This window comes from Cyprinus carpio, chromosome A17 (genome assembly GCF_018340385.1).
Source record: "Cyprinus carpio isolate SPL01 chromosome A17, ASM1834038v1, whole genome shotgun sequence".
Lineage (NCBI taxonomy): Eukaryota > Metazoa > Chordata > Actinopteri > Cypriniformes > Cyprinidae > Cyprinus > Cyprinus carpio.
In genome coordinates, this window is record NC_056588.1 from 7346936 (window position 1) to 7415103 (window position 68168).

At 36.9% G+C, this 68168-nt stretch overlaps 2 protein-coding genes across 3 annotated transcripts; both read left to right on the forward strand.

Annotated features, from left to right (window-relative positions):
* The first annotated feature begins 258 nt into the window (after positions 1-258).
* Positions 259-32503, forward strand: ccdc85ca (coiled-coil domain containing 85C, a). The gene is made up of 6 exons (XM_042773820.1): positions 259-1311; positions 20953-21032; positions 24930-25034; positions 27754-27849; positions 30238-30336; positions 32060-32503. Exons 1-6 carry the CDS (start codon positions 606-608, stop codon positions 32147-32149), a joined length of 1176 nt encoding a protein of 391 aa, XP_042629754.1. The 5' UTR covers positions 259-605; the 3' UTR covers positions 32150-32503.
* A 3957-nt stretch (positions 32504-36460) lies between these two features.
* LOC109061752 (SET domain containing 3, actin histidine methyltransferase) lies at positions 36461-57573 on the forward strand. Of its 2 annotated transcripts, none has more exons than XM_019078845.2 (13): positions 36461-36577; positions 38103-38230; positions 39784-39876; positions 40691-40839; positions 41581-41653; positions 42518-42774; positions 48509-48567; positions 49708-49822; positions 51073-51147; positions 52021-52187; positions 53295-53380; positions 53935-54095; positions 54328-57573. In XM_019078845.2, the coding sequence occupies exons 2-13, from the start codon at positions 38128-38130 to the stop codon at positions 54790-54792; spliced, it is 1803 nt and encodes a 600-aa protein (XP_018934390.1). In that variant the 5' UTR covers positions 36461-36577; positions 38103-38127; the 3' UTR covers positions 54793-57573. The 2 variants fall into 2 exon arrangements, with proteins under 2 accessions (XP_018934390.1, XP_042629755.1); XM_042773821.1 differs by having other exon boundaries at positions 36508-36577; positions 38119-38230.
* The last annotated feature ends 10595 nt before the right edge of the window (positions 57574-68168 follow it).

Below are 68168 nucleotides of genomic sequence, written 5' to 3' on the forward strand. Positions count from 1 at the left end.
ACCAGCGAGTTTCTCAATCTATGTCAAATTCTAATTTAGTGCATTTTATCCCAATGGTGTTTTTTTCTTTTTATTCACAATGTATTTTCCCATAGTACAGTTTTTTAAGTATTTTATATATAAATAGGTATACATGTGTAGCATGACAAAGACGTGATATTTCAATGCAGCTGCAAGGTGAATTGGGCTTTTGAGTCGTCAGGCGCCCCCTATAGGAAGAGCTAGTAACTTCAGCAGGCAATGCGGCGAAAGCGTCGTGTACTGAAGCGCGAGCACAGGCTCATTTTCTCACCATTCATCTGCCTCAGCGGTTGGATGCGCGGCTGCCGGAGAGTCACATCACTGGTCACAGTGTCAGAAAGAGGAGATTCCAGCTGAAATAAACATGAAATAACGATAGAGGAGGAATTTATATCAAACGCGGCGTAGTGTTTCCATATCGGGGTCAGTTACAATTTTTTCGTTGCTGAGTTATGCTTTTATCCCTCGAATAACTGGATCAATTTTAATGATGAGTTTAATATTGCTCGCTACGTTTTCGCGAAGGAATGATTAGAAAATCGTGACCAGATCTCTCTCGTCAGACCACTTTTAACGACAGGAATATGGCAAAAAATATTGTAGACGTCCCAAGGGATGATTTAAGTAAGATATCGGATGAAGAACTGCTTAAATGTAGCAAAGAGGAGCTGCTTAGGAGACTCCGAAAAGTGGATAGTGAAAAGATCAACTTGATGGTGGAACACGGGAACATGATGAAGGACGTCAACCGGAGATTACAAGTGCATCTCCACGAAATACGGAGTTTGAAGGAGGTCAACCAGAAACTGCAAGAAGACAACCAGGAGCTTAGAGAACTGTGCTGTTTCTTGGATGATGATCGGCAGAAAGGGAAGAAGCTGTCCAGGGAATGGCAGAGATTTGGCAGGTACACTGCCAGTGTTATGTGGAAGGAGGTTGGTATATTCCAACAAAAACTGAAAGACCTAGAAACCAACCAAGAGAGTATGATGAGAGAGAATGTGGAGCTGAAGGAGATCATCCTCATGTTGGATGATGAGAGGAATGGAGCCGGATCCAGGAGCTCCATAGACAGCCAATCCAGTCTGACCAATCTGAACGGAGGTTCTGCTACTGTGAGGGATGTTGGAGATGGGAGCAGTACCTCCAGCACGGGCAGTGCTGGAAGCCCTGATCACCACCACAGCCATATTCACAAACCTGCAGAGGGAAAGATCATGTCTATCAGGAGGTCTATGGATGATCTATCAACCAACCATCTTCTCAGAAGCATACCGAATGGACTAAACGGTGAGTTTGGGCTCCTGGATTAATGGTTTTGTGGAACGCATCCCATATTTCTTCAAAATTATTGTGTTTTAGCAGATCATGTGCATGAAGAAAGTGCAGAGTTATATTCAGTCAAGAATATGGTGTAGGAATATGGGTTGTGAATATATTAGAGTATTGGTATCACAAATCTGAAATAGTCTCAAGCATGTAGAAGTGTTTCCTGAAAACAATAATAAAAAATAAAAAAATAAATAAAAACAAACAAAAAGTACTCTGTAAATCAAGAATTTGAAATAGTATTAGTAGTGTTTGACTAATTTAAAGCGTTTAAACAGCAAAAGTTTGTTCTTAACAGCTTTTTGATAGATGACCAACAAAACATGCTTAAAACACCTTTCTGGTGCCCTTCTAACTTTGAAAGTTTTATGTAGAAAAGGATGCTTTTTATTTTCATTTTATGCCAGTGAGTAACATGCAGTAAGACTTCCATGGGTTTTCAGGGAAACAGATTATACAGGCAATTGTGGCTTCAGGTTTACTTTGAATATGTGGCAGTATTAACACATGGGCAGCAACTTAAATTGAACAGGCTGGAGCTACAGATGCTATTGCGCTAATTCCTTCTTCCTGAGAAGTCAGGTCTAATGAGGATTTAATACTCTCTTGGCCTTGTGACGCTGGTGCACGCTGTCAGTTCTGTCAATTAAACATCAGAAACTTCATTCAAACAACACAGGCATTTCATTCTAACAAATGGCTGAGAAACTCATTTAGTTGAAAATGATGTAATATAAGTACACATTAGACATATTCACTCAGCAGGCCAGGCCTATTCCATCAGCAAGATTCACTCAAGAGTCAAGACTAACAGTAGTGTTCTTAACTCGTTCCCGCCACATGACAGGAGATTGATGACAAGCTAACCTCTAGTGTAGCAGAAACATGTCTGTTATTTACTGCTGATAACGCCAGCTGGAAGCGCCTGGCATTGATAAGAATGTGTTTTTTTTTTTTTTATTCCTTTTTTTTTGCTTACTGGTGGGTGTCTTAGACATTCTCAAACAGGCTTTTGATGTGAGTCGATATTCAAAATGATTTTTAAAAGTATGTAATTGTGATATTTTGATTATTCAGTGTTACAGAACATTGGGTTCCTTGCTTCTGCTGTTTATTTCAGACTTTCATATACTGTTAGACAGAGACCAAATAGACAGAACATGAACATTTCCTATTCTTTCGAACGTGACTTGCATTAAAACAGAATAGCTGAGTGGAAAAATGTTAAAAAATGAAATCAGTTCTCCTCAGAAGGAGTTGTTGTTTTGGATGCACTATTTTGGGTGGACCATCTCTTTTAAGTGTAATCCACTATATTACTTACTTTATTTTGGTCAGAATCATTGACTTTGAGGTCATGTATCTGTCTCTTTGAGGGGTAAAAGTGGTTCTGTCCTGCTTTGAAAAGACTCTGGCCCCCCAGCAAGCCACCAATGGACTGAAGGTTTAGTTGTTGGGGTTGAGATTCTGTTTCAGTTCAGATAACACTTCTCCCTGACTCTTCCCACGGCTGGGGTGAAAAGGCCTTCAGTTGCCCCCATTCAAGACCCTTCATCAAGCTTTTAGAGCCCTTCTGTGGCACTCAAAGGTACAGATGTCTGGTTTGTCATAAAACAGATCCGAATTTACGAGTGAAGCTTTCAGTGTGGATGTCACCCCTTTGTAAAAAGCCCTTGGTTTTCTTTTGTTTGATTGAACTTGAATTGCATTTAAAACTATTGTCTTATTATTTACTGACAATGCATATAAATTCAGTTTTGTGGATAGCCCACAGTTCTTAACCAATGATGGGAACTCATGAATTCCCTCAAGTAATCTGTGAGATAATTGAATTGTTCCCTTGGGAATACCAAATACTGGATGACACGGCTGCACCTTTTAATTTCCCATGTCAGTTCATGTTTAGTCATGCTTTCAGGTGGTAACCAAACAGTAAAGATGAAAGCAATACTAAAATTAAAGCTGTTTTTGCATCAGACCCAGCAAGTCCAGTGACTTTGCAAGTGTGCATCCTGGCTAAGGACGTCTTTTCACTGTTGGTGCAAACCATTGTTCTTTTAAAAACAAACAGCGATGGAGAGCACCTCCCCAACTGCTCAGACTTGTCGGAGGGGGTCTTTGGTTCTGCTGAATCTGAAGTTTACCATGTTATTGCTTGTTCCCTGCTGCTTGCCTTTGCCTCATAAAGATAATAATAATCTTATGAAGCATGCGAGTGCCTGTGAGGCGGTTTTGCCAAAGCAAGCTGTAAATGGGCTTGTAATTGGGCCGTCCCACTTCCCACTCCCAATCTGCTGACATTTACAAAATGGTCTCCTGGGACCAGCAACTCTGAAGTGCTAGTGATGATTATGGCTGAGGGGAAGATGGTGTTTAGTGCTGTGCTTTAAAGAAATATCATGATTTAAACACCAAGACTTTTTTGCTGTCAGTTAAAATATATTTTTTTAATAACCCAGTCTCTCAATTTTGTGTACAATGTTGTGGTTTTGCGGTCACTGATGTGGTGTGATTTGAGTCCATCATCTAACTGTTATTTAGAAGGATGGTGGAAATGTGAAAACTGAAAGCGTTTGAGATTACTGAGTAGTTTTTAAATAATCTTTTAGAGAATTTCAGTAGGGAAATGTCAGAAGTTTTTGATGTATGCAGTATTTGCCCTCAATAGAAACCTAGGCTTTATTGTGTTTTTACAGTCCGTTAATTGGAATATGGTGTGTAAAGGTGCATTGTGGTAGACTTGACATCATTGAGGTCATGAGACACATGAGAATGAATAATATTTAGTGCCCTATTTTAACGATCTAGGCACATGGTCTAAAGCGCATGGCGCAGGTGCACTCAGGGCGTGTCCGAATCCACTTTTGGTAGTTTAACGACAGGGAAACGGTCGGTGCGCCCTGGCACATGGTCTAAACAAGTTATCCTTATTCTCCTAATGAGTAATGGCTGTTTTTTGGGCGTAACGTGCAATATACCAATAAGAGTCTCATCTCCCATCCACTTTAAAAGCCAATTGCGCTTGAGCCATGGCGGGTTCGCTATTTACACGGCGGAATGTAATTTTAAATTTTAAAAAATGTTTGTGTGCTTCTGCGCGTCCTTGTATTTGTAATAAGCAAAGTATACACGGGTTGTGCACCCACCTATAGGCGCATATTACTAACGCGCTCTTTACATAACAATGAAAAAATATTGTGCCAGACTTTAGACCATGTTTGAGTTGTTCTATGGTGCAGTCTATTTTCAGTTCCTCAAAATAGCAACACGCCAACAGTGTGCCTGAACACACCTCTTTTTTAGACCACCACGCCCATGAGCGCACAAATGGGCGCAAATGCATTTGCATTTATAGCTTGGTGTCCTTATTTTCTTACATTATATGGAAAAAAAAAATCTGTAATCCTGACATTCTATAAAATGTCCAATTTTGTATTCTATGGTAGAAACAAATAACATGGTTTAAAATATGTAAATCTGAGTGAACTAAATGTTTAATGTTGTTTTTTTTCCTATAATGCTTTTGAATGTTTTGTTATTGTGCCCATCCTATAGATGCTTTGTAGTATTAAAATGAAGCATCCCAAATGAGTTTTCTTTTTTTGCCACTTGTGTGTATTTAAAAAGTTGTCTGTCCAGAGTTTCTACATTCCATGACAACAATAGTGGAAGTTTCACATTGTTACTGAGAGAATACTGTCGAAGGGGTGGGGGATCAGTGTTTAACTGTTGAATTCTGTTGTACTCTGGATGCATGGAAAGAAGAAATGCCGTCAGCTGTGGTCGGTGAACTGGTTAACCCTGTCAGAGAATTGAACAGATGTAAGGCAATGAAGTCAACACTGAATAAATAAATTTACACATGCCTTCATGAACCTGAAATTTCTGCCCACCGAAGCCGAAGAATGTCCAGATTGAATTAATTAACCAGTCATACAAAAAAAAACTAGGTTTTGTTTTGTATAACACTCTACCTCAGTTCCCTCTCTTTTGCTCTCCCTCACTTTCCTGTCCCCTCCTCTTTTTTTACCCTGTGGAAAATATGAAGGCAGTGGATGGAAAGGGGGTCACAGGGCGGGTGGCAGCACTGAGTAGGTGGTGAGTTCCATAGCAACAGTAATTATCAGCTGGTTGATTGATTCTGTGGAGCTGGATGGGGGCACCTCTGTTTGTATCCAGAGATAGTGGGTCAGGAGACTGGAGGGCACCTGGGGTGAGATCACTGAGAGGAAGTGTGTTTGGGTTTCTGGACCACATGAAGGGAATGCAATCAGCATGTGATGTTTGTGGAGGATTTTGGGGCTATTTTCTCATATTTATTGGATTTAGAGGGATAGTTGATGAAAATTTGGCAATCATCTTGTCCTCATATACAGGATGTTCCTTTCCATCCAACAGTAAATTGGCCAGTAAGCTGTCAAGCTTCAGATACTTCAAGCTAAATTTAAGATGTTTATTCATGTTCTGTTACATGAACTTCTTCTAAATAGGAATTTTGAGGTCTGTCCCTTTAAGGAATGGGCTTTCAAACTTTTTAATGCAGTGGACCCCAAAATATGATGATCTTTTTGTAAGGGACTCCCTTTCTAAAATATAAAGGCAACTATGTACTTTAATGCAGAAACACAAATTTATACTGTGAATTTATATATATATATACATTATAAATTATTATCTGAAAATATATTTAGTTTGTATTAAGTTGACAGTGCGTTTATTTCTACCCACCATTAGACTTACTTTAAGATTGTATAAACCTGAAGAGGAACAAAATTATGGCTGTCGATAGAATGCTTATTAATATTGATTTATTTCATGATTTCCTAGCAGTCTTTAGACAGCATTTAATTTTTAGAAAATGGTAATAATGTATTATTTTACCTACTTAATTATTTTATCTATTTATTTATTATGATATTTGACTCTATTGCAACCTTCAAGAAATCTATCTACAAAACAGTAATAATGTCTTTTGTTTACTAAACTTATTAATTTTAACATATTATTATTATTTTCTGTTTTAATTGCATTTTTAGCATGTTTTTTTTTCTGACTTTAAAAATCCCTGCTCTATGGTATACGTAGTGCTCGACTTCCTCTGTAAAAGCTTAGAATGCACATGTGAATTGCTGTTCCTTTAATGGGACCACTTTTCCATGCCAGCTCAGAAATGGGTCAGAGTTTTCCAGAGTGCAGCCCGGGTCCTAAAGTACTCGTTGATGTCAATGGGAAGGTCAGATTTCAGCTCCATTGCACAGATCTTGTTGACTCAGGTTCCTAGTCTTGGCATGCCACCTCTGGAGGAAACTAGCCAAGCATGAATGAGTCTTTTTGTTTTTTTCTTGGAATAATGGTCTCCCAATAATTTGATATTCCATAAACTTACAATATGTGGAGTTTTCTTCCAGCTCCCACCCAACTATATTGTGTCTCATTGTAGCATGCATGGTTGTGCTTCATACATTTTTGACATTCAATAACAACTTTGTTTGTGCAGAAAAGCAGATGTTTAATTTTATAGCATTCTACATATTTTCTTTCCTGTTTTTTTTTTTTTAAATATAAAAATCAGTTGCCTTTTCTTTGCTAATACTTTGTTCACTGTTGATATCCAGACAATTTTGCTGATCACCAGTTTTGAACCACTCTGGAGATGTTTGCATGGATCTCTCTCACTATTGTCCTTCTATGTTGTCCCTCCACTTTAGACAGGGGGAGTGGGGCTGGCGGACCCATCTGTACGACAGTATTGTTTAGAGCACAAAGGGAAAAGAGTCCTTCAAAGAGCACAAGTGAATAGAGCCATAACGTCATTCTGCTCAGGCATGAGAGCGTCTTCTAGTTCTGGCGCATCTCTGTTTCCTGTTCCTTACTTCCTGCCCTTTTTCTACTTTATTTTTTTATTCCATTGACATGCTTGCGGTCAACTATCTAAACTGATCCTCAACCCTCTCTGATGGAAGACCTTTGAGACAAAGTGTAGTCTTTTCTTCCGCTCTTCTGTAAAGACAAACTTGTGAGAACATGAAGTAGGGTGACATCAGCGTTATCACTGTATTTGCTTTCAGAAGATATTTCAATGGCATGTTCATGAATTGTCAAATGGGTTTAATGTGCCATTGTTGTGCAACAAATGAAGCGAATCAGTACTCAGTACTTGATTTCCTGTTTTTTGTGAGTCATGCACTTGTCATTAGCACTGCATTTGTGCTACTGCTAACACTTCATAGTGTAAACATTATTCCAGAAACAACAGTTGAACCTTTTTTGAAGAAAGTTTTAGTGCTGCTTGAGTGAGTCAATGTGCCACCATGATAGTGTGAATAAGTCACACTATTCGAGGTTTCTTTGATATAATGACTTGCATGCTGAAGTTTAATTCTTAGGGTTGGGGGTTAGAAAGCACTTTTTAATATATAGTGTAGCTTGAAAAATGTACTAACTGTACTTTTTGAAAGACTGTTTTTTAGTTTGGTGCCCTCAAACTGTCAGGTCTGTCTTGTGAGATATCTTTGTAGTTCGCCAGGTGAAGTGTATTTGGAAATCACTGTCATCAGCACACCTGTCCTTGAGGAAGCTTTAACAAACGTTGATTTCCATGACTGAACATGGTACAAGAGAGTTGGTGAAGAAACTGTAATTTCTCACGTGCCAGCTTGAATTACAGATCATCACCTTGAGGGGGAAACTTCATACTTCATGGGAGAAAAAATTGCACATGTATACATTACATGTATGACATGTCCTTGTTTTACCAGTTTTTTTTTTTTTTTTTGTAGGTGGAAGTAGTATACATAAACAGGTCAGTCTTGCCTCAGTAATTCCCCCCTAAATATGGTTTAAAATCCTAGATGCCATTGTCAAGCTCTCATCTTGACTGCTTCCTGTATCATTGACCAGTTAGATTCCATTTAAAAAATCATTGCTTGTACTTTGTGCATTAACTGTAAAGGCCTATGTTTAAAGATGGATTAAATAAACAGTTCACGCAAAAATGAAAATTTGCTCAATAATTTTTCACCCTTGTGCCGTCCAATATGTACTGTATATGAGTTTCTTCATCAGAACAGATTTACAGAAATCTTGCATTACATCACTTGTTCACCAGTGGATCCTCTGCAGTCCAAACTCCAAACAGCTGATAAAACACCACAATCATCCACAAGTAATTTACACGACTCCAGTCCATCAAATAATTTCTTGTGACACGAAAAGTGGTGTATTTGTAAGAAACAAGTCCATAATTCTTTAAACTTCAAACTATTGCCAAAATACTTCCAGCAGTATAGAGGACTTGTCTTTTAGCAGGAACAGTTTGAAGTTAAAAATGTTTTTTGCTTCACAAGAGTCGTGTGGACTATTGTGATGTTTTTATCAGCTGTTTGGACTCTCATTCTGACGGCACCCATTCACTGCAGAGGATCCATTTGTGAACAAGTTATGTCATGCAAAATTTCTCCAAATCTGTTCTGATGAAGAAACAAACTCATCTACATTTGGATGGCCTGAGAGTGAGTACATTTGCAGCAAATTTCATTTCTTGGGAACTATTCCTTTAAACATCTTCTCTCAAATTATTCCTTTACCTATTTAGTATGGAGGGAAGTGTGCAGGGGTTTTCAAAACACACACTTCTTCCAATACATGAAACGCTTAATGGCATACAAGTACAGGAATAAAAATCCATATCATGCGATCTGTCATAATATTTTGAGATTCCTCCTTCATTACAGGTGGGATCTGTTTGCCTTATAATCATGTGATTTCTCAGGATAAGATGAGTCAAATATTGAGTCATGTGCACAGCATAGGGATCACACATAAAATGGAGAGTTTCCAAGTTAAAGAATATTTGAATAAGAAAATACTGGAATAATGCTGTTTCCTCTTCTGGTACGAGTTGCACTGCAGTCTGTGCATGCTGAATTCATGTGTGTGTGCTGAGAAAAGCAGAGAGAGAGTGAAAGAAGGAAGGAGAAAGCTCATTTGGCAGAGGCTGGAGGTGTAATACTAAAGCACTGGCTGGCCCTTTAGTCAAACACTGGGGCTTGTTGCTAGGATACATTCTTATCAATACCTTGGTATGCCGTCTATCTTCCCAACACGTTTCTCGGAGCTGTGCTTCGTCGTCCGCTTATTCACTGCTCTATTTTTGAATTAAGCCAAGTCTGCAGCAAGCTGAGAGACCCCAAAACCCCTGTGTTGACTTTTAATGTTGATGATACGCCCTGTGCATTCTGAAGAAATATACTTGGTTCATTTTAATTTAGATTTTTTTTAATTTAATTCTAGAATGTGTTGTTATTCCAGATTTCCAGATTTGAGCTTTTAGTTTCTATTAATGTGTTTGCAAGATCTTTTTTCTAGGGCGTGTTCAGTCATTTCTATCTATATTAAGATTTTTCTTTTGTTATGTATTATACGTCCAGACAGATGTAGTGGATAATAGAAGGTTATTTGACATTAAGTCATTGAAAGTACATTTGAAGGCAAGCAAACAAAAAGATTGTATAGTTCCTTAAATGCACAACTTCCATATTGCATAGCTGTATACAAATGGGTTCCTTTATCTTTACCTTTGTGTACCTTTTCCTTTGTGTGATGATGGACAAGACAAATGAGAACAATGCATTAGTGCATTAGTTACTGTAAGCAGAAAGTGGATGTGTACTACCTCACAAACTCCTTTAGGAATGCAGCACTGTATGTGCAGAGTCCGCAAATTCTGTATGCATACTTGCATGACATACTGCACATGCCAAAATGTGCGTCCCATAATGTATAATCCCATAGTGCACTGTGTTAAATTTGACCTTCAGTTTTCATAGAGGCGAATGATCTGGAAGTTTTATCAAATTCTGTATGCAGAAGTTTTATCAGTTTTTATTGACTGAAGAGTTAAAAGTATATATATATATATATATTATATATATATATCTATATATATAATATATATATATATATATATATATATATATATATATATATATATATATAGCATTTTTTTTAAACAATTGTTTTTGGTTTTTTGTTTGTTTTTGCTAGTATATACTTAGTATTTTAAAGAATTGACAAGTAGAAATTGTGAATATCTGTTTAAAAATGTTAACCAATTATCTGTCTCTTGTAACAATGCAGCATACTGCTATTTAGAATGTTTGTTGTTGCATACTACATACTGTTTCACATTCTATTTTTAAAACCATTAGGCAGTAAGCAATGCATTAGGATTGCATTCCGAGCATGGCAGTTGTGATCTTCTCAATTCACAGTCATGGTAAGTGAGGTGTCAGCAGATCCTCTGAATGCTCCTCCCATGTGTGCTGTCTGGAGACATGCTCTGCTTTTCCTTCACCGCCATTAAGTGCTTTACTCCCTGGTGTCTTTTTAAAGACTGTAGATAAGCGATAAAATAACCATATGACTAGATAAGCCTGTAATGTGGCATTGCCGTGGGCACATTTATTGCTGTGTATTTTCCAAAGTCACTCACAAAACTCGTGGTGACAATTACCTGGCAGTAAATGTACACTGTGCAATCATTCTTCACTAAGAGAACACACAGTGTGATTCACTCTTATGAGTTCAGTAAACCAAACAGATGACCCCTGGGCAATTTACACCTCTTTAAAAAGGCAAACACTGAGTTTAGAATGGATAGAGGGCAATAGAGCAGACGGGGGAAATGTAGTGGGAGCCAGCATATGCTCCTCTGCTAATCTACAGATTTCTGTTGTAAGATGATTACAGCTTTCAAAGCCTGCTTGAAAAAACACAGTCTGCAAAATGGCAATAGTCCATCCAAAAACGACTTAGTAACTGCATTTAAAGCGAATTCTGCACCCCGGCAGAATAAAACTCATTAATTAGACACTCACCAGTGGGTTGTTCCGTAGTACAGGGCCAAACAGCTTTAAAAAAGCTTTTTTTAGTATTGTTTCTTGCCTTAATTGTGTTGCTTGCTGCTTTCTTAATGGACTGTGCAAACTGATTTGCATTGTCTAACAGTGGGATATATAAAATAATACATTCAAATATGAAAAGTTTGTCATTATATACTCACCCATAAGCTGTTGTTGTTTTTTCTTTGGAATGCCAAAGGAGAATATTTAAAGCATTTTAGATTTAAGAGATCAGTTGCGTTCAAGTAACTTTGTTTTGCAAGGCAGCGATGTACCTTTTATAAAAATAAATAAATAAATAAATAAAATTCTTTTATGAAATGATGAATAAAGAATGTGCATTGGGTGTATTTTTATTCAATTTATACAGGTGCTGTAAATTGAATAGTTATATAGTAGAATACCCTAATTGTACAGTACTATCATATTTTGTACGTATTTTGTCAATACAGGTGCTGCATCTATTGCATCCGCCATGTTTTTTTCTCTGATGCGCTCCAACTCTGAAACTGTTCTTATAGAAAGTTTCCCAATAATAGTAATTATGACTTTGTTGTGCTGTTGAAGTGCGTTCAACTAGTAAATACAATCTTTTCGATATATTATGATCTTTTACCATATAAAGGCACTGAAAATAGTGCAAATGTCTTTTAGACTTTTGGCAATTATCTTGTCATATGTAAAGACCTAAACAGTAAAAAAAGGCTTTATTTCCATATGAAAAATACTAATGAAGACTAGGTTTAATTCACTTGAGCAGTACCTGCCAATGTGAAAATTGCCACCACAATGCTAAGGTGTTGCTATGCGGTTTCTAGGGTGCTTTGGCTGAGTGGTTGCTGTGGTGTTCTAGGTGGTTGCTAGGCTGAGCCAGTCCTATTGATCCCACTATATATCACAGAAATATGATATTTTAGCAACTAGATACAGCTTTTATTTACCCATCTTATTGTCAAACAGGTGAATATTCACAACTCTGATCACCTCTTCTCAACAAGCTGCATGATTTGAGGTAAGGTACACAAGAAGTCACTGGGGCAGTACCCTTTCAGAAGATACTAATATGTATAATTTAGGTCAGGGGTCTCCAAACTCGGTCCTGGAGGGCCGGTGTCCTGCAGAGTTTAGCTCCAACTTAACTAAACACCCCTGCCTGGAAGTTTCTAGAATACCTAGTTAGACCTTGATTAGCTGGTTCAGGTGTGTTTATTTAGGGTTGGAGCCAGGACCAAGTTTGGAGACCCCTGATTTAGGTACTAATATGTGCACTTTCGGTTCAAATATGTACTTTCAGGGTACTAAAATGCACATTTTAGGAGTAAATGTGGTACAAAGGTGTACCGAGAATTTGTACCTTTTTGTAGGCTACTTGAACTTGAATGCACAGGCTGTCGTGTGGCACTGCTGCATTCTGGTTCTCAACTAAGCATCGAGGGATGTGTCTTGCTCATGAGGGTCGTGATGTGTAGTTGCCAAGGCAGTGTGCATGATGTTTGTGTAAGTCGGGGGGGGTGGGGGGGCACGACTGACTCACGTCCTTGTTGCCTTATTACAGCCCTGTTCTCAGTGACGCAGACAGAGATTGATAGTGACAGTGGCGTTTCTGCACGAGGCTGCGTGCATAAGGGCACATGCACGCTCTTCCTCTCTTTCCCTCCCTGTTCTTCCTCAGTCTGTCTCCTTCTCTTGCTCTCTTTCTTTTCCACCCCCTGTGATTTCTCCACCTCTGGCTGTTAAGGCTGCGGATCCCATTGAGGATACAGGAAAAGCATTTGTTGACATTCAAATTGGCCCGTGGGCTGCGTCATATAAGCACACGCTTCGTCACTGACACATGCTGCGCTCTGCAGCACATGAAGCCTTCTGGTGTTTCCTTCAGCATGATATGTCATTGTCAAAATGGCATTTTTATATTTGTGGCTTGACATAGAGCTATTGTTCTGAAGACGGTTTAAGTGAAAGAAGACAGTATGAATGAATCACAATGGTTTTAGATGAATAAGACAGTTTTGTAGTTTGCCTTTTTGTAGTTTATGTTTCCCATCTGTTATTTCCATCTGTTATTGCTAAGCTTAAGTGTAAAAATACACACCTAAATGCTGAGTAAAATATTATTTTTTATTGATGTTGAAAAATATTATATTATTTTATAGATAAACTATAGAACATACTACCTTTCAAAAATGTGGGGCTAGTATGATTTCTTTAAATGTTTTTAATGTTCATCAAGGGAATTTATTTAATTAAAAATAAATAAAATGTAAAATATTATTACCATTTAAAATAACTGCTTTCTATTTTTATATAATTAAACATGTAAACCGTTTCTGTAATTCAAAGCTGAATTATCAGCAGCCATTATTCTGGTCTTCAGTGTCACATGATCCTTTAGAAATCATTCTAATATGCTGATTTGGTGTTTAAGAAACATTTCTTCCTATTATTAATGTTAAAAACTGTTGTGTTGCTTAATATTTTCGTGTAAACCATAGTATATATATTTTACTGGATTCTTTGATGACTCGAAAGTTCAAAAGAATGGCATGTATATGTATATATAAACCTTATCGATCACAAAATTTTGACAGTATTATTACCTGAATATTTTACATTTTTTCCCAGTTTGTCTGTCAAGAATAGTTTCCTCCTAACTTGTCTCGTTGCATTCTGGGATTCTGTGGAGAGGATATATGTAATGCCTCTGTAGGCAGCTTTGGAACAGAGCAACCAGGAAGATGACAGTCTGCATGAAAACTTACATAATATTTATTGTGAGTGAGTGATAATGTGCTTTGACATTAGTATTAGTCTGGACATGCCTCCACTGTGCATTTAATGCCCTGTAGTTTCACCGCTGTCATTGCAGCTCATGTTAAAAGAGTCTCTGTATTTGCCCTGACAGCAGTGCTGCAGACGTGTTTCATAACACAGTTAATGAGTGAAATCAGCACATCTCATGTTAATGTGTGAGCTGCACTCCCTGCTGAGCTTGCGTAATCTGAACTGGATACCTGCCCCAGAGCTTCCTGCTTCTACTTCTCGGTGTCAAGGTTGTTTTACAGGAAGCAGACTGTTTAATTCTATCCTTGTCATTGGCAATAGCATTGAAGCAGTAGTCGGACTTGACTTTGCTGTAATTTGGTCAGCCTTATTGACGAGGGGAAGATTACATTTTCTATTATAAGCTCTTTGAACAGTGTTTTTGCAGAATCTTGTGACATTTATTGTTGGATAAATTCTGATGGAGTGGACATGAGTCATCAATAGTTTGTAGGACTTGAAGTGACACTGTATCTCTGAATAATGCTGAACTCTTATCTAGTTGCTGTAGGGAACATAAGATAGCAAGTTTAATTTTTTTATGTAACTGATTCTAAGATGTCTGTAAACTGTCAGATTGTCATTTTAGGGAACACACACAACACCCACCAAAATGCGGGTGGGTTGTACCAATTTTTTTTTTTTTTTTTTTTTTTTTTTCAGTTTTATGCCTTGTATCACAAACTAAAACAAAAATATTTTTGCCCATTTAATTAGTTCATTTCTGAAATTTTTATTATTTATGAATTTATTTTAATTTTATTATTTACTTTTAATTATTTAAATTTAATTTTTTTTTAATTTATATAAATTCTTACTCAAAATACTGTTTAAAATGAAGAAAAAAGTGTCTAGACATTTTTTGGTTTCAAATTTTATATAATGCGATTTAATTTACAAATTACACTTGCGACATTAGTGTCTAAATATTTAGCATTTCTGTTACAACTTTTGTGCTATAAAGTACATTTTGATGATAGAAAATTTTATGATTTTCATCTTCATAATTATGTAAAATCATCTCTCATATGAATAACTTCATATTTTTCATGCTTAACATTATTATGAGAAACTTACCCATGAACTATAGTAATTGTTACCTGAGAAATGCATTTAGTTCTTGGTAAATCTTGCTAGAGGGGATGTTCTGGTTGCTGTACAGGGTGAACTGTATCCATGCCCCTTTGAATATCGACCCACTTCAGGTTTCATGGGGAAATGCTTAACACCAGCGAGACAGACCACAGCAGTGTGGAACAATGCTTCACTGTTTGGCTAGCCCCACTTCCACATCTTGCAGTAATTGAAATCATTCCTGGGCCTCCATCCTACCAAAGCTTATTTCCCTGTGCTGCTCAGGGATTTGTACACCCATTCAAGGTGGGAGGGGTGTGGAGTTGTTTTTGTAGAGTGTTACTTTATGTATGAATCGAATGTGGGGTTAACTGGAAAAGCTAATGAGCTTTTTATTGATTCCAGCAGTCAACCTGCCTGGGTGGCTGTGTGCAAATCAAGAACTGCAAAAGTTGGCACTGAAAATGTCTGGTCCACCCGTACTGTAATGTCTTCAATGTTTCCAGACATCACAAGACTAACATTGCGTAAGTTATGTAACCAATGTGTGCCTGAGATCAAAGTCTTCAGAATAATTCACCTCTAAGGCCCATTCGGTCATTGCATGCTAATGTTTTTCCAATCTGTAAAGAACATATGCTGCTTTTGCTTTGTTTTTTCATTTCTATTTCTTGGCCTTATTTTCAGTTATGGCTTTATAGTAACATTCATTCTGTGGAAACTCTTGTGAGAATGTATATGCTGATACCAAATGGATAGGGTGAGAGTTTGGGCCAACCTGCAGAATGGAGGTCACTAAAGTATCAAATTTTTTTTAGACAGTTATCTGGATAGGAAGGTTGAGTGTAGACAGTGTGGCCAAGGTTGGACTTGTCCTGAGACACAGCTGTGACCGATTTTGTCAGAGAACAGGAAATTATGGATAAAAATTACGAGTACAGATATGTTTCAAGCCAAATTCAAACCCAAATTGCCGATATGAGCATCTTAACTGCTAACCACTATTCCTTGACCTTTTTGCCACTTTAACGTGACTCTTCCTGAAACCCATGACATGGCTAGGGTTATTATTTGGGTTATTATGGCTAGGGTTATTATTATTTATTAGTTTTAATTGCCAATTTAAATTTACTTTAGTTATTTTAGTTTTATTAGTTTTCTTTCTTTCATTGTTAGTTTTAGGTTGGTTTTCCAGATTTTCTAGCTTCAGTTTATATTTCTGTTATTTTAATTTTAGTATTTTAGGGCTGCCAAAGTTCATGTGCTAACTACTATCATTTCAAAATGTTTAATTGCTTTAACCCTCACGTTGAGGTCAAAATGACCAAATGACTGAAATTCTTTTTTAATTTCAATTAAATGAATGTACTGTATTCTTTTTTTTTATTTTATTTAATGTTTGTATTTCTAGAGGTCTAGCACAGACTTCGGTTTGGTATATTTTTAAAGAAACCATGTGGCAGATTACTGATGAAGTGAAAAAAGTTATAGAAGTTTAAGTTTATGGTTAAAAGTGAGTGAATTGATGTGTAGCCAAGTATGGTGACCCATACTCAGAATCTGTGCTTTGCATTTAACCCATCCAAGTGCACACACACAGTAGTGAACACACACCCGGAGCAGTGGACAGCCATATTGCTGCGGCACCCGGTGAGCAGTTGGGGGTTATAATAGCTGGCTATTCACTCCCCCCACCCACAATTCCTACCGGACCTGAGACTCGAACCCACAACCTTTGGGTTACAAGATCGACTCTCTAACCATTAGGCCACAATGCACAAAAATAATACTTTCAAATTTTATGTGGAATGTACATTTATATTTTACGAAACATGTTTTACTCTAAAACTGTGAGAAAATCAAAGCCATACATCTAGACAAGTTGTGTTCCAAATTTGAGGTTGATATCTCAAAAAAAAAATGTATGTTTGGGCGCAGTACCAAACAGTTCCACTGGATGAAATTTGTTTCCAATAATTTGACTGCAAAGTGTACAAGTGTGACTATGTTTTTCAGAACCTTTTTGAATCATGGCCATTATTTTTGTGTGAAAGTGGCAAAACCTTTGCCAAGTTTCGCATCATTCTGATGAAGTAAAATTGTAAAAATGCCAAAATGTCACATTTTGCGATCAAAAATGAGCACCAGTGGGTTAAATTTTTAAGGTAAAACTGAAACCATTTATTTCTGAGTTAAGAAAGTGTGTTTTAGTTTTGATTTTTCCCAGTTATGCTGGGTTTTATTTTTATTTTCAGTTAACAAAAAATATTTTAATAAAATTTTTGTTAATGCTAAAAACACTTACAACATGTCAACTGGACAGACTTGACAGAAAGAGTAAAAACATGGCACTACAAGTGGGTCACTCATTGCTATGACAGGATCAGAAAAGACAGAGGGAGACTTTCTCTCAGGCTATTTCACATCACAGTGTCTCTCCAATTAAGTCAAGCGCACCCTGAGATGCTACCAGCACGATAGCAGATAGATCTGGCACTACTGCGTTTCTTTTGATTTCTGTAAAAACACAGTAGGACAACTTGTTAGAGTTGAATGTTAAGTTGCGTGCTCTGTTGGAGAGCCTACAGCGCTGCGCAGGAGAAAATGTCTAATTGAGCAGAGGTTGCTAGAGGTGGGCGACCCTCTCACGACCGTCCCTATAACTTCATCTGGGTTGTATTGTGTTGCCCGTAAAATGCTGTCTGATAACTAGGGGGTGTTTATTTTTGTCCTTTTTGAATGTGGCTACATATGTGTTTAAGTTCCTTTCATAATCCTCTTCATTTTTCCACTTTCAACAATTGAAACCTTGTACAATTCTCCATTAATCCTCTGCGTTGATAATGGTTGTATTCAAATCTGGGCGTATACCTCATTTCTGTGGGTTACTCAAGAAAACATTACAGAAGGGTGGAGAAAACTATTTTTCTCGCATGTTCAAAGAGTTCCTGCTGTATTACAGCCCTGCAGAGATAAAAGACTCTTCGGCTGTGAATGGAGTGGGAGGGAGTGTAGCGTTCCGCTCTGTCTTTCTCTGGTCAGCGGTGGGGAACGCCAGAGGTGGGTCGAGGTGGGGGTTATGTATGAGGCAGAACCAGTCAGGCTTTGTAGACAGCCTCGCTAATCAGCTTGGCTATGTGTCAGGTGATCAGATGTACTGTAGTTAGATTATAGGGTCACAAGGATTGGCAAAGAGGATTAACACTATGGTTCTGGTGGGCCCATAAACATGTGTCCATCCCAGAGTTATTTAAATTAAATTACCTTTCAAATCACCATCTTCATGCATGTGCTGTTGTCAGAAATAAGAGATGAATAAAAAACAAATGGAGTGATTTGTTTGGTTCATCAGATATTTTAAGCAAGTAAGATGCAGCAGTGACACCTGGTGGTGATATATAACGGTCTTGATCATTGATCTCACTGTGATGAAATGAACAAAATGGCGTGGGACAGCATAAGATGATTAATAGGAGAATGAGGATTGGCATTTGTTTATTAGATCTGGGTTCAAAGGGAAGAGGAGATAAACCCCTTGAATCTCATTTCAAAGGGTCAGGTGGCCCATCCTTGACTGATGCTGTTAACATCTTTCTGAAGGGTGTCACAGTGATAGAGTGAGCAGAAAAATGTGCTACAAATCTCAAACTAATGTTTGTAAAAATATAGTACTGTTCAGAAGTTTGGTGCCAGTAAGATTCCTTGAGGTCTCACCGAGGCTGTATTAATTTGATCAAAAATACAGCAAAATAGTTTTATTATTTTAATTGTTGTGTAATGTTTTTTTAATTTTTGAGTTTATTTTGTAAATAAACTCTTTTGAATACAGTATTAAACAGGAGGTCCCTATTCTTTTACCAAAGGGCCCCTTGGTCTTTTAGAGAAAATGAAAGCAAGAAAATCCTTGATGATTCATTCTGCTGTCATTGAAGTCCTCTGTTATGTTTATCTGTCTAATCACACAATCCTTACTCAGTTCCTGTGCGACATACACTCTGTGTGTTAGTGTACGTGAGCTTGTGCATACTTTAAACAGCTAATCTCTTCAGTCTTCGCTCCTGAACGGTGCCAATGCATGGCACCCACATCACCCTCTTGATGTCTGTCTTCTGGAATTTGTAATACTTATATCTGTAGTAAAAAAATAAATAAAAAACAATTGTTCACATGTATTATGTAATTAAAATACAAGGAATTATAATTATGTATTAAATGACTATCTGGAACACTTGATTCTGATTTGTCAACTGCTGCATTCAGCAAGCAAATATATTTGCATAATGACAACTAAATTGTTTTATTTTATTTCCAGGCTGCATTATCTTGTTTTTCTCACATAAAAATATTTTATTTTATTTTATTTTATTTTATTTTATTTTATTTTATTTTATTTTATTTGTAGTTGATACAAGACATTTCTGTTTTGTGTCTGGGTCTTGATCTCCCTGTCTGGGTTGATTTGGTGGTATTGGTCAGGTGACTGTATGTATACATCATTGGATTTAGATATTTAAGTATGTTTAGATAACTAAGCACCTCTTGCTCTCTTTCAGGAGAGTTTTGAGTACGCAAGGGATATTTAAGGATTTTCAACATAAAATGACAAGACAGACATGCTCCTTTTTACATCTACTCAGGCCGGCAGGCCCTCCATCACCAAAAGGTCATGAAAGGCATTCTGGGAATGCAGCATACACACAAGACCAAACACTTCAAGATCCTCCACTACTCCAGAACTGTTTTTTTTTTTTATCCTCATTCATTGGCTTTTACTTCACATACATGAAATCAATTTCTTTACCTGTGCTTCTATTTTCTTTGACATCCGATTTTGTTTGAGACAAACATCAGATGGCTTAAATGAAAGCAGCTTGCGTGTGTCAAAGGCAGTATAAATTTCCTGATTTGAGATTACTTTGTTGTCTAAATGAGCTCTTTAAAGTATGTGATCACATGATCTTTATGTGATCATGTGAAGTGTGCAAAACGTTCGTCTTTCAGCATCTTTCTTTTGCTTTGACAGATGTCTTCTATTTAACTCATGTAGCCGCAGTGCATTCTGGGATATGGTATTGTATGTCAGTGCCTAATAGAAAGCAGCACTATTTCAAAATGACTCAGTTTCCGGGATGACTAAATCACTTCTAAGGAGTTTTCACAGTAAAATGGTTTTCATAACATAAGAAATTATGTTTGGAGAAACTTGAGTAGGGCCAAAAACATCACACAGGCTGAAAAATCATGGGCCACACAGAACTGCTGATCATCTTGACCCTGTTAACTGTCCTGATCTCAAAGGATTGAATTGCATATATGAGGATTGCATAAATGTGTGTATATAAACTGCTGTCCAAATGTTTTTTTTTTCAAAGAAATTAATACTTTTATTTTTCAAGGATGCATGAAATCAATCAAAAGCCAAAGTAAAGACTACCACATTTTTAATAAAAACTTATTTTTCAGATAAATGTTATTTCGAACGTTCTATTCATCAAACCATTCTAAAACTACACAAAAATATTAAGCAGCATTGATAATAATAAGAAATGTTTCTTGAGCACCTAATTAGAATTATTACAAATTATTTTAAATTGTAGTGTAAATTCACAATATTAATATTTTTACTATATTTTTGATCAAATAAATACAGCATTGGTGACTTTTTTTCAAAAACATTAAAAAATATATATTACTGACCCAAAATTTTAAATTATAGTTCATATGATGTAGGCTATGGTAAAAAAAAATTGCCAGTTTTCAAATTTTCTAATCCATTACTCTGTTTCCCCCTCTATTCTTTGTACAGATTCATCTTCAAACTACATCCGCCAACTTGAGACTAAAGTCCGGATTTTAGAGGATGACAACAAGCAATTGTTATCCCAGGTAAGAATCTAGACCTTAAACTCTTTTTGAAAAACTGTTTTTTTTTTTTTTTTTTTTTTTACAATCATATGGCTTTTCACTTCACAAGATATTAATTGATAGACTGGATTCTAGTGGATTATTGTGATGTTTTTATCAGCTGTTTGGACTTTCATTCTGACGGCACCCATTCACTGCAGAGGATCCACTGGTGAGCAAGTGATATAATGACAAATTTCTCCATGAAGAATTCTGTAAATTTTCAGGAAATTTTCATTTGTGGGTGAACTGTTTCTTTAATGCATGTCATTGCACCTAGACTTACATGTATAACTCTAACTGAATCTCAAAGCTTTGATGCTGAAATGGGACTCTGATTTCATATTATGACACTGTCAGAGCTTTGAACAAAAGGCCCCGGAGCGCCGACAGTTAAATGTGACAAAGATACAGATCTGTCACTAACAATTTTCTCTTTTAGATGGTCTTCATCTCCCATTTTCTGAGCCCAGATTTATAACCAATGATAGCAGATCCATCTCAATATATTTAGACGGCACAGACGACTAGTTGCTGTCAGTTTAATTGCATATGCTCATCTCTGATATATTCTAATGCTTCTTCTTCATATTTTTCATTCTCTGATGACGGATGAAGCCTCGTTTTCCTTTTATTGCCTCCATCAATATCTCAATTCTTTGAGGAACGATATCTCAGAATATGCAAGTATTCTATACTTTGTTCTGGGTATTATATTGTGCCTGATAACTTTCAATGGGTGATCAAAGGCATTCTTGCTCTTACTTTAGGAAATATGAGCGTTTTATTACATGGTTTTAAGTTAATGGAACTTTGTCACTGCATTCCTCAAGCAGGTAGTAAACCACATAGTGAGCTGTGTTTAGCTGTGTAATGTAGGTCTTAAGAGGAGAAGAATGCTGTTACCTGCAGGGTCATCAGTCCATGCCAAAGATCTCATTCATGGGGTCAAACCTGTGTTCAATTATGCATGCTCAGTAAAACATTGTGAGCAGAAGGGATTTCATTTCACTCAATTTTTTTTTTTTGTGTGTGTGTGTGTGTGTGTGTGTGTGTGTGTTTTGATTGGGTTGTTGAGAAGATTGAGAAGATGCCTTTTTTTATTTTTTTTTCTTATGCTAGGCAAGGCTGCATTTATTTAATCAAAAATAAAGTTAAAACAGTAATAATGTGAAATATTTTTACAATTTAAAATAATAATTAATTAAATATTAATACATTTTTTATTGAATTACTGTATGTCACGTGATCCTTCAGAAATCATTCTAATATTCTAATTTGCTGCTTAATAAATATTTCTTATTATCAGTGTTAAAACCAATTGAAGTACAGCAGTTATTTTCGTGGAAACTGTCATAAATTCAGGATTCTTTGATGAATAGAAGGTTCAAAATAAAAAACATTTATTTGAAATAGAAATCTTTGTAACGTTATAAATGTCTTGTCACTTTAGATCAATTTAATGCATCCTTGTTGAATAAATGCAGCCCTGTTGAGTATATGGACTGGGTTTTGACTTCTGAAAGTGGCATCAAGTTACACAATGTTTATTTCAGAAAATGAGATTTCTTATCATATGAGACCCTTTCAGTACAAACGGGAATAGTGTGGAGTTACTGTATGTTTTGCAGAACTAGTACATGCAGTACAAATTATGCATCGGAGACACGTAGACATAGCAGAAAAGTTCATAACCTCGATTAAGCTCCTGTAATCCCTTTGTGAGCTGTTTGCACACAACAGCCATCAACATACGGGACAAGAAAGCCAAAATGGGGATAATCACACACAGATGCTTTTACTATGGAGGAAATTCATTCATTCTTGAGATTTTCATTTTTTGGTATGAAAGTAGGAAAAGTCAAGAGCTTTTACAAGGTTTCTCTTATTTAGAAGGTATTTCATGGCTGTGACACTCAAATATGCAGTGGTAAGAGTTTTCAGACAGGTGCCTTTTGGCTAAATTTCTTAGGTCATTATTTATGAAGCGTGACCGACATTACCTCTCAGCTCCAGAGCTTTCTGCTTTGCTTTCTTTTTTTTTTTCAGATCACCACTCAGGAAATAATCTCATGTGCCATCCGCTATCCATTTTTCATTCGCAAACATTTTTGCAGGGGTTTTGTTATCATCCTGAAGTCAGATATGTTGAAGACAGCACATTCTGCTTTGATACGAATCGTAAATGTTGTTTTTTGAGGTTTATGCCCTTAATGATAGAAGATGTGGAGGTGTTCTTGTGGTTTCTTTGTGCTTGGATTGCTAGATCTTTTATTGTAAAATCATACTGAGGACATTTTGCAAAAGCACAAGCATCTAGATAAGCTTGATCATTGTTTTGGTTTATGTTCTTCAGATAAAAACAATACTGTCATTTTTAAGTGTTTAAACGTTGTCTTGATCAACACTGAAGACCAGAAGAGATGGTAAGATGAGGTCAGGCAGCAGCTGTATTTATAAACACTGTGGCTATGTCAATGCTCTCTGGGTCCCTCAGCCACCGTCCGGCCCATGCCAAAAATCTGGAGTAAAGCAAGTGGAAGTAAATCTGTCTGGACAGTTTCTGTGTTGGCAGTATATGACAACTCATTATTACAAATTAAGTCATATTAACAACTCAGAGGCTTATATTAATTGGCTGATGTCTGAAACAACTAAAATCTCCCTGCAGAATTATTGAATTAGTATACTAGCACATACTGGTTAACCACTAGACAGCAACCAACCTGTGGTCAGAGAGATTAGAGGGTTAAAGGGTTTGATACTTTACTATCTTGTAATCACATGCCAAGTCTTGGAACTTTCTAGTTGTACAGGATTCTTCTTAAACTTTTTCCACATCCAGAGATGATAATAAACTCATGTCTTAAATGAACTCATTGGGTAGATAATCAGTGCTTGTGTTATGATTTTATACATCATATACATTTTTGTTTGCTGTGCACGTACAAATTCTGATAGGTTTTATGACATTTTAGGACAACACACAATCTGGTATTTAATGACAGTTCCTGTGGCAATCGTCCACATTCATTATCTTTGAAAATAGATTTTCTTTGGACACCATATCTAGTGGTGGTAATTTTGTGGTTAAAGAGCAGCGCTGGTAACTCAAAGAGCTCTGGTTCATCAAGGAATTTGATAAATATTTTGTGGTGTCTGCTAAATGACCAATAACCCACCTCTTAATACTGTTATAGACTTTATGGCTGGATATGGATGGATTTCTCATATCTCTGCATAAATATAGGTATTCTACTGTAAAATGGCTACTGTTCAGAGGTTTGAGATTTGTATCATTTTTCAGTGTTTTTGAAAGAAGTCTCTTGGGCTTACATAGGCTGTATTTATTTGATCAAAAATACAGTAAAAACAGTAATATTGTGAAATGTTATTTTAATTTAAAATAACTGTTTTCTATTTGAATATTTTAAAATGTAATTCATTCCTGTATTGGCAAAGATGGATTTTTAGCAGTCATTAGTGTCTTCAGTGTCACATGATCTTCAGAAATCATTCTAATACGCTGATTCAAGAAAAAATTCTTATTATTATCAACTGTTGAAAACTGCAGCTGCTTAATAATTTTGGTGGAAACCATGATACATTTTTTTCAGGATCCTTTGATGAATAGAAAGTTCAAAAGAACAGTATTTATTTGAATTAGAAATATTTTTTGGCTGTCACTTTTGATAATTTTATTTAGTATTCATTTAAAAAAGAATTACTGATCTGTATATATTACTGTATATTTGATCCCTTTTTGATCCCACTTTGAATTATCTAGGGAATCAGAATAATTTTTTTCAGATTTTTCTGTTAATCCTTCTAATTATCTCAAATAATCTGTGTTTGACACATTTCTGCTTCTCTCCACAGCAGGGGAACATGGGAGATCTGAAGACGCTTCGGAAAGGGCTGTCCCTGTATCACTCAGAGTCCCAGCTCTCCTCACTATCCCAGTTTCAGGACACCTTACAGAATGTACGTATCCCATTCAATCTGATTAAATCTGATGTGACCCCATTATTTTGCATCAGAGCCAAAACCTCAATCACAGTCGAGCTTAAAAAGATTTGTCATGTTAAGCCTATTTGGAGATTTGACAACAATTAGCTGTTGCAATTCCATCTGATTTAAGGATTCTGCATTGCTCTGTGTTGAAGCAGATGAGAATTGACTCATGCCAAGGAGCTTAAAACATCAGCCGGAATGACAGAGTCAAATCTCAGTGAGGACAGTGCCTCATGTGTTTTTTTATTTTGGAAAGAATAAGAGCTGTTTGTTCAGTGGTTCTTAAACTTTATCAGGTAGTGGACAATTCAATATAAAATATGTCGATCACCTGCATAGACCAAGTATTTATTTACAGTTTGTTGCATACCAGTCTTCATACAATAGTTTAGTATAATAGTCTTTTTTTGAAATAGTTTTACCAGTCTTTTGTTAATTTTTCCTTGAAATAAACCACACCGAATTTTGAAATTTCAGCAGCCATTGATCAGAAATCATTCTAATGTGCTGACTTGGTGCGCAAGAAACATTGTTATTATTTTATTTTATTTTACAGTATATTATTTGTATTATTATTATTATCAACATTTTTTTGCTGCTTATTTATAATATTTTCGTGGAAACTGATACATTTTTTCAGGATTTTTAGATGAATGACAAGCTCAAAAGTATATAAAATAGAAATCTTTTGCACAGTGAAAAAGTCTGTCCTGTCACATTTGAAGTGTGTCCACTGTAGTGTGATGAAAACCGTTTGTATTTTACTATGTAGCACAGAAGACAAATGAAATATGCTGTGCTTATAGGTCATTTCCTGTGGATTGCAGGAGCTTTGTTGTGCTCTGATCTCTGCTGGAGACTGTCTCGGTGCTGATCCGTTCCTTGTTTTAGATATCCTTTCTAACCCAAAAATGACCTTATAGGAACAGTGTACCCAACCCTGTTTTAATATTTCCAATGCATGTTTTTTTTTTTAATCAGAAGCTGTTCTCAGGATTTCCAAGATACTAACCTCTTTATTTCTCAAAAGAAATTTTAAGGGAAACATCTGAAACAAAGCCCACAATGCTGTATGAGATGGTACTGAATGCTGTTGAATATGTTCTGTCCTGAAAAGTTCTTTTATTATCCCACTTTTCTCCTCCCTATCTCTCTCTTCTCCTGAAGTCATCATCATCATCATCATCATCATTCCCCTCCTCGTATCCTCAAAAAAGGTCATCTGCGAACCTGTTGCTTTAGCTAATTAGTGCACTCATCAGCTTTGACAGGCCAAAACAGCACAGCTGCTCTACTTTAATATGAGGGACAGCTTCCACAGGAAGGAGAAATCAATTAGAGAGTGGCGTGGGTCTCGTCCTCAGAGGCTGCTGGGTTTATTTTATTCCAGCACGTCTCATCCCTGTCTACGAGCTCATGGCTTCATTAGCATGGCTTTGAACTTTCGCTTTAATGACGGGGGGAGATGGCACTAAATAATGCAGCGGCGAGCTGCTGAAACAATAATCAGGTTCGTAGAAGCGAGCAGATCAGTTACCGTTGTTAGGGATTACCTGAGGAGAGGTAATCAGAGCAGTGTGGTGCTTATGGAGATTTAGAGTTGCTTGACAAAAATGTAGCATGGAAATGATTTTTGACATTAATGTGTATACATACAATACCATTTAAAAGTGTTGGGTCAGTACTTGATCAAAAATACATTAAAACAGTAATGTTGTAAAATATTATTACATTTATTCTATTTTAATGTAATTTATTCCTATGATGGTAAAGCTTCTTTTCAGCAGCCAGCAGTTTTCAGTGTCTCATGATCATTCAGAAATCATTTTAATATGCGGATTTGGTGCTCAAGAAGCATTTCTTAATATTATCAATGTTAAATATAGTTGTGCTGTCATAAATTCATAAAATCTAATCAAAGTGGTATGAAGTATTTATGAATATATTTCTTCTTACTATATGATCTTATTAATTTGCATTCTATTTTATACAATTAGATTTTATGGGAATTAAATCGCTTACATTTAATCGAATGTATTTCAATTGCAATATAATTTATACAACTTTATCATATGAGAATTGTAAGGCCCTGAATAGATATGGGCATTTGCAATTAAAAAATCCAGGTAATTTGAGCACTGCATGGATTTTACTGGCAAATGAATCCATGCAGAATGAATTGTGGGACTCCTGGGCTTCTCTAATCAGGCTGCCGGGGCGATGCATGACAGCGGCCATCGGTTCGGGATGTACTCGGGTCAGTCCAGGGTAAAGTCCCCATGGCTCTAGCCCTTAATAAACCTGCTGGCAACTGCAAGTGAACATCACAGTCCTGTTCTCCCAGGCCAAAAGCGAGCTGCAGTTTCCATCCAGGGGTCCTCTCCCGACCCCGGTGCTGAAATGCCAGCTCAATTGTTGTGGATTTAACGCTAGAATGGGACTCAAAGGGCTGTGTCTAAACAGGGGCTCACCAGACCCTGTGCACTGAAAGAGCTCTTTGTTGATGCGTACCCATGAAGGGGGTCCAAGCAGAGATGAGTTATAATGAGATGCTTTAACCCATTTCAAGCCTGAGTTGACTCAGAGAAACAGCCATGGGCTTTTCCAGTGCTCTGATCTCCTCTGGTAATCTGAGAGAGCAGTATGAGTGATTTTTGATTGTGACGAATGTGTGTCCATCTGTCTACAGGGGTCTACGCTGATGCCAGGAGGTGATATGCTGCCCCCCGTCACCGGATACCTGCCAGCAGCACAGAAACCAGAAGCTGTTGTACATGCCATGAAAGTGAGATTCTGATGCGCATATTGCAAGATTAAAGCCGTACTTACAAGTTGTGTTTGAATTTCAGAACTAACGGATGCTGTAAAATATCACGGCCAATTATATTATGCTATATTATTAGGCTTGCATCATTTCTCAATTGTGTTACATTTTTTAATAGTTTCTTGTCCTCTCTATGTTATCCCTCAATGTCTATCAGTAAAAAGTGGGAAAAATCATCAAAAAGTTTAAAGTCAAGCCTAATTTTACAAGAAATAGTTCAAGTTTCTCTCTTCATTCCCAAAGCATAGGTTTTAGGACCCATCCTTGTTTTTTATGAGTATTACTGTTACTTATTGTAGTAATACTGCCACCTAGAGGATTTCTATGATTTGTTGGATCTCTGTTGTTTGAAGGACAACATTCCTTTTTTGCTAGAAGGAACCAGAGAGAATAAGCTTTTCATTTTAATTTTAGTAATTTTATTTTTATTAGTTTTAAATATATATTTCTATTTAGCTTGAATCCAATTTTCAATTTCAGTTTTAGTCATTTGATTTTAGTAATTCAGCTTACTTTACTACTTTAACTTAAACTTTTTTCAGTTTAGTTGCCAAGGCAAATTTTGAACAAATTTATTGTTGCACTATATATATATATATATATATATATATATATATATATATACAGGTCCTTCTCAAAAAATTAGCATATTGTGATAAAAGTTCATTATTTTCCATGATGTAATGATAAAAATTAAACTTTCATATATTTTAGATTCATTGCACACCAACTGAAATATTTCAGGTCTTTTATTGTTTTAATACTGATGATTTTGGCATACAGCTCATGAAAACCCAAAATTCCTATCTCAAAAAATTAGCATATTTCATCCGACCAATAAAAGAAAAGTGTTTTTAATACAAAAAAAGTCAACCTTCAAATAATTATGTTCAGTTATGCACTCAATACTTGGTCGGGAATCCTTTTGCAGAAATGACTGCTTCAATGTGGCGTGGCATGGAGGCAATCAGCCTGTGGCACTGCTGAGGTGTTATGGAGCCCAAAGATGCTTCGATAGCGGCCTTAAGCTCATCCAGAGTGTTGGGTCTTGCGTCTCTCAACTTTCTCTTCACAATATCCCACAGATTCTCTATGGGGTTCAGGTCAGGAGAGTTGGCAGGCCAATTGAGCACAGTAATACCATGGTCAGTAAACCATTTACCAGTGGTTTTGGCACTGTGAGCAGGTGCCAGGTCGTGCTGAAAAACGAAATCTTCATCTCCATAAAGCTTTTCAGCAGATGGAAGCATGAAGTGCTCCAAAATCTCCTGATAGCTAGCTGCATTGACCCTGCCCTTGATGAAAAACAGTGGACCAACACCAGCAGATGACATGGCACCCCAGACCATCACTGACTGTGGGTACTTGACACTGGACTTCAGGCATTTTGGCATTTCCTTCTCCCCAGTCTTCCTCCAGACTCTGGCACCTTGATTTCCGAATGACATGCAAAATTTGCTTTCATCCGAAAAAAAAGTACTTTGGACCACTGAGCAACAGTCCAGTGCTGCTTCTCTGTAGTCCAGGTCAGGCGCTTCTGCCGCTGTTTCTGGTTCAAAAGCACACGCCCGTGCACGGTGGCTCTGGATGTTTCTACTCCAGACTCAGTCCACTGCTTCCGCAGGTCCCCCAAGGACTGGAATCGGTCCTTCTCCACAATCTTCCTCAGGGTCCGGTCACCTCTTCTCGTTGTGCAGCGTTTTTTGCCACACTTTTTTCCTTCCCACAGACTTCCCACTGAGGTGCCTTGATACAGCAATCTGGGAACAGCCTATTCGTTCAGAAATTTCTTTCTGTGTCTTACCCTCTCGCTTGAGGGTGTCAATGATGGCCTTCTGGACAGCAGTCAGGTCGGCAGTCTTACCCATGATTGTGGTTTTGAGTAATGAACCAGGCTGGGAGTTTTTAAAAGCCTCAGGAATCTTTTGCAGGTGTTTAGAGTTAATTAGTTGATTCAGATGATTAGGTTAATAGCTCGTTTAGAGAACCTTTTCATGATATTTTAATTTTTTGAGATAGGAATTTTGGGTTTTCATGAGCTGTATGCCAAAATCATCAGTATTAAAATTTTAAAACACCTGAAATATTTCAGTTGGTGTGCAATGGATCTAAAATATATGAAAGTTTAATTTTTATCATTACATTATGGAAAATAATGAACTTTTATCACAATATGCTAATTTTTTGAGAAGGACCTGTATATATATATATATATATATATATTTTTATATATATATATATATATATATATATATATATATATAGGTATAAGTATGACCCATAGTAATAGTGACGCTTGATATTGCAAGCGCCATTAATCGTTTAACCCCCTGTTCCTTTGCTTTGTAGGTATTAGAAGTCCACGAGAACCTAGACAGGAAGCTCCCAGAGGACTACGAGGAGGATCTCAGTGAGAAAGAGAAAGCCATTGTCAGAGAGATGTGTAATGTGAGTCTGCCTAGAAACACCTCATATCTGCCTCCCCCTACCCTGAACCCCAGCTTGTCCATTAATAAGACCCTGTTTAACAGAAAGGGGCTGTAAGTTTGTGCTCCCTTTCCCTTGTGTTTGTTGTCCTGTCACTTTGTATAATTACATCGGCTTTGATTGAGGACACTGTTTCAATGTTGCACAACAGACACCCACTTTCAGACCACTTTAATGAGAGGCGTTGGCAAAAGTCCTCGGCGTGTTTACCGCACAGTTGTCTGTGCAATTAAAATAACTTGATCACTGAAACAATGCAGGTTTATCTGCTCCCTGAAGGGCCCCTGGAATCTAGGACCTGTGCTCTGTTCCTGCACGGAGAACCTCAGCTTGTCAAAAGCAAAATCTCAGATAGCACAAGGGCTTCTTTCTTTTCTGATCGTAATTAGTCCCTAGATCCACCCACCCACCCAACCATCCATTCGCCCTTTTATAAGCTCATTCTGCATGATGAGTCATTGCTTAACTTGGGAATTCTTCACTTTATAATATAATAGATTATTAAAGAATATATTAATATATACAGGTACTGGTCATATAATTAGAATATCATCAAAAAGTTGATTTATTTCACTAATTCCATTCAAAAAGTGAAACTTGTATATTATATTCATTCATTACACACAGACTGATATATTTCAAATGTTTATTTCTTTTAATTTTGATGATTATTGCTAATGCACTTCTCAAAATGTTTAACTTTATATACAAACAGTTCTGGCACTAGATCTCAGCTGCATCTTCAAGTAAAAGTCCCAAAGGTATCCTCAGAATTTAGTAAACATGCATTTTCTTTTATGCCTCTTGGGCATGGAATGACTTGCAAAACATACTTAAACTAGAGTTCTTGCCACCTTTGAGCACTTTTAAATGTATTTTGCAGTCTGTTTTAAAAGAGTCTTTGTAAGTGCTTTTCTTGACCTCTTTTTATTAACTGTTTTGTTTGACTATACTGTAGTTCTGTCCTTGTTTTGTTGTGAAACTTTGTGTGCTGCCATCTTGACCAGGTCTCCCTGGAAGAAGAGATTATGATATCTCAATGGGATAATTTAAATAAAGGATAGATAGATAGATAGATAGATAGATAGATAGATAGATAGATAGATGATAGATAGATAGATAGATAGATAATATTTTTGAATTACATTTTTTTTGACAATTTTAATTTAATATATACATTCATTTATTTATTTTTTTCATATAATTTGAGTTGGTTTATAAGGTGTCATTACTTAACAGGCCATTATTCAAGAATTTAAAATTTTGAAAAAAAAAAAAAAAAAACTTGTCTCAACTTCAAAATCAGGAAATTTATACTTTGCAATTTTTTTTTTTATCTTTAAAAATGTTAATTTAATTTAAACATGTATTTACATTAAAAAAATTAATTAAAACATTCAATTTAGACAAAATTTTAGAATATTAAAAAAAATTATAAATACTAAATAAATAGAAAATATATATTTTTGTTAATTAACTGCTAGCTAATGTGTTCTGTAATGAAGACAATCACATCATCATTACTATCATACACAATATCAAAAATCCACACCATCATCATTATAATATCCTATGACATACTGTATGATAACATTGAAAATATAGTTTGAAGACATTTTTCATTTTTCAAGATTTCATATAGCCATAAGATTCATCCAACTGTGTGTTTGCTTTGTGTGTTCAGGTTGTGTGGCGTAAGCTCGGTGATGTGGCAGGATCCAAACCCTCCATCCGCCAACAACTCTCTGGGAACCAGTTCAAAGGCCCTTTGTAGCTCCTATGTCAATGACCAGCAGGGCCTTGAACAAACAAACAAATCTGTGAATATAACGGGAGGAACAGACAGTCTTAGAACTGGGCAACTTTGTGAAAAGACACAAAGAACTTTGCTTCTACTGCCAGCTTCTTTCAGCCCATTCCATTCAGTTGAGACATTTCAAACCTATTACCTACAACGCCAGGTGGTAGTTTAATATATAATAGACTCACAATTAGCACAAGCTAAATCATAGCTCTATGTATGTGCACACCATCCAAGTATTCATACAAGGCAGCTTAAAGGGATACTCCACCCCAAAATGAAAATTTTGTCATTAATCACTTACCCCCATGTCGTTCCAAACCCTTAAAAGCTTAGTTCGTCTTCGGAACACAATTTAAGATATTTTGGATGAAAACCGGGAGGCCTGTGACTGTCCCATAAACTGCCAAGTAAATAACAGTGTCAAGGTCCATAAAAGGTATAAAAGTCGTCGTCAGAATACTCCATCTGCCATCAGACGTGCAATTTGGGTTATATGAAGTGACGAAAACACTTTTTGTAAGCGAAGAAAACAAAAATAACGACTTTGACACTGTTATTTACTTGGCAGTCTATGGGACAGTCTCAAGCCTCCAGGTTTTCATCCAAAATATCTTAAATTGTGTTCTGAAGAGGAACTGAGCTTTTACGGGTTTGGAACGACATGTGGGTAAGTGATTAATGACAAAATTTTTATTTTGGGGTGGAGTATCCCTTTAATGGATTCATTTCTCATTCCAGATAGGAAATGAAAGCACACAGCTCTTATGCAGATAAATACCCCACGGAGATAATCCTACAAGATCCCTTCCACTCCTAAAAGCTTTTTGATTTTAGCATAAGACCACTCCATATTATACAAATATTCAAGGACTTTTTTTTTTTTTTTTTTACCTTTTACACTATCATTCAAAAGTTTGAGTTGTAAGATTTGTTCATGTTTTTGAAATAAGTCTCTTATGATCAGCAAGGCTGCATTTATTTGATCAAAAATACTATATATGATTACAATGTAAATAATGTGATGGTAAAGCTGACTTTTCAGCAGTCTTCAGTGTCACAGGATCTTTCAGAAATCATTCTAATTTGCCAATATGATGCTCAAGAAGCATTTCTTATTATTAGTTGTGCTGCTTAATAATGTTGTGGAAACTGTAACATTTTTCCCAAGAACAGTATTTATTTAAAAAAAAAAAAACTTCAATGTCTTTTTTTTTGTTGTTGTTGCTACATTTAATGCAGCCTTGCTGAATAAAAGTATTAATTTTTTTTTCTTCTACAGTAAATCTTACTGACCCCAAACTTTATACTGTTTGTATATATATTTTTTTGACTTGAGCCACACCCATCACATCAGAATGTCATAGACTATTACTTAAACCAAGAATCATGTTACTTATAAAGTTAGCAGCCATTGAATATTAACAAGTTATATTTATTTATCAGTGTTAATTAACATAGCGGAAAAACTAAACATAACAGTAAAGTTTTAATTCAGGTAGTTCATGAATGCAAATAACACATTTTTTTTCAAACAGTACTTATAAATGACAGCTCAACTTTAAGTTCCAAATTGACAATCGTGATTAATGTAGCTTCTTCTTTTTTTTTTTTTTGGCCTTCATTTGTGTCTTTGTGCAGATGGAGTCAAAATTCAATATCAGTATCTTGTAATGTGTCCCAATGCAGTGCTTTTGATTACATACGAGACCTTAAGGCTTTGTGGGCTCACAATATAATTGAAAGTACTGTAAAAGGAATAGTTCACCCAAAAATGAAAATTTGTTGAAAATGTACTCACCCTCAAGCCATTCGGTAGATGAATTTGTTTCTTCATCTTCAACAGATTTAGAGAAAACTGTTCCTTTTAATCTGTTTTAGGTCTACAGATTGAGTCCTATATGAAAAGAACTGCAGCTCAATTTCAGGTTCTAAATACTGAATAGGTGCAATAAAGAAACTCTGTGCTGGATGAATGCAAGTATGGAAGTGATGCATGTTTTCTGTTCAGCCTGATTCCAGTTAGAAGTGTGAGGTTCATCAGTACCCTATTCTGAAAAGCATTTAGTATATGATGAAACTTTAGCATTTTAATGGTGTAATCTGTGATTGGAGCTTATAAAGTACCTCAGCCAGTCACACTTTCCATTATTCCTTTCCTTTTACCAAGCTTAACATTTCAGCATATACTGAATTGAATCAGACCATACAGTAAGTGCTGATAAAAACTGGATAAATTGGAAGGTTTCCATTATGAACAATAAGCTTCTTTTGCTGAATTTTGTGTAAAACTTCTAATTCTGATCCATAGGCCTAGTTCATGAGACTACCAGGCTTTTATGCGCGTACTGTACATAACAAAGTCTTATGAATGAAAGTAAATGAACACAGTAAATGAGGTTTTGTGTTATAATTCAGGTCCATTATCTGTGTACACAAGAACTGTCTCAAAAGATGCTTGCTGCATTCACACTAAGCTCTTTTTTAAGACCCGATAAGCCATAATTTTTTATTGTTTGTTTAAATCGAATCTATTTTGAGCATTGCCGAAATCCCTCTGCCGGTCTACTCATTTTTTGTATTAAAGTTGTGGATATTTCATTGAATTTGTATATTTATGAGAACACTTTTACAGTGCTAGACTGAAATCACATTCGTATTGGATGTTTTTTTTGTTTTTCTGACTGGATGCAGCAGGTGGCTTTTGGCAGTGTGTTACTTTTTGTTTGTCCGATGTTTATGAGAACAAAACGAGCAACAAACATTTGAATAAGTAAAGAAAATAGTTGCATATTTTTATGAAAAGGATACGTTATGAATTTGGGTTAGTAAACAGTGTGTGCTGTTAACAACACAGTAAATATTGTCTCTGCTTTACTGTGAAATGTTTCTGAATCATTGGTGTTGAAGAAGTACATGCATACATTAAAACTATTTTTGAAATCCAATTAAAAGTGTCCTTTATAAACAGATCTAGAATGCACAACTACTGACTTTTTTTTTTTTTTTTTTGTTAAGTTTAAAGCTCAAAAGAAAGAATCCGAAATGCTGATATTTTCCTATTTTCTTTTCAAATGCACTGCTTCTTTTGTGAAGTAGGATCTGATGTTTGAATCTTTCCTGAAATTCAATGTTCTGTGTAGCTCATCTGTATGTAAAACACACATGAAGTTGTATTCTAGCACATACAATTCAACGCAATGTAAATAACTACTATTACTGTAGAATACCTGTAACTATAGCATGCATTTATATATTTTTAATAAGCTGTATGTAGCTGAGAATGGACCTGTATTTTAGCTAATAAAAATTCTAAATAAATTGCAAATAACCCTCTTGTAGATTTGAAATAAAACAGAATCCTTTTCCCGTAATGTCTCATCTTTTTGGATTGTTTAAAATGAACAGCAGAAAAAAGGCAGAGTCTGCCATCTACTGGAGATTGAATGGAGTTTGCAGTAATGTTAACAGATTGAATGACTGAATTTTTGTCGTTTCCAACAAATGATCAAGAAATTGGGTGTTTAGCTTTCAGAATATGTTATTTGCCAACCTCAGAAGGTCAAATTTCTTATTAAACGAGATGTTTATTCTTTATTCATTCTATGTGAGGTTGTCCATTTTGCAACCCTGTTATTTACTGTACTGTACATAAAAAAATGTGTTATCCTACATGCTCACAATTTGTGAATGTATAAAAAATATAAAAGTAGGAAGTAAAAAAAAAAAAAAAAGTTATATATTATAAAGTGGAATAAAAATAAATAATACGATTTATTGATTTATTAAATTATTAAAATGTAATTTTAATTTAAACGCTATTGGAAACACATTATAAATCATTATGATTTTACTTGATTATTATAAATAGTTCGTATATAAGCGATGTTACATTAACAACAATGTGTTATGTTTTATGTGTTGTGGCTGTGATTGACGGTTTCCTCCACGAATCACGTTGCACAAACTTTATCCTTTTACGGTCACTTTACAAACCCAAAGAAAACTTCCAATCACAAGACACACAAGCCTTTTCCGTTAGTGTAGTCAAACCAACCTTGTAAAGCTGACCGCACAGATCGACTCCTCTCACGACCAATAAAGTCACTGCAAACGGCTACCGCCTTAACGCGAACCAATAGAGGCGTACAGTTTAGCGGTGTGAAAAAATGATTTAACCAACTATCACACGCGTACGCAGTTGCGTATGAAACATTAGCCAATTAAAAACGCTTCTGTTCATGTTTTGGGCGGGACAAATGAGTCAATGGGCCAATCCGCTTTTTGAAAATCTTATCAGGGCGTGGCTTTGCCTCCGAACAAGTTAGGTTTTATCAGCAGACCGTGTAGAAGAGGATTGAATTCCAGGTTGACAGGAGGATCACTGCAGTCAATTGGAAGGTAGTTTTGGTGTTTAGTCTGATTAAATAATGTTTGCAGATGTACACGAGGTGTTTACGATAGTTAAGCAAGATATGATAAGCCACATGCCTTCAAATGCGTCGTAAATGTACGCGGTAAATGGTGGCAAATTGCGAAATACAAGCATGCTGGTTATTAACACATTGAATGTGTCTCAAAATCTTGTGAGCAAGCTACTCAGGCAGCATATCTGGGCGGCGTAGGCGTGCTTAAAGCATTTAGTATGCTCCCCAACATGTTGAACGTTTCAAACGTGCCTATGATGCCCTAAAATTATCAACTAACCAGGTTTTGAGACACTTGGGCCATTGACAGACAGACAGATGGATGGATGTAAATATGAATGAATTAATAAATAGATAGATGCATTATATATATATTGAGGTTTTAATTCGTGCATTTGTATAATTCATGATCACTGGATCACACGATGTTTGAAAAGAAGACTGACATGCAGAGCGATAGCGTGTAATGTGAAGCAGGTGATCATCTACTGGTTGGTTTGAATGGATTCATTGGGCCAGGCTGAGTTATTTTAAGGCATCAGTCTGCTAAGATCATTATACTGATCTTGTATTTTGAATTTTGATATGTAGAGTTTGTTGTTTGTTGCATGACTTTGCTGTCAGCCAGTATAGTTGCAGTGCTGCTGCTGGTTCCCTTTGAAGTTTCAGTCTTAAGTAGCTTACCTTTAAGTGTTTCAATCCAATTTGCAGTTCAGTAATACAATTGGGCCTGTCATTACTTAGTAAACATGTTGCTTGGGGTATTTGATGGACATATCCATGGCTGAAATGTTTTGGCGGCTTATGTGTTCATCTCTGAAAAACGTAATTTTAAATGCATAAATCGGTCCATATCATGTTTCTTCTATATTTTTGATTTCTGCATGAGTGATTGCTATCACAATGACAAAAAAGTAAAGCAATAAACCTTTCAAGTCTTATTATAGAATGACTATAGAAATAGAATTACTATAGCAATGTTCTTTCAGTGGTCTTTTTGTGTTTTGCCCAAATTTGTACGGGTAAAGCAGCCAGACCGTTTTTGAAATATGGGAACAGCTGCCATAGGAGGCATTCATTCAGTTTAACTACATGGAAGTTTTATGTAAATTACACAAGTTTGTTGTATTTGATGAGGTTCATGTAAGCCACATGTTCACTGTTTACAATGAAGTACCTGATTTAGTGCCCTTTGGCTCACTGTAGCCATCCGTATAATCCTTCAGAGAGACCATTAACCTTTCTTGGCAGTAGTTCTAGGCTCAGAGAGTATTTGGGTGTGAAACATTCACATGTTTCTACCATTTAGTTATGAATATACTGTACCTAGTCAACTACAGCTAAACATTTATAAAGGTGTAGGATCAGACTATTGGCACATTTATTGTATAGGCTTATAGGTTGCATGAAGGAGATACGAAACCTGGTCATGTTTTAGCTTTATTTTTACTTACATTTTAAAAATTTATTCTGTTGCTTTCAACTTGCAATTATTACAGCGATCCTTTCTCCCAGACGAACAAGATGGGTAAAAAGAGCCGAGTGAAGACCCAGAAATCGGGGACCGGGGCCACAGCTGCGGTTTCCCCGAAAGAGATGATGAATTTAATCTCTGAACTACTGCAGAGTGAGTGTAAACTATTCTTTATGGCTGCATCGCTGTTCTTGATATACTGTTGTGTTGAATTACTTTCATGAGGAGCAACACTGCATGTGTGTGTCACTGGTATACAGAAAACATTTGTGATTATGGCATACTCGCATTACATGATTGTTATAATATTTGTTATGACAAAAAAGATGCAGCTGGATGCTGAAAATTGAGCCTCTATTTAGAATGGTTTCTTTATGTTAAAGTAAATCTATTAAGTATTTAATCATCTGAAGCTTTTATCCAAATGGTACCACCTGAGGTTAAGTGCTCATTTTGTGGGATCATTTGGTTATCAGTCCAAATTTTTGACTACAATCTCAAACAGGTCATTACAATTTCTCATTTTGGAGAGGACATGAATTTGTATATATTAAAGACAATTTGCAGGCTGTACTGTTACCAAGCCTGTGAATGCCACAATTTTCACAAAAACAGCTAGTAGAAAACACACATCAGCCAGCATTTTGGTTAACCCTGGAACTGTACTTAAAGGAATAGTTCACCCAGAAATGAAAATATTCTGAAAATATTCTCCGCCTCGGGCAATTCAAGATTTAGATGAGTTGTTTTTTTGCATCAGAGCAGATGTGGATAAATTTAGCATTATGTCACTTGCTCACCAAAGGATCCTCTGCATTGAATGGGTGCCTTCAGAATCAAAGTCCAAACAGCTGATAAAAAAAAACATTACAATATTCCACAAGTAAACCACAAGACTCCAGTCCATTAATTAACATCAATGCGAAAATCTGTGTGTTTCTAAGAAATAAATCCACCAAGATGTTTTTAACTTCAAATCGTTGCTTCTGGCTAAAATACTGTACGAGTCCTCTATCCATAATATTGGTTTCTCCAGCGAAGCGCACAGCTTTTTGTTTCACAAGACAATAATTTAAAGGTTGGAATCATGTGGATTAACAGTGTTTTTTTTTTTTTATAGCTGTTTGGACTCTCAAATCAGTTCAGTTCAGTTCGGTTTTATTTATAAAGAGATTACACATTACAAAGAATTAAAAGCACAAGAAAAAAGATGCGTTTTTAACATGGATTTGAATTTGGCTAACGTGGAAGCAGTTCTGGCAGCTGTTCCACAGCTTAGGGCCAGCTACTGCAAAGGCAAGCTATGTTGCAGGCAAGATCGTGGTACCAACAAAAAATGACCATTTTAGGATCTAAGTGACCTAGAAGGATTGTAAGAAACAATTAAATCGGGGCTAAGTTGTTGACTCTCATTCTGATGGCACCCATTCACTACTCAGGATTCATGGGTGAGCAAGTGACGTAATGCTAAGTTTCTCCAAAATTCTGTTCTGATGTAGAAATAAACTCATCCACATCTTGGATGGCCTGAGGTTGAGTAATTCTCAGCTATTTTTTTTTATTTTTATTTTTTGTGAACTATTTCTTTAATATGTAGCACTAAGCTATTTACCCCACAGTCACCCTTTGGGTTTTGTAGATTAAAGCATAAGTAATTGTTAAATATAAACTTATTGGAATGTTTTTATTTTCTTTCCCCCGTTCAGAGTGTAGCAGCACTGCTCCCTCTCCTGGGAAAGAGTGGGAGGAATATATTCAGATCCGAGCTCTGGTGGAGAAGATCCGTAAGAAACAGAAAGGTACACAGTTGGTTCAAAATGAATATGATTTAGCAGTTCTGTATCTTTTACATAGCATGGTTTGCCTTGTGATTTGCCATTGACCATTTTTAAGGAGTAAAGTATTAAACTGTCCTAGTTTAAAAAGAGGTTAGAAAAAAACATGGTGTGGAACTTAAAAGGACTAGTTCACCTAGATATGAAATTAATTCTGTTATTTACTTGTGCTTATTACTTTCTTTTTTCTGGGTAAATGAGAAATGTTATAGAATGTCTTTGAAGATCTTTTCCAACACAATGCAAATGACGTCGATCCTGTAAAGCTTCAAAACTGGCCAAAAAAATAAATAAAAATAAATAAAAATAAATGGGTTTTTGGGTTCATTTAAGAGATTATGAGAAGTCTTATTATCATAAAAGATTGCATGTTACACATTTCTTTATCTGATAGAATGACTTCTATAACAATATGCACACAATGCAGTAAGTTGATGTACTGTGGCAAACACAGAAATATCTTCAGTTACAGTGATGTGATGACTTGAGTAAGATCCTATCACATTACTTAATAAAATACTCAGTGGGAGTCTCAGAGATGTGCATTAGAACACATAAATATCCATTAGAATAAATGTTAGACAGCACATTATGCAGCAGGATACACAAGAGTTATAGATAGCACCGTTTAGGTCCAATTGTGTGGTGCTACAGCAACATAATACAGTAGAGTGCTGAAGAATAATGGAAATCATTACAGAGAAAACTTCTCATGCTGATGTTCAGTATACATACAATAGCTAAATCAGCTTGTGATAGGATTGTATTATTTCCTCAGGGATGTCAGTATCATTCGAGGGAACCAGGGAGGAATTTTTCTCCGAGCTGATGGCCTGGGCCACAGAATGCGGGGCTTCTTGTGACTGTTTTGAGATCTCCAACTTTGCAGATGAAGGATATGGTCTGAAGGCCATCAGAGATATTAAGGTTGGTTTCTTTCTCACTTATTCCAAGGACTGTTTGATGGTAAGACGGATAAGAATTTATTTTAGTTTTTATGTTAGATTTTTTTTAAATCTTGGTTTGTTTTTACAAGTTCAGGTCTTGCTGCGCCTTTGTCTCTAAATGGGGCTGTTCCTAGCCAAAATAAGCTGTGATATGAACCTCATGCTGGTAGTCTTTCTGGCGTCACACACTTGTGTATTATCGAGATTCAGTTCGTTGCAAAATTGTATGTGTGCAATCTGCTGGTTTTTCTGCCACCTACAGAGCGTCATATCTTTAGTGTTGAAGACTGAAATGAATAACTCATCTTATATATTGGTCATAGATTTATTAATTAATAATTATTTGTGTAGTCCTTCTTGATGGTCAGAGTGGAGATGGTGTATTGATCAGAGCTGTTTTTCACCATCATCCTTGTTAATGCTTTTGGAGGGAATATATAGAGGTTATTGATCACTCCAGGCTTGATTGAGTCAATGATGGTTTTAAATGGCTGCTACAGTTAGCCTTATTGATGTTTTCAGTTGCTTTTGCAACAGTTTTACACAATATTTTTAAGGTTTCTATTTAAAATAATGGAATTTGAATGTGTCAGGAAAGGACTAGCCCTGTAATTAAACTAAATTCGTATGCAGCAGTACATTAGAACAAGTGGTGATTTTGCATGTGTGTTTTTGATAGTGACAATTTAAATTGTTCTGTGGGCTTTCTGTCTTAATTCAGGCAGAGGAGCTGTTCCTGTGGGTCCCTAGAAAAATGCTGATGACTGTGGAATCTGCTAAGAACTCTGTCCTTGGTGAGTTTGCATAGTTGTAGCAATGTCAGTCTTTGACCTCAAACTCAGACAATGACTTGTCACATTGAAATGTGCAAATGTTTCTCTCTCCACAGAGAAAATGGAGATCACAATTATATAAATGCTACTTTTTTTGTTCCAGGTTAAATATAACTTTTAGCTCTATCGACAGCTTCTGTGACATGGTGTTGATTACCACAGAAAATTAATTTGACTTGTTCAACAGCTGAACACGTCACACAAAACATGCCAGTGTAATGCGAGTGTAAACATACAGCACAATTTTTGGTTACATTTTTTTCTATGACTTTGTTCAAATAATTGTATATTACTAGCTTGATATTTTCTATTTTTAATTGTCATTCTACCATGTAGATGTTGATATAATGTTGTTTTCTCAATATTTGCTTGAGTTAGAACCTGTTATTTTAGTATTATTTATTTACTAAAGTAGTGTTTTTAAATATTTTGAAGTAACTTCTACACACACACACACACACACACACACATACACACACACATATATAATTTAGTTTAAGTTTTAGTCAATTTGTCATGTGATTCTAGTACTTCAGCGTATTTCATTTAGTTGCAACATTTCACTTTTTTTTTTTTTTTTTTTTAAATCTAATTGTTATGCTTGATTTCAGCTTTATTTCAGTTATTGAAAATTATTTTTAATAGTTTTAGTTAACAATAACAACCCTGGTTAGAACATAAACTACGATGACCTGATATGAGCTTCTTTATGCAGGTGCTCAATTAAACACACATCCACATAAAAACCTAATGTGAAAGCGAACTTTAGTGAACTTTAGGTGAACATTTGCAGACAGAACCCTAAATTCACCTTTTTTTCCACAGGGCCACTGTACAGTCAGGACCGGATCCTTCAGGCCATGGGCAATGTGACTCTGGCTATACACTTGCTTTGTGAACGGGCCAATCCCAGCTCACCTTGGCTGCCCTACATCAAGACCCTACCTGCTGACTACGACACACCCCTGTACTTTGAAGAGGATGAAGTGCGCCACCTGCTGGCCACACAAGCCATACAGGACGTACTCAGTCAATACAAAAACACAGCGCGGCAGTATGCCTACTTCTACAAAGTCATCCATGTACGTAACACAGCTTCTCTCTTAATTGTCTGTGTATATGTGTGTGTAAATATTCATTTAGCTAGGTTTTTAATTTAGAGAGTGACAAATGAAGATGAAGTGTCAAACACAATCTTAATCGAATTGATTAATTTTACTGCCAAAACATTTTTACATCTATAAATGCATTTAAAAAAAAACATCACATTAATTCATTTAAAGCCTTTTGTTAAAAAAGGCGATGCATTGTGATTAAGTGTTTTAAAGCTTAAATCAGTTACTGTTGCATTCTGCATACAGTTTTCATATATTTACTGACTTTTTCCAGACAATATAACTTCAGGGCTTAATATGGGCATAACTTAAGCACCTAGTCTCACTTTACAGCTACGGATGTCCCTGAATGCACCACAAAAAGTACACATAAATACAAACTTTCTCCAGTTAACTCATAGAGTTGTGCTCATACGTATGGCAGTTTTGATGAGTACAGTGAGTGATAGCCCTATCTGTGTCTCATACATGAACTGCCAGCCGTTTGAGTGCAGGGCTCTTTAAGCAATCAGCGCCACAAGTTATTCAGACTCTCTAGCCACATGAATAGCTGTCCTTTACACTGCTGTCTGCTGAGGTGAGGAAATCCAGTTTTAAAAGGATTCCTGCCATTGAAGGCACATTGGAGATGGGTAAAAGGAGCTTTATAATGCCCTCTTGCACCCAATTTCAGGGCTCCTGATAAGCTGCCATTGAAATGGCTCAGAGATGGTGCCGCAGTGGCAAACTTTGGCCAGAAGGGGGAGATGTTTATCCTTTAATGTAGTGTTGAAAGCAAACTATAAATGAGCATGAATTAGTTTGCTTTTAAATAACAAAGTTCACATCCAAAAGTTTTAGATTTTGGTGTTAGAAAAGACTATGAAATACCAAATGGTGTGATACTTTTTGCTTTGTTTCAAAAAGGAATAATAGAAATTTACTTCTAGACTAAAAATGGAATATCTTCTTGTCACTGCAAAAGTAAAGACATCTGCTTGTTTCCACCATTCAAATGAAGAAATAACTGAGCTTTGCTTTTACATAAGTCCAGTGAAACATCTGTGCTTAATATTCAGGGGTAGCCTAACCTCTTAAGTTTTAGAACATGTTCTTTCCACATTGGTTACCAAGAGTGCATTATATTACCATAAAATGTAATTTCAGTGTTGTGATAAATCTTGAATATGCAAATTTATGATTATTAAATGACACATTGAGATGGCAGTTCATTTCATTGTGACTGAATCTGTCCAATAAATTTTATCCCGTTTCTTGGACCTCCTCTTGGCTATTAAGGAAGCAATAATATGCTCTTCCAGTTCTCCCCAATTTCTATTCAAAATCTCTGCCGGTACATTTTGTTTCTTTCATTAGAAGACTGTCAATTAGGGAAAAGAAACTGATATTTCACATTACTGTCAAGATAAGGCATAAAATATTCATGCAAACAGTTAATGTGTTTGTCATTTTGTCTGCAAATCTGCTGGCGTTTTCTTTATTAAATGTTTTCTAGTTTATAAAAGGGGGTTGGAGTGTAATTAGTAGCGGTATTATTGTTTCTCGTACTCTGTTAATGACTTTAATCAAGTGTATTTATATCGTTTTCTGTACAGCGACTGAGACAAATAACAGGAAACACAATAAACTGGAATATATGCATCTGCTACTTTAAGCAGTCGGCATCAGTCATCAAAAAGTTAATCAATTTGCATATGCAGTGAACCATTAGGTGGCAGAAGTGAGTTGAGCTTAAAATGAAACATTACTTCCTCTGAAACTCTGAACTTGGTTAAAGTTTGTGTTGCTGAAATAAAGCTGGAGGACCTCATGGCCTATTGGTGTAATGATTACACATGCAAATCTTTTAATGAACAGAAAGATTCATTCTGTGTGCGTTCAGGCAGGAATTCGGAGTGAAATGAACATATAACTTTTTCTTTTTGCTCATCTAAAGCTCTGTTTTTTTTCTAGAGAGTTTCAGTTGAGGGGTAGGGTTGTCTTGCTGGCCCTTCGGTGAGTGTCCTGTCCGCTACGCTCCTCTCGGCTCTTCAGGTTGGGAGCCAGTGTCACTGTAATGACTACTGTCAATGTCAGCCTCTCTTCGGAGGCGGCCGCAGATGACCGGGCTGGAAAATTAGCTTGTCGCATTGGCTTTGAATTGAATTGACCCGATTGTACCTTCCACACATGACTGACAACCCCAGCCCCCCCCCTTCTACTTCCTCCCACCGCCTGCTTTATCTTTGAGGAGCTTTATATATATATATATATATTTATATATTTGACTGTGTGAAGAAGGATAGGCTGTTGTCAACGCCGGGTGCCCTCCGAGGAGTATCCAAGCGCCTCCCGTGTCCACGGGGGACCAATGATAGCCACTCCTTTCTTGCTGGGGCTGGATGCATGTGTGTGTGTGGGGGGGGAGGTGAACCTCATAAGGTGACCCCGGTATGCAGTGAATGCAAAGTAACCTTGGTGTGCTGCATCTGCCGCTGTTGATGAGAAATGAACAGGGTCCCAGTGGTATGCTCTCATCCCACCCCCTCTCTCTGCACCTGGGAAGATATCTGTCTGACCTTTCTGAAGCAGCTCGGAAAATGACAGAGAGTTTGAAACGTCGAATGACGACGTAGGCATGCGTTCGTTTCATCATTTTTAGAAATTGCATTAAGTGCACAAATTTGAATGTTGAAACAGTCGACGTAATGAAAGTAAGGCGTAAAATCAATCCCGTTTGAACCTCAGCATGTGCACGGATGATGAGCTAATGAATGACGGCCAGAGCGGCGGATGGGGTGCTTGGGGATCTCGGCTCCAGAAAGACCTCTTGGAGGCCACCGGCCAATTAGCTGCATTTCCCGCCGTCCTCGTTAAGGAGAGCAGGCGCTCGTGGTGGGAGCTTTTGTTTTCTAATTGATTTACAGGGCCGTTCCTCCTCGTCTCTCTCAGAGCCGCGGTGCCATTGTGGCACATGATGAATTACCTCTCTCTGGTGATGCTAATGCATCACAAGCTGAACCTGCAGCGGTGCAGCTGCCCTTCATCTCCAAAAGCTATACCTCATCAAACGTGCCGTCTAAAACTACCTCTGTTTCGTCTCAAACTACTTCTGTATCTGCGCACATTCTATATTTTTCCAGACTAGAGGTCTTATCCTAACCCACAGCACTCTGAGGGATCCAGGCAGACTTCTTCATGGCCTTTCTGCAGCCAGGTTCGCCCTTCCCCCTGAGGTTTATCATTCTGTTCAACTAATTATTGCCTTAATTGAATCTATTAAGGTACTCGGGCACTCAAGTATTCAGCTCTCAGAGGGCTGAAAATATCATTAACGATACTTTAACCCTTTTCAGGTGGCCTATAATGGTCACTGATGCTCAAAGATGTTTTTTTTACATCTTTTTTTTTAAGCTGGCTCATCTTCCTGCAGGAAGTCTGGAGAACTACTTGAGTCTTTGGAGATTTGCCATATTACTTCCATCAAAACCTGTATTATGCCCCCCCCCCCATCCTTACATGAACCACTTCCCTTCATCTGCAGTGTGAGGCTCAAACCCAAGACACTGAAATCTTTGGCTTTACCCAGCACTTATCTTTTAATGGTTGTCCATCACCCTACATGAACACGGTTAGCAAGTCAGCCTGTTCCCAGAATTGGGAAAGGAAGTGGTCAGGCTTGGCTCTGTTATTATATCATGCTTTACGATTTCACAGCTGACCTGTAGATGTTCATCCACCTGAGCGTGTTAGACCTTTGCCTTGTACAAGTTCTTATGCTCTGCTGTAGGGCTAGTGCAATGCCAAAACTGGACTGTACTCTGCTGACACACTGAGTCACTGGCAAAGATGTGGCCACACGGAATCACTGTCTTCTCTAAGTGTGTGTGGGTTCTAGAGCAGCGAGGGGGATTACGGGGCTCAATTAGCGTTAGGGAAATTGATTAATGGGGAGAGACATCAGAGGTAAAAGTTAGCCACTATTTCTGAGCGCTTGTATTTCATGCTTCTATTCCTCAGTTTGTGAGCCTAATGGTGCAACTTGGTTGACAGAAGGAGTTTGCGCCCCTGTTCCAGTAAGCACACATACAACATCTGAGAAGGATCACATTTCCTAGAAATGTTTGCATTGTATTTGAAAGGATCATTCAACCAAAAAACAAAACAAAACAAAAAACCTCCTTGTTGTCATTCCAACATACCTGTATGACTTTCTTCCATGGACCTCAAACGGAGATGTTTTGCTGAGTGTTAACGCTGCTCTTTTCCATACAACAAAAGCTTGTAGCATGAATTTATAAGCACCATAAAAGAAGTCTTCTGATGTCATGCAATAAAGACAAACTTTATCATTTTTATCGTCATTCACTTGAATTTTTATACTATTTAAGTTAAAAAAGGCATTCCCTATTATTATTATTATTATTATTATTATTATTATTATTATTATTATTATTATTATTATTATTATTATTTAGTCTGCTGAACCTTTTCGACCTAAAATATTTACTCAGAGTATCCCCTGAAATTGTAATATTTAATACTTCATTAATTTCTCAAAATATTCACATGTTCCCAGTTTGGTTAATGGTCACATGACATGCAGGTAAACTAATTAAATATTTCATTTTGTTTAGAAAGTATTTATTTTAATTTTTAAAATAAAAAAAGCTGTCAGATGTTCAGATGTTTGTCATTGGTGTCAAAACGTCTGATAAAACGGAATTATATTTTCAAACATTTGCTGGATGTTGATTTTACATTGTGTTAAGCTGTTTAGGGCTTAGCAATGTTGATGAGCAGAACTCTTTAAAAAAAAAAAATCTCAGCTGAAAAACCCTAATGTCGAAGAGATGTTTTTATTAAGGAAGTTATTTTGTATTCACATCTGGAAGTGATTTATGTCATTTAAGTTCACTTTTTCTTTTATGTTGTTTTGGTTTCAGTGTCTGTCGGGCAATTTTATCACTCGTTCTGTGTGATGGACTGATCACCTGAGTCGTGATTATGATATTCGAGCACAAGCTTTTTGATATATTGTGTTATATACATATCAGCACCATTACGGTTTGCACGGTACCTCATTGTGGAATATAGTGCTTCATTTCACAGGACAAGCGCCACACACACAGCCGTGAGAGCACCTGTGGGGGGAAAAGAAGAATATCCTTCACTCTCAGCTTCATACCTACGTCTATTTTTATGGCTCATTTTGCATGTTCAGGAGGGTGCTACGGGCCGGCTGAATCAGACCCTGGCATTCTTTGCTCCCTATTTTTTTTTCTTTCTACAGGATTGTAGCTTTTTTTTTTTCCCTCTCCATGACACCCGCTGCAAATGAGCCCTTGGAGGGAGCAAGTCTGTGGCTTTAAATGTAGATTTCTGTGGCACCAGTGGCTCTCTGTCACACAAATTGATGAAGCAGATTTATGACGGCTGCTGGGCACAACAAATTAAGTTGACAGTGATGTATGGGGGGCTAATGCCACCATGATCCTTGCATAGCACCACTGGACGCTCTCTGCCTGGCTACACTCTTGTTAGGATCTGTTAGGCAGCCACATAATGAAATTCCACTGACTGATTTGTGTTTTTTTCTTTTCTTGCTCTCTCTTTCCTCCTTTCCCCCTCTACCTCCATATCTCCTTCTCTCTTGTCCTTTACTCTCGCTTCTTCTTTTTCCTTCACTTCACTCTCTGTGTTCTTCATTTTCAATTCCCAGACTCATCCGAACGCCAGCAAACTGCCCTTGAAGGATGCTTTTACCTTTGATGACTACAGGTTTGTTGAAATGTCCTACCATGTTAAAAAAAGTGGAACTCCTCTTCCCCGCTGAGGTTCAAAAAAAGAAAAGAGCAGGAAGATGAGCTGTAGGTTGGTTGTAGGGCTACGCGATGGCCTTTAAAAATGAGGTGTTTGTTCTCATTGTTCTTTCATTAGCACCAGATCATCTGTGAAGGAATAATTTATCATTGGTCCCCTTTCATCTTCAGATTGTTGAATATGATGCAAGTCTGTGCTCCCGTTGGGTAATGTGTGAAGAGAATGGAATAGCGTCTTGTCACAGCTAATGTTGTCTTCGGTGGACTTCATGAAGTTTCTTTTAATACATTACATCCAGTTATTTATTTAGACTAGATAAGAGCTTTTATTTTTCTTCAGGACAAATTCAGTACCAAGGTCATTATATTGCCTAATATGCAGACTATTAAAGCAGCTATATTCTGTTATTTCTTGAAAGACTTTTTTTTTTCTCTCTCTCTGAAGACCACTTGTAATATAAGAAGATTTCTTGCAGTTGTAAATTAGTTTTATGACCGTTTTCTACCCTCACTTCGGCCTTAAGAATTAAACAGGCCATTTATACTCTTGTATATTTAAGAATTCTATATGCAAATGACCCCTGTTTTGATTGGTTAACCTTTTTTTGCATGTGAACTGAGCATCAAAACTAAATGTTTCACTTTATTAGCACACGTTACTGGTCTTGTGATGAATAATTAATAATAAAAAATGTTTTTGTAATCTTCTACAGAACATTCTATTTTTCCAAATTCAATATTCCAGTTCACTCAGCAATGTCACAATACTGAAGCTGGTCACAAGTTTGCGTTTACACTGACTTTAAGGTTGTAAAGGTTGTGATGTAAATACCATGAAGATATGAGTGTACTGTTTTTGCAGTTAGTGTTCATACATGTTCTGGGTGGACTGGGAAGAGAATTTTGTGTTGGGTGGGTCTACATTTAAATCTTTGATTACAAAAGAGCAAGAGAAATCCTGTTTTCCATTCTATTCCAATTTAGTGTTAAGCAATTTTAGTTGCTCAAATGCAGACAATACTTTAAAATGGTACAGAAATGAGCCGTTATTTTGGACCTGTTTTGTGTCTGTAATGAAGCAATGCCATTTTTATGTCAGGTGGGCAGTGTCCTCTGTGATGACCCGTCAGAACCAGATTCCTACAGCAGATGGCAGTCGGGTCACACTGGCCCTCATCCCTCTCTGGGACATGTGCAACCACACCAACGGCCTGGTGAGTCTTAAGTGCTGCTTTCAAAATGAATACAGAACTCCCCATCAAAAATCATTTATGGGTAGCAAGAAGCTTTTGCAACCAATTCAGTTTAACCATTTTTATATAAATTCCTCCATGATGTTTACAGTGTTTTCACTTGTATTGCAGTCAAGTACAGGAAAAACCATTTTCTTTTAAGGAATGCGGGAGCATCTAATGTGATTTTTTTTTTTGGTAGATAATGGCTTCATCCCAAGGGATGTTTTATGTTTATTTGGATAATGTGTCTTTGATTGCGCTCTGTAGCTCTTGCCAGAGAGCAATATATCGCCTCTGTTCATATGATTCTGTAATGCACTTATATCCTAAAACAAAGTTTTGTTTCAAATTATCATGTGCACTGAAAGTCACGGTCATTAAAATGTGTAATGAAATGGTTTTCCCGTAATCCCCTGGTTAAGGTTTAATAAAAACATTTTGTATGTTATATAGAAGTGTTTTTGTGGACAATTTACTCAGTTTATTTGATTTAGTTGATTTGTGAAGATTTTAATAGTGAAGGATTGTATTTGTAAGGGTGTGTTATTTTAATAGGCTGCATCTGTAACTATTAATAAGTGGCATTTGTTTGTTGGATTTGTGGTTCATAAATGTTTATATTCAACATTTTAAAGCTTTTATTCATGTTTAAGTAACAAAAATGTTTTTGCTGACCATTTAATTTGACAGTGCCAAATGGTTTGATATTAACATGAAATCTGATGACAAATGGAGAGTGCTAAAGTGTAAACGGGGTCTAAAATGTTTCAATCACTCAAATTACGTTCAGGGAACACTTCTCATCTCATTTGTAAGTTTAAACACTCTTGGAATTTGTGACAACACTCAAGAATAATTTTCTACGGACAAATTAACAAGGCCAACACTGGAACTGAGAAAACTGGATTCAAAATTTTAGTCTTAATTGTTTTAGTATTGATATTTTATGTTCTCATTGGATAGATTTTTAAAGGCTCTGTTAGTTTATTATTTTATTTCATATACAATGATGGGGATAGTTAATGAATAAGCCTTGAACCTTTGTGCTATTTCACTGCTTAATTATTCAAGCTTATTTTAAATTTGTTGATGTAAAAAAAAAAAAAAAACAGTTGCTTAATGTCTGTAAAATCTAAGAAATGTTTGTTTCCCTTTTTTTCCCTGAATCTGTAAAATATACCTCAGGAGTATATTAAGTGACTTTTCTGTTCTGTTCTGTTCTGTTCTAGATTACAACTGGCTACAATCTAGAGGATGACCGATGCGAATGTGTGGCTCTCAAAGATTACAAAGAGGCTGAACAAGTGAGTCTGACAACACCATCTTAAGATCACAATTAGTGTGACCATTACTCTTTACAGCAGGATATCTCAGACAAAATCAGATCTGCCTATGTGATTGACAATATCAGCGGGTGGATTCTGTGCCATGCTCTGTCCACCTAATGCACTCGTACGTTTTCAATTTCCATTGGCGCACTTTCACCTCGGTGCTGTTGCTCTATGCTTGTGCTTCCGTGATGCATTTATCAGCCAGTGGCCATTATGGAGGCCTGGGGTAATATCAGAGCGGATGCATTCAGATCCAGCTATGGGGAGAGTGGATACAGTGACAGGCCAGGTATACACCCCCACCCCCCTCCAGAATGTGAATTATTTGATAAGATTCACACAGACAGCCAGTGGAAGAAGAAAGAGAGTGCCTGGGCCGGCGTGTGGAACTCGGACAAGCGTTGGGGGGAGTAGGAGGGGCTGTTTCGGGAGCGTCGCTCCGTACAGAGCCGTTTGATCCCTGATTCCTGCTGCTGATTTCGCACTGGGCCGGAACTCAATGTGGAGAGGCTGAGAACAGAATTGAACTGTGCTTTTCCGCCCCCACTCTTTCACTCCAGCACTGTTTTATCTCTCTCTTTCACACTCCCTCTGTAAATGTTGCAGATATACTGTTGAGCGGAAGATGTGAGCATTGTTTGACAGGACAGTAGTAGGGGAAAGAAGTTTTCAGGGCTAAATTGCCACTTGTTAATATCACATCCATTCTCATAGACCTGTGCAACCTTGAGTCCATGTCTGCTTCCGCCATGAAATGAAAGGCAGTGCTTATACTCATTTATCCATTACTGTAATGTCATAGTTAGGCCAAAATTACAAAGGTGTTCTTGTTTCTCTCCCCCTTAGATCTACATATTCTATGGTACAAGATCCAATGCAGAGTTTGTGATCCACAATGGTTTCTTCTTTGAAGACAACGCACATGACCGCGTGAAGATTAAGCTAGGTGTGAGCAAGAGTGAACGTTTGTATGCCATGAAGGCCGAGGTTCTGGCTCGTGCTGGGATTCCTGCGTGAGTATCCTGCACAGAAATGACGTTCTTTAGTTCCAATCCATATGATCCATGTAGAGACATTTATCTAGCTTTTATTTTTTTTCATTATTATTGTAGTGCTCAGTCTAGTTTGAATTCCATGTAAACCCATCAGAATGTAAACCCATCCTCTTTATTTGTTATTTTTTGCTTATAAATTCTGAAAATGAGCTACTCTTCATAGCACTACTTGAGCTACAATGCCCTCAAGAATTATTTACTTTAGATTAGTCATGAAAAACGGTCTCTGTTGGCCATGCCTTTTAAAATTTTGCCATCATATGATTATTATCAAGTGAATAAGAAGTTTGAGTTGCCACTTAAAGGCAAAAAATGGCTAATAACTTAATGAAAGCAGCTTTAATAAAAAATTAAATAAAAAAAGAATAATAACTAAATAAAAACGTAATAATAATATTAGGTGATATTTAACATCAGTTATATATGTGTGTGTGTGTGTCTGATAATTATGTATACATATATACATATATATATTTAATGTATTTATTTTTTCTGTTATGTGGTATTTTTCTGAGGGTGGCAGTACTTTCGGAGGGCAGTCTTTTTTTTTATTTCCCTTTCAGTCCTCTCCTGGTAGAGAGCCATACTGCTGCAAGAATCATCATCCAGGTGTAACAGAATTACAGTGCTGTAAAACCTCTTCTACTGTGGCATAATACTATCAGTGAATGTTCTGTCACGCAGATCAATATCCTTTAAGTCTCCACAACAAAATCCACACAGGCCCATATGAAATTGCCTTTTGATTCAGGTCAGAGTCGCGGTGCTCCTTTTCATCCCACTGTAAGTCAGACAGGAAAAGGCCATAGATATGCTCCAGTAATTAAATGGTAAATTATAAATGATTGAGCATGTTTTTAAAAATGCATCAAGTTCAGTGGTCTCTCATCGCTTCAGATCAATCAGTTGTCATGCGACAGGGAGCAGCGCCGTGGTCTTGTGCAGGCAGGTGGCTTCCATTAGCACCTGCCCGTTCCACTGCAGTTAATTGGGGTTTCATTTGAGAGAGGTGGCGGGGGACATAAGACCCTGCTTTGAACCCTCTCCGGTTCTTCTCCTCCTCAGGTCCAGTATCTTTGCTCTGCACTGCAGCGAGCCTCCCATATCGGCTCAGCTCCTGGCCTTCCTCCGTGTCTTCTGCATGACTGAAGGTAAGAATTTTTGTTTGTCCTGATACCTTCAAGCATGGCACTAAGGTACACCAGTGGCCACCTGTGAGCCATAAAACAGAAAGTGAGATGCCTTATTCCATATCACATCCTTACACTAAAGTAGACAGGACAACAAAGCCTAAACAAGTGTCCCTCAGGTGTTTAATTGATCAAGACAATGCAGCAGATGTGTGAAAGGACTGATCCAGAGTCGGTGAAATATTTATAAGCATCTGTGTAGAAGTTTTTGTCATAAATCCCATAAAGAAAGGCTATGTCCTCTGGCAAGACCTCTTAAGTCTGAGCTGATACATTATTCAGAATTTTTATGTTAATTTTTAAACGACGCGAAGCCCCTGTGATGGGGGCTTCTATTTTACTGGTGTGAAAGGATTCAGCGGTGTGCACAAGCAAAGCAGTCGTTCAGCAAGCCCTTTCATCTCGTTAGCAGCCGTGTAATCATACCTTACATAATCACCACAGATCAGACCTGCCGGCTCACTAGCACGGCAGATTACTCCCTTAACCAGAGAGGTGTGCGTTTCTGATTGCAGAGGAACTCAGGGACTACCTGGTGGGCGATCATGCCATCAACAAGATCTTCACCCTGGGCAACACCGAATTCCCTGTCAGCTGGGAGAACGAAATTAAGCTGTGGACGTTCTTGGAAACACGGGCTGCGCTGCTTCTCAAAACCTACAAGACGACCTCAGAGGTGCTGGAGCAATGGCAAACAATCTCTGAACTTTTCACACACGTTATGAATCACCTTTAAATTGTTTCAAAAGTTTAATTGCAAAGGTTTCTTAAAACAATGTAGAAAACTGCAGAAAGTTTTGTCATCAGCTGATTTTGTAATCAAGCCATTTTGTTTCTGATTGGTTTAAAATAATGATAATTTTAACTAGTCGTCATTAGTTTAAGATCTCTGTTGTTGTGGTGTTCAGGAGGACCGCTCCATGCTGGAGAAGCCCGACCTGTCCCTGCACTCCCGCATCGCTATAAAGCTGCGGCTGGCAGAGAAAGAGATTCTCGAGCGTGCTGTGTCCTGCGGTCGGGCCAAGCGCCTGCACTTCCAGAAGCAGTTGGACGAAGGGATCCCGCTGCCACTTTACGAAGAAAGTGACATTGCCCTTTTGGAGAATGCAGATGCCAAACTCCCCATAATCCTGCGCAAACTGGAAGAAGAAGATGAGCATGTTCAGGAGGAGATGAGCCTGGCCCAAATCAAGCCAGACGCTGCAGGTCTGGACTCCTCCAAGACACCCGTTCTTAATGGACAGTGTAAAGATCTCAATGGTACTCAAGAAGATCCTCCAGGAAGTGATGCGGTGGTGAAAGAGAGTGAGGCTGAGAAGCACGACCCGAGTACCAAACGAACTGAAGGTGAACCAGAAGACGGCAGCAAATAGTCTTAACCAGAGCACAGTGGCAATCTTAGTTCCTGCTATTTATTTATTTTCGTTTAAGACTCACAATTAAGAGCAAAAGCTTTCTAAACAAACAAAACAAAACAAAAAAAGCAGTGGATTTCAGTTTAAAAGTTTTTTTTTTTTTTTTTTATTAAATGCAGCTTAAGTATGAGCTAGCTCAAGCGATAAAAGCCTGTTGTTTTATTTTGTTTTGTTGGAGATTTTATCAGTGCCACATTTGGTTTCTTTTGTAGTAGCTTCGCTAATGCTGCCAGAAAGGTTTCTGGTAAAGGTGAGGAAGTAACCAATCACATGGACTCCTGTCTAGATGAAGGCTTGCTCAGACTTCACAGAATGAAAGAAAAAAATATATATATATTGAAGACTTTAACATGGTAACATTGCCAAGGATGTTTCTGTTTAGTCATCTAATACTGGCTTAGGGAATTTGACTTCTCTCTAACCAGCCGTTGCTGTAGATCATGCCAGAAACATGCTTGATGTTTAGTGCTGCTTGACAATCATTACTCTTATGTTCTGACATCGATCTGTAAAGAGATCAACACTGCCTCGCTGCATGCTAGTTACTTTACTCGCATAAAAAGTAAGGTTACTGAAAGACTTTGGTCCCAAAAAAGTATATATTTTCATGCACTTCAGAGAATGGTGAGCATTAGTTTCGGTTTTGAATGTTGTTACCTGAACCAGAGGATAAGAGGTTGTTGGTGACCATATGGTTACTCTTTGCTGTGAATGTAATTCAAAGTTTGTGTGTTAAAGCCCTTCACTCTTCATTATGTTATATATATTCGTTTTAATCCTTATGTGCTTATGAAACACATTGCAGTTAACAGACATCAAGTCTGTGAACTCTAAGGACTAATTCTCTCATGTGTGATCTTTAGGAAATCTATTTTTATTTTCCTTATTTTTATGTAAGTATTCACTGCAACACCAAAATGATCTCTAGCATTTGTCATGAAACTGTTGTGGAAATCTTTAAGCCTTAACGAACGTCATTTAGTTGGATTTCAGATACAGAAATATTGATCCAGAATGAAGACCTTGTGCATTTACAGATGTGCACCTCCCACAAAGCACAACTCTGTCCCTGTCAGCTTATAAATAACAAAACACTGGGGGCTGTTAATTAAAGGAGTATTTCACCCAAAATGAAAATTATTCACTCACCCTAATGTTGTTTCAGACCTGTGTATTATTATTTACTTATTTTGTACTGTATTCTACGTCTTTTGAAGCCATATGATATGATACATTTTGGTCTGTTCTTTACCTAAAGCTTAGCAATTAGTTACTGATAATCTTGCATCTTTTTCTCACACAAAACTATCACATGGCTTTGGAAGATTTTAAAAATAGTTTTTTTTTTTCTTAAAATGCTTTTCAGAATGTTTTGATCAATACGGACTTTTAAGGAGATGCATAATAATTCTTAATAAAATAATAAAAAATAAATAACACAAAACATTTATATATGAAGTCTTGAGGCTGTGTGCCTCTACCCAGTCACATGATCCAGCAATAGTGACTTGTATTAGGCGATGACAAATTAATCACAATATTCCTCCAATGTTTTGTTATCTTTTTGAAGCTGTGTACATATATAGAAATAGAAATCACATTTCAATTCAAGTGTTCTGCCCAACTAAAAAGCACTGTTCGATGTACTGTTCAGAATGGTTTGTTATGTTGACAGATGTTTGAGTGTGTGGAAGCCTGTCACTTGTTCTTGCTGCTTCTGTATATAGATTTATAGCTTTGGAAAGCTAACAGCTTTAATACACTTATTCTCAAATCTTTATTTTGATCTAGCCATACAGAAAATACACAGTGGATTGCACTGACTCCCACTGTATAGGTAAGAGCCATTAGAGTCTGTCTACAATGACAAGTCCAAGATTAAAGTTTTGTGCATTTTTCACCTGAATCAAATAAGGTAGAGTGCTTTTCTTCAAATCCTTGACCTGTCTATCTTTCTTTAAGAGGGCCTTTAAAAAAAAAAATTCCATTAGGAGACGTAAGGGGCACTCATCCATTGTCCTTTGATTCTTTGTTTCATTTGGAGGGAAAAGAAAGGTTTTATTTAATGTATTTTTTCATTCTTTGCCCCCCAAGCCCCATTACAAATTTATAAAAGAAACATTATCTTGAATCATTTAATTCGGGGCAATTAAATTTTGAAATTCCACGTTCATTATTCATGGGCTTCAAGATAAAACCCCTTTAATCCTTGAATAGATTATTATAATGGGCAATAGTGTGGGCAGTGGTAAACTCGGGCAGCCCTGCACATGTCCGGTATTGTTAGTATTCCTCATGTCAGGGCTGAGAGCAGGAGTGCATGGAGCTCCCTTTGGCCTGGAACCATGCCACCAAAGTAATTCTGCCTATGAATAATACACAGCGCTTCTATTAATATAGAATGCCGTCAGACCCTGGGCGGAGGACCCATTGTCATGCAAGTATTTACCAATACATGTGCCATACTTGAGAGAGGGGGGCTTTCTTCAAAGGTTGCAGGGTCACATTTCCATGCATGTTAAGTGGTCGAGGTCTAACCAGAACTGTTGACATGGAGAGACTGCACTCTTAGAAATAAATGTTCCATAAAGGGTTTTACATGGGTCTTTAGAAAGCCATCTACATTGGGGTCCAAAATCTGAGTCTGAGTGTTTCCTTTTCATTCTTTAACGCAAAATATGTCATAACATTTGCATAATAATTTGAGTTGAATTACGTTCAAATAAATTTTCAAATGTGTTTGGTTTGTCTGTCTTTTTGCTTTAATGTTACCAATACTGAACTCCACAAGTTTATGTAAAACCATCATGTTCTCCATGATCTCAGATGATCCAAAGAGCTCCTTGTGCTTTGATGGAAGCAAGAAGATCTGATTTTCAGTCAAAATCAAAGAGTCACATGATCAATGTCACAAATTGACTTACTTGATTAACGATAAAGCAATAGTTCTACAAATACTCATGCGTGCTTCATTTCTCCTGTTATTTAATGAGACCTGGAATAACTAAAATGTCAAAATTAAGAAATGTTTAAATCTCTGAAATATCCATATAGCGACTCAACAACCCAAAAGGAGGGGGTTCTTTGCTACCTTGAAGATGCTTTTAACAGTGTTCCAGTACTGTAGATTTGAAGGTCTTGAGTCTGACCTGTCTTCAGTGCCGGCGCTGTGGTGGGGCATTCGAGGGCCGTGCCCCCCCTAGCGGTCATTGATGCCCCTCCTACAGGCCATGGCGTGGCCCAAAAAAAAAATCCCTTTTAGTTATTATTTTAATATTAAATGTTCAAACTGTAACTTAAAGTAAATAAAATAAAAAGAATGGTGAAAAATGCATAATTTTGGTTGCTCATGGCACGTTACTAGGCTTCGTCATGGTGAATGCTTATTGGTCGCAGAGTAAACTTGTTACATTTGATTTGTAGCGTGCGCGCAAAATCCATTTCAAGTTGAAGAACAGTTTGTCCGTCTATATTATAGACAGTTGTTAGCAGCTAATTAAAAAAAAAAAAAATAAAAAAAACCGGTGAATTGTTGATGAATGTTTGTGGGTTCTAACTGCATTTGTGTTTTATACTTGGCTGTCTGTAAAGATATACGGGCTTATGTCATTTCTGCTTGGTGCGTGCATAAACTGTTGGGAGGTGTGTAACCCAGGTTTAAAACCCAAGTATTAGCATAAAGTAATAGCAGAAAATACATTTATTTTTGTCCTTTATTTATTTTGTTTAGAAAATGAGTCCTTTTAGAGTATTTAAAGTCCTTGAAACCCTAAGAAAAAACGGTGTTTAAAGAAATTATTTATTTGTTGAAGCACACTTTGTATTTTCTGTATTTTTATTTTTTCCATTTCCTGTATTTTCTTTTCTTTTATCTATTTCTCAAGTTCTACAGAATTTGCATTCTACGCAAATCAAAAAACTACAAAATCAGTTAAACCTTATACCCTGTGTGAGTGGCTCATTATTGTTGTGACATCCTTATTCTCTGCAGGCGAATTTTAGTCTTCTGTTGGTCCATACGCAGACATTTGTGTGATGATGTCCAACTCGTTTTATTAAGAAAAAAAGCCTTAAGTTTTCAGAAACATCTATACGAAAACACTTTGTCTGATGGGGACATTTTTTTTTGCCGGTTTTTCAAAGCTTCAAACTGATTCAGTGTTTTATTTTTGTCGTCGTAATTTGTAAATTATTTAAGTATAAAAAATATATAGCTATTCTTGTAGGCCAATTTTATGTTTTTTATTTAGCCTATATTATATTTATATTATTATTTTCTGTCCTGTTCTGTTGTTTAGGCTATCTGTTCTGGGCCGGGTTTCCCTCGATGTAGCCTAGCCTATTAGCTCTTAAAAGCGCTCTCTACGTGCAAGGTTATAAACGTTAGCCGCAATTCCTCGCGCGTTTCCCAAAAATGTACATTTTCCCAAAAATGTAGGCTACTGAACTCATAGAACGCGAGAATGAGTCGCTGTCCATTCGCTGACGTGCTGAACTAGGCTATACTAACCTTATATTGAATCGTATTCTGAACGTTTAACCTAACAATCGTCATCTGTTGTGTGTTAGGAATCAAGACAGGTATAAAAAAAAAAAAAAAAAAAAAAAAAAAAAAGAAAAAAAAAAAAATTATATAATGACATTCTATATAGATAGATCATTGGAGCTAACATTATAGGGTAGAATGTCATTCTATATAGATCATTGGAACCGTATCCGGTCGGCAAAACAGCAAATTTCAGCGCTGTCTTCTGTTCCTCTTTTAGATAAAACCCCAAGTCTAAAGGCCCGTTCACACCAAGGACGATAACTATAAAGATAACGATAAAGATATAGTTCTAAAAATCGTTTTCAGTATTAAAGAACAGCAGCGTCCACACCACAACTATAACGATAAAGACAAAGAAAAACGATATCGTTGGAATCACTTTCAAAACGATTTTTTTCCAGCTGATGAACGATAAAAAAATTGACAGCCAATCAGAATCCATCCTGTTGTAACGCGCTCGAGAATTTAAAGCGCCAGACGAGCGTGCGCTTAGAATAAACAGAAGATATCGTTCGCTGGTGTGGACGCTAATATCGTTATCCTTTATAGTCATCGTTCTTTGTGTGAACGGGCCTTAAATCTTTCATTGTCATTCTATATAGATCTTTCAGATTTAGGTCTGGATTTCCATGCTACTATGATGTTGCCAATGCGTCAAAAAAATATTTATCAAACGACAGTGCCCCCCCGCCGATGATCCAATGCCCCTCCAGTAGATCTGCTCTGACGCCGACTCTGCCTGAGACTTGAGGGTCTTCCTTCGGATGTTCCGTTGTTCCTTCTTTACTTTTTAGTGTATGGTGTGTGATTTAATGTGTTTAGGTTTGGACTGTGTCTTATCACTGAACCTTTTAAGATTTTGGGTAAAAGGTGCTCCCCATGTATTTTAAAATGGTCTCTTATGCCTCTCAGCACTTAATGCAAAGTGGGAAAGTTGACTTGTGAAAGCTTTCTGCATGCAGTGGGATCTGTCTCTTAAGCTATTCAGGTCTTCTAATGCTGAAGCAATGTCTGTGGCCTTGTTACTTTGTGAACTAGTGTTTTTCTTGAGAAGAGCAGCTCTGCAGTTAGTTCACACACCATGTGCATTGAATTGAGGATTATTGGTACTTCTCTACCCTTGGGGAAACCCCTCTAATTGTTATTTTAAGCTTTAAGCTGTCTCTGCAAACAGTTTGTTACGTGAGACATTAGGCGGTCAGAAACAGTCTCCAGTTGAGGCAAAGGTCACGCAGGTGAGCGAAAGCAATTCTGTTCTTGTATGAGAATACTTCAGCGTGCCTGACTTCCGGTCTGTGGTTTCTCAGCTTGGGCTAAGTTAAAATAACACATGGCTGGAAAGTGTTAACGGTCATATTTATAAAGTGCCCCTTGAACAATTGCGGAGAAACTGTCTTTTAAAGTGGTCACTGTTAACATTTTTTTCATTTTCTTTTGAAGTGATGTGTAACTTAATGTAGTAGCTGCGACTTCCTCTGACCACGGTACCCTTGTATGTTAATAATATGTGATGGTTTTAGGTGGCCAGAGTTTACATTGTCTTAGTCATTTTTATAGATGCAGCTCAATTTAAATGGCTAATGTCTGTCGCCTCCCAGAAAGACATCTACAGTACCTACTTTGAGGTATGACTGTAGAAGAGCTTTGTTCTTCAAGTGTCTGGACTCTAAATGCTGTGTATTACAGGCCATTTCAGAGATAAGGGTGACGGCTTTAAAGTCAACATGAAACTATGTTCACAAAAGCAGTTGGGAAAGGACCTGATTTTATCTACTGGAAAATGATTGGATTGTGGAAAGTGGTTTATTTTTGACACATTGTTGAATAATAAGAGGATTGGGTCATTTTAGCAGAAAAGGAAAGTCTTTGGAGCTGAAGGTTTTACATTGTTTTTACATGCATATACAATTTTGTTTTTGTTTTTCTTTCATTTTTTTTTGGGGCGACTTACGCTCACTAATAAATAGTTTACAGTTAGAACAGAACATATATTAAAGTCACTGTAAAATGTTTATTATAATGTCTGGTTTTTTTATTAATGTGTGCTCACAATCTTTAATCAAAAACATTTACTAAATAGTCTGCAATAATATATCAAAAACACTTGAGTCTAAGAGGACTACCAAAGCATTTTTTCCTTTGAGCAAGTGTGCCCTTAAAGCAGATGTGGCACTCGTAATGGAAGTAGCTATTCATAATTGACGAGGCAGGACTGAAGGTCTGGGGATGAGCCATCAGGCCTGGCGTGACCGGCCCACTCCTCTTTCGACCTCTGCTCTTTAAGGAACTGACATTTGGATGGAGGAACGGTTGAGTCCATGAAGAGAAGTGTGAAGAACATTTAGTGGTGGGTATGCACTTTTTTTTCCAAGCGAGGTAGTTTCGATGCTTCCTCCTGCTGTAGCTCTGAATATGCTGTTCAAGATTTGAATGGCTGAACTGATACCAATACTTTTCTTTTGAGTTTAAAATATACAATGGTACCCTGTGGTCACACTGAAACTCGGTTATGAGCCAGTGCCTGGTTCACCATCTGTTAGGGCTGCTTTAAATCATACTTTTAAAAGCACTTGTTTGTGAGATGCTTAGGTAAATATTTGCTAGACCAAAAACAGCTAATTAAAAGTCTTTCCTTTTTGCCATCACATGGACAACACGTGCATGTGACTCACCCAAAACAGGCCCTTTGCTCTGCACTGGCCCCAAACGTCCTGGTTGGAAGTAGCAGAAGTTCAAGCTGATTTCATATTCCTTTTCAGCAAGCAATATTTAATTTTTAATCTTATTTAAGCCAACTGGAAATAGTATTTTGCAACAGTGAAACCACGGCATGTATAATTGATGTCTTGTCTTAGCTAATGCAGTGGGAATGTTTAGTAGCCGAAGGAGGGAGAGAGTGATGCATTGAGGAGCCCCTGGGCACCGGTGGAGGCCGCTCCGCTATCCAGACAGAGAAAATGGGCCCGTGCTGCAGATCTCTTCACATATGCAAATGGATTGCTGATAAGAAGCTATAAATCCATTGTGTGTGACGTTCCCGGTGCCGGCACGTTCCTGGAGCACTTGCCTGTGACACGCATACGTGAACTGACCTCTCGCTGCTGGAACAGAGGCACGATGGTTATATATTTGGATAGGCAGTTGACATTACATGCAGTTTTAAAATTCTCTTAGCAAAGAACATTGATTTGGCCTATAATTATTAAATTATCTAGTCAAATGTAAAAAATTGTTGTGCATTGTGAGTGAAGGAAATTCAGAAATGCATGGAAACGAAAAAATGTGGACCTGAAAAATACCATTTCAAATTATTTAATTAGTATAATTAGAATTAGATTTTAATATTAATTAAAAATACTTAATTGGGCTCAACTTTGAAAGTGACTGGTCATTAATTCACACATTACCCTTAAAAAAACAATTATGCTTTATGAAGTGAGAGTCCTGCAGTATGATTTAATAAGCATTAAGCAAGTTAAACCTAAACATTCTTTTTAGTGAAAAAAATGGTTTTTCTGATTATTAAAATGTTCTTTACAATAAGGAAAAATATTATTTTTAAATTTTTAACTATTTTAAAATTTTAATATATGTTCATCTAAATGTTATTTGGGAAATCTCATTTTTTCCCTTCTAGAACCTTTAGTAGGATACACTCTTAAAAAATAAAGGTTCTTAATGGAAACCTTTTTTTTTTTCTTAGTGTGAAGAACATTTTAATAACCTAAAGAACCTTTTTCCACTTTAAAGAACCTTTTGTGAAATGAAAAAGTTCTGTTGAAGGTTTTTTTATGGAACCATTAATGCCATTAAAGAACCTTCTTTTTTATCAAGTGTGTACCACTTATACATACACTCAGACATATGAAGTTGAACCTGAAATCTTGATAGTCAGTGTCCATTTGTCTACACAGATATATCTGGACTAGATCTCCAACTTGAGGCCTATGGGAGGTCTCCACCTATCTCATCTGTCTCGTTTCCTCCTGCGGCTAGTGAATCTTCACCTGCCTCCGGTAATAGGACAGTGCCCCAGAAACAAAGAGGAGGGAGAGGGGAGAGCCTGACCGACCGTACCACAGCTCGGCCATCCCTACAGAGTTGTTAATTCTCCTCGTCCTGCACCGGCATGAATGAGGGAAACATCATTCTCTATTCTCCCAGGTCAGAGTGGGAACAATTAAGTGTAGAGGGCGCGGGGAGTGCGCGGCGAGCCGGCCGACAGTTGATGAATGTGTGGGCAGGCTGCAAGTGACAATATGCAGACAAGCGAGATCATTTGCAAATGGATGCAGGGAGACACAGTGAGGGAGCGAGAGAGACGCAGTGGCACGGGGCAGAACAGGGGGGAGGGTTTAACCCTTTGCCGGGTGTCTCTCTCAAGGAGAAAGAAGGCAAAACGGGACCAGGCCAGAAAATATCAATATGCTGGTCCGGCAATTTATTGAGGGTGTGAAATTCGATTTGCACATGAAGACTTGTGATGTATCTCTTAAGGTGCAGAGAGCAAGTAAAATAAATGAGATGGTCATGGACTGGTCAGGTTATTGGGCTTTTTTTTTTTTTCTTTTGCACCACAACATGGATCGGGTTCATTTTGCACCTTTCATGGTCTCTAGCAGTCATAGTTCATATACAGTACACTTTTGTGGTGAAAATAACCATATTTTCAATCAAATTACTGAAATAAAACTGTGGTCACTTAATAACTACCACTTTCATAAAAAACAAAAAAACAAAAATTAAACAAATTAAAAATCATATTACAATGTGTTTATTGTAATATTTGAAATATATATAATGTTATTTATAAAGAATTACAACCATATTTTGTAGTTCAAATGGTTTTCTTTACAATGAAACCATTTTTTAAAATTATTATTATTTCCTCCATTGTATGTGTGTAGGGTAAACATTTGAATGAGTATGTCAAATTTAGGCGAAAAAACAAAAAAACGCACCAGAGCTTAAAGGGTTAAACCAATTTAACTTTACAATAGTGATAAACAATATTTAGCATTTGTGAAGTACATGTGAGTGCTTACCTCTATTAAAGTTCTGACTGGTTTATCATTTCGCTGGTTTCTAGAGTGTTCAGGACGGTTGCTATTTGCGAAGATGTTCAGTACTTACAAACTAGATTTTTACATTTGAACGGACAAGTACTACTCACATTTTCTTGGGGGGGAAAAAGTGGCACTTTTTGCGGAAGTTTCCACCATGATTGATAAGATGTTCTAAATGGTTAACATAATGCTATGCGATTGTTAATTTGTATTGGGAGGTAAGCTATGGTTGGCAAAAATGTTCAGCACTCACAAACTAGATTATTTACATGTTCGTCAGAAAATGTGAGTCACTGTTATGATGCTAGAGTATTATGAGTGGTAGCTAAGATGATCTGAGTGGTTAGCATGCTGCTATGTGGTTGTTAATATGTTGTGGGTGGTTAAGTATGCTAGATGGTTGTTAGGATGTTCAATACTCATAAACTAAATTTTCACTTTTCTGAAGAATGTGAGTAGTACTTGTCTGGAAAAAAATTGTTGACATGATTCTATAGTAGTTAGTGTTTTTGCTGTGGTGTTGTTAATGTGCTTTAGAGTGATTGCTACAGTATACTAGTTGGTTGCTAAGATGCTCATTGCTCACACACTGGATTTTTACATTTACACGGACAAGTGCTACTCTCATTATCTTCAGAAAAATAATCAACATGATTCTGCATTGTTTAACGTGCTGCTTTGTTGTTGTTGGTGTGTTCTGGGTGTTTGCTTGCTGTTTACTTGCACATCTCTTGATTTGACGTGAGTCCCTCCTATTTTTGCATTTTTGAAAATAATACTTGTCCATTAAAAAGTTGTTGCTATGTTGTCAGTGTGTGTGTTTAGGTAATAATTAAGGTATTTTTACATTTTCTGAAGATAATTTAAGTACTTATTTAATCGTTAGATCCCTATTTGAGGAGCTTCCTTAAATTAAATTTATGGGCTTGTTTTTTTTCTCTTCGTTTTATCACCTGCCATGTCAAAATCATAGATCGCTTGGAAAGGTAATGGTACACCTCTCTTCAACAAAACAATTGTAGCCCAAACAGTAGGGCATATTTTTGACTGAGTTTTTAAAGGCCAACAAATGCTGATCCAGACCTGTGGAGAGAGAGAGAAGTTCACTTACATTTATTCTCAAATTGCATATATTATTTGTACATGCGGTCAAAGCAGTCAAGCGATGGCCCGTCTCTCTTTTAAGTACAACTGCTTGTGTTGATGGGCAAAGGATGATTTGAATCAAATCAAAGTCCATTACTCCAGCAGTGATGGAAAAAGCAGCAGCTCTATCCAGTGTAATCTCACATTAATCATGCTCTCTCCTGATAAGTTAATCTGACTGCATCTATATTTAATGTCGGGAAGACGTTCCCCTTGATACATCACTGAAGAGCTGTGGTACTAAATAGAGTGCTGTAGGGGTGTCAGAATATCCACACGGTTGACTCCTCGTGTGCTCCGAGCTCCACTAATGAAAAAGAAAAGCCCTGCGCGTTACAGGGAAATGAGGCAGTACTGAATGACTACAGACAGTCTTCAGCCCAGTCAAAGATGAAGCTCTACCCTTTATTCATCTATCTTTTCATCCACCACCCCCTCCTTTTATTTCTCTGAATAACTTCATTGTAAAGACACTCTGTCTATCATGACAGAACCCTTCCCCCATGCAGTGACATTGAGCAATCAAATGAGGCTAGGTTTGTGTACCTACATTCATGCGGTGTGCGTGGTGCGATCTCCATGTTAGGGTTTATGCACTGTAAGGCACCTGTCCTATAGCGGTTTCCTCACCTCTCTGTGTCTTAATTGACCTCCAGGTGGAAAATGATGCCTCCACGCCTTCACTTACCGATCTGACATGTAGATCAATCATGGTGTTGATCCTAATACCCTTAACAAGGTGTGTCTGGGACTCAAAGGACATGTCAGCCCACTGTAGTGTCTCTCTCAGTCTCAGTTGTATCCTTTGTGTGCAGGTCCATGTTCACCTCATTATCTATTTTGGATACTGCTAGCCAGTAAAAGTGGTCCACCATGGAAAACAAACAGACCAGATCTTGTATGAAGATGTCAAATATTTAAAAGGAAGTAAGTCAGCTTACTGTGTGTTTGCAAAACAGGCAAACAGAAGGAGAATTACAAGCTAAAATAAATTGTCCATGCAAGTGTCCTCCAGTGCTTTATGCTGGTGATGATTCAGACTTCTTTTCATCCATACATACCTTGTGGGCGCCTCTTGCTCCCGACTTTTGGTAACAAATTTGAGAAATATTACAAATCAGCACTGAATTTATTATTATTATGTGATGTTCCCAGAAAACCAAGTATCAGTTTAAACAAAGAAGTGCACTGTTTAAGCTCCGTTTGAGCATTTATTTATTTACACTGTTGTTTAAGAGTTTGGGGTTTTAATCAAAGGAATTAATACATTTATTCAGCAAGGATGCATTAAACTGATCAAAGTTAAACAGCAAAAGACATTGTTACAAAAGATATTTAATTTAAATAAATGCTGTTCTTTTGAACTATTCATTCCTCAAAGAAGCAACACAGCGTTTTTCAAGATTGATAATAATAAGAAATGTTTCTTTGATGAATCAGCATATTATAATGATTTTTGTATGTTGGAGTAATGATGCTGAAAAATCAGTTTTGCCACCGCATGAACAATAAAATGATATTAAAATTCAAAACCTTTTTTTAATATATGTAATTGTAATAATATTTCACAATAATCATGTTTTTGCATCCTTGGTGAGCATAAGATACTTCTTTCAAAAACATTAAAAACTGCACTGACCCCAATTTTTTTAAAGATAGTGGACTTTTTATACATTGTTTTTGTATTATAATTTTGGGTATTATAATTTAATAAAATGTGTGTTTATAAACATTCAAGTAAATTAAGTACAAGCAATTGATCTTGTTAGCCAAAAAAAAAAATAATAATAATAATAATAAAAATAAAAATAACAAAACAAAGTGTAACTGAGCAAGTATGGTAAATTAGTTTATTTTATTTATTTATTTATTATATTTTTTTTTTTAAACCATGGCCATTGATATACATTTAATGTTAGATTTTCTTTTTTTTTTTTAGTAGCATCCTTATTAAGTTAATAATAAGTTAATTACGTTAACAAGAATGAAGAAGATCCCAAGCTAACATTAGCCAGGCTGCTATCTACTGACTGAGGTAAGTGATTGAATGAGCTCTAAGTAATTCTGAGAGTGGAGTTCTGAGATATTGGATCAAATATCAAAATACCAAATTAACTGAAAAAAAAAAAGATATTCACCTAGTTTTTTTTATATTAAAGGAGACAGTTTTATAGCCAAGAACCACTAAAACAGTTTATTTTTAAGTGTTCCACTAAGAACCATTGAAGCACCTTTTTAGTAGTGTACCAATCCATTAAAACACAGTTCATATATATATATTTTCTATCACTTTAATCAGATGCAATAACACGCGTTAAACATCATTGATTGGCTCCATAGTTTTAATTACTGTCACTGTTCGGAACTCCTCATCTGTATATTCAAACAAATGTGTCTTTATTAAAGAAAATGATGTGAGGAGAGCACCACATTTGTCCCACTGAATCCTGTCGAAGTGGAAAAAATTCATCAACGTGAAATCAAATTAGACCGGGACAAACTAATATGACATTTCATTTTTATGAATAATTACTGCTTCAAAAAGTCCCCCGCCCCGGCCTCCCCTGAAGGAG

What these genes read in the sequence shown, in the direction of transcription:
- LOC109061752 (XM_019078845.2), top strand. Translation starts at nt 38,128, where the DNA reads ATGGGTAAAAAGAGCCGAGTGAAGACCCAGAAATCGGGGACCGGGGCC. An exon ending in AGGCCATCAGAGATATTAAG is followed by an intron (nt 40,840 to 41,580) that starts GTTGGTTTCTTT and finishes GTCTTAATTCAG; the next exon opens with GCAGAGGAGCTGTTCCTGTG. An exon ending in GCAACCACACCAACGGCCTG is followed by an intron (nt 49,823 to 51,072) that starts GTGAGTCTTAAG and finishes GTTCTGTTCTAG; the next exon opens with ATTACAACTGGCTACAATCT.
- ccdc85ca (XM_042773820.1), top strand. Translation starts at nt 606, where the DNA reads ATGGCAAAAAATATTGTAGACGTCCCAAGGGATGATTTAAGTAAGATA. An exon ending in TTCAGGACACCTTACAGAAT is followed by an intron (nt 25,035 to 27,753) that starts GTACGTATCCCA and finishes ATCTGTCTACAG; the next exon opens with GGGTCTACGCTGATGCCAGG. An exon ending in CTGTTGTACATGCCATGAAA is followed by an intron (nt 27,850 to 30,237) that starts GTGAGATTCTGA and finishes TTTGCTTTGTAG; the next exon opens with GTATTAGAAGTCCACGAGAA.